At 44.1% G+C, this 72,089-nt stretch overlaps 1 protein-coding gene and 2 long non-coding RNA genes across 4 annotated transcripts; 1 reads left to right on the top strand and 2 right to left on the bottom strand.

Moving 5' to 3' along the window:
• Positions 1 to 51,213: 51,213 nt before the first annotated feature.
• Positions 51,214 to 54,238, bottom strand: LOC135973176 (uncharacterized). The gene is made up of 2 exons (XR_010589881.1): positions 53,985 to 54,238; positions 51,214 to 51,651 (listed from the first exon to the last, which is right to left on the bottom strand). It is a non-coding gene; the product is annotated as an uncharacterized LOC135973176 (long non-coding RNA).
• A 27-nt stretch (positions 54,239 to 54,265) lies between these two features.
• On the top strand, positions 54,266 to 63,746 carry BOD1 (biorientation of chromosomes in cell division 1). Of its 2 annotated transcripts, none has more exons than XM_005298064.4 (4): positions 54,266 to 54,642; positions 57,907 to 58,031; positions 60,265 to 60,459; positions 62,793 to 63,746. In XM_005298064.4, exons 1-4 carry the CDS (start codon positions 54,277 to 54,279, stop codon positions 62,842 to 62,844), a joined length of 738 nt encoding a protein of 245 aa, XP_005298121.2. In that variant the 5' UTR covers positions 54,266 to 54,276; the 3' UTR covers positions 62,845 to 63,746. The 2 variants fall into 2 exon arrangements, with proteins under 2 accessions (XP_005298121.2, XP_005298122.2); XM_005298065.4 differs by having other exon boundaries at positions 54,268 to 54,642; positions 60,265 to 60,464.
• LOC112058771 (uncharacterized) lies at positions 57,589 to 68,528 on the bottom strand. The gene is made up of 3 exons (XR_002887936.3): positions 66,918 to 68,528; positions 65,541 to 65,819; positions 57,589 to 60,050 (listed from the first exon to the last, which is right to left on the bottom strand). It is a non-coding gene; the product is annotated as an uncharacterized LOC112058771 (long non-coding RNA).
• Positions 68,529 to 72,089: the final 3,561 nt, after the last annotated feature.

Raw genomic sequence — 72,089 nt, 5'->3', positions numbered from 1 at the left:
AATGTAACAGGCACAGTAAAAAAAAATACCATAGCTAGACTGATTGATCAGAGGTACCCAACCTGTGGCCCTGGGGTCCCTTGGGACCCTTGAGGCACTAAAACGTGGCCCTCATGAGCATCTATGTTAAGAACATGTATATTTGATTACAAATTGAATATATGATCCCTGAGCCAGGCCCTGTGATTTTTAAATGGAAGTATTTGAATCAGCCCTATGACTACACGTGCTGCCTCCCCAGCTGACCTCCACAACTTCCCCTGCTGCCCCAGGAGTGCTCTGAGCAGCTGTGGTCTCTTCCCTGTTTTTGCCAGCTGGCTCTGGTCCCCAAGGAGGCATATGCCAGCCAGGATAGCCAGAGCACAGCATTCACCAGCCACACCCCTTCTCTGCCTGACTTACCCCACTACATCCCATGCTACGGGGTGCAGGGAAGGAGACATAGGAGCTGGCTATATTAACTCTACTTACCCCCAAACTGGGGGCATTGGTGGATGGTTTCTGCTCCCTTGACCATACCTGAGCAGGAGAGAGCAAAGTATTTGAAGTATTCATCATGGCCCCCTAACAATAATAATATGTTTCGCCCTCTGGCGAAAACAGTTGGATGAAAGCTATTGGATTAGATGTTACTAAAAGTAACTTACACCATTAAAACTGAAAAAAGGAAAATATGATTTACCTTTCACCACTTCTGCTGTTCACTGTCTACAATCACTCAGCTCAGCCAATGAAAGCAGACTCACTTCCCCATTTGTTTCCATCTAGCTTAGGGTTTTCAATAGCACTCATCACCATGGTATCAAAGTGCTGTTTCTAGTCAGCAGCGTTGCCAACTCCTGCAGTTTTATCAGAGATCTTGCAGCGTTTGGTGTTTTTCTTAAAGTCCCAGCTATTGGAATCAAGAAATTCCATGAGAATCACAGCTTTCATTTATACATTATACACATACGTTTCCAGCCTTTATGGCTGCAGGGACAAGCCTGAAAAGTAACCTGAGTGTGACCCAAAGGCTCGGGAATCAGACAACAAAGGTTTGCTTGGGGGGCGGGGGGGAAGCGGGAAATGTTCTGGTTTTGTTTTGGGTTGCTGGGTTTTTTGACTCACAATTTCTAAGCCAATCTCATGATTTTGCCTCATGATCAGCAAGTCAAAAACAGTTTCATTTTCTGGTTCCAACGACTGTAATGTTTGGGTCATAAACCGTGCAAGAAAATGTTTGAAATTAAAACAAGTATTTAAATGTTCAAATAAATCATGAAAACTTTTTTTTTTATGTTAAGATTTTGTAAAAAGCTTTTTTGTTTGTTTAAACAAAACGTATCTTTGTAGCCGAAACCACCTGACAATTTCTCTTCAATACTTTGTGTGCGAGGACCCTAGGTCCATGCAAAGATGGCAAATGGCAAAGCACAGCCTCAAAAGAAGGTACCCTCGCAACACCCAGTGGCGCTAGGCTGTGCCTGACAAAACAGTATGAAAGGTTTTTCCCCCCTATAATAAGGATCTCTTTCCCTGGCATTTCCCTGTACCTGACCCCCCCTTCTAAACCCCCACATCCCTTCTACTACAATGCAGTTCTCAGAAAGCTGTGCCTGCTCTTCTCAGAACAGAAACGCAATTTGCTTCTACCTGACCTGGAAGAGTATATAAAGGTGCACTGCAGGCATAGCTGATGCAGCTATAACACATGGCTTCCTCTTTCTACTTCTACCTCTCAGCATTTGCGATTTAGTCCCCTTTTATCATGGTCTTACAGTATCATGGCTTGCTATTTAGTCTTCCATAGGCTTAAAAGGGCAGCTTCTCCTTGAGCTTATCAGTCAGAATAGGGAAGCTGCTTGATGGAGTTCCAGGAGGCTGCTTTAAGATGTCTTTTATGTCTCGATTAAGTCAATATTTTTTATTTTAATTAAAGAGACAGTACACAAAGGCTCCCCTTTAAATAAGATAAGGATGGGGAAGCATGCCCCCTACACCAAGCGAGATAGGAGGATGTGCTAACCAAACAGCGCAGAATGAGAGCTGAGGGTGCCACAACATGGGACTGTTTAACAGAAGGGAAGGCAGCCGTTTTGCCAGCAGATGCCCGTGAGCAGAGAACCGTGGAGCACAAAATTAACACACTGGCTCATCAGGAAATGTTAATGTGGGCGAGATGGGAAATTGCTTCATATGGGCAAACAATCTGTGCAGAGCGGATAAGCAGTACCAAAACCTGGTACAAATCTGGGCAGGTTTATCAGAAATCCAGCCTCCTCTCTCAGCCTGCTGCACTGGGCTGGAAAATGCAGGCCCAGGGAAAGGTCTCAGACCCCAATGCCAAAGAGCAACCACCTCTGGAAAAAATTCTTCTGAATTGCAAAAAGCAGCAAGAAGTACTTTCAACCACTAGGTCAAAGGTGAGCTGCCACCTTGGCTGTCCTCTTGTTAGATCTCTTATGCTAGAAAAGGTGGGAAACCACCAATGGAATCCCAGGAAGTTGCAGTGAAAGGTGTTGGTTATTCACTACTGAGTCTCTTAGTCAATATTGAACTAATGCGCTGAATTTCTCAAGGAGCTGCTTTTCAGATAGCAAGATCTTGGCCCTTTTTGGTCATTAAAGAACTCAGTGGCACTTTTCACCGGAGCGGGATGGATTGGGTGACTGCATTCTGCCTATCAAGGACTCTCACGCTTTCTGCTCAGACTCATTTCTTCCAATTGTTCAGTCTTATTCTTTCAGTCCATTCTTCAAACTCTGTCTGACAAACTAAGTCATCTGTTTCAGTCATGTTACTATCCAGAGAACTGAGGTGCACCAACTGAGCCATGAAGGGGCCCAGGCCTGTAACAATAGGGTATTTTGCAGGTCAGGATTGAGGTGTTTAGCAGAGCTGTGTGGGAGGACCTGGCATGGAATAGCAGAAGATGCTGCAAATCAGGTATGAGGGACACTGGCAGTGCTGAGTAAGTGAAGTTTGACCAATATGTGTGCTCTAGGCCTATTTTTGGTGTGAAATCATGAAAAATCAAAATAAACATTTGCTAACAATGCTGTGAGATGCTCATTTTCATGAGTTCTAAATTCACCCCTACATGTTAGGCTTTTAAAAAATAAAAAATAAGAATTTTAATAAATCCAGGCTCATTATAACAATTTATTTCTCTCTAGAATAGTCTCCCTAAAACCTAAACGTCATCCGCTAATGAACTCATTTCCACTACAAACACTGGCCTTCCTTTTTATCTACCAGCTTCTCCAGAACTTTAGACACGTGCTTGTTCTCCCAGAGCACTTGCCCCTCCCTTCTCACTCCCCACTGCTTGGCGTGTTCTTCTGAACAGATTCCTGGGGCCTGGCTCATTGAGACACAGCCTCTGATCTAACACAGTGCTTGTGGAGAGAGCTAAGCATGGGTCATTTTCCCCTTTGCAATTACATCACTGCTTCCTCTTTGCAGAGTCATTTGGAGAACTGAACCCATTTCACAGACTTCCCCTAGTCTCCCCTGTAGACCCTGTGGGAATCACAGGGATTTTACCAGCAGGGGGGCCACAGAAGGTGAAACTGAGTTTAAACTTCAATCAGCAACAGGATTTGATTTTTTCTATTTGCTCCCCAGTTTGTTCTCCCACTGCTCCACTTTGATTCTTCTCCTCTGGTCTAGCAGCCACTTCCAGCATCTGACACTTTGACCAAAACAGCCAAGCTAATCACCTAACAAATGGTTACAGTTAAAAATGAAGACAATTAGCACCTATAGGCCTGATTTTTCAGATGTGCTGAGCACTCACAACTGTCATTTATTTCATTTGGAGTTGTCAGCACTTCGCCCTCCCCCCAGAAATCAGGCCCTATGGGTCCAGATCATTTTAGATTCTGCAGGTACTAGAACCCCCAGGGCCTCATCTTTTCTGAGCCAACGGACCTGGAATTATCTGGTGAACTATGAAATATTTACTGGGGAAAGGGAGAAGAGGTTTATTACAAGAGGGGAGTCAAATCCAGATCTAGTATAAGTGGGTGCAACTCCATTCAGATCAGCGGCACTGAATCCCCTTAACACCAGGTCTGACTTTATCCCTTCAGGTTTGTGTTCCCATTTGGAAGCAGGGCGGGTGATTGTGATCAAAGAGCTCCTGAGGGATTTCTCCAATTCAATTCCCAGGAGAGTCTGTATCTTGTGTGAAGCCACAGGAAAGGCCTTTCACAGAACTGACACTGAGATGCCCTAGCGAAATGCCAACTGTTGCTCAGTGGGAAAGGTCTGTGCTACCCACCCCACTCCACCCACCCTTATAGTTAGGAATCCGAGTTTTCATTCTTATTCACATAGCAAAAGAAAGTAGAGGTCGTGGTTGCACCTCAGTGCTATGTGCAGATCTGCCACTCCTAGTTTCCTAGTAGCCTACCTTACCTTGGAGGCACCAGAAGTATCTTTTTTCTTGTGTCAATGGACACAAGAAAAAAAAAATCAATGGAACTATACTGATTTACACCAGGTTAACATTGGGCCCAGTATAAACTGGACTCTGGCAAAAACATTACTCCAATGTAACTTGTGTCGACCACAGTTTGTAGTTGCCTCAGATTCTGCAGAACCAGGTAACTAATAAACTGTTACCTTGTTTTGAAAAGAAGCTTAAGGGGTGACTTGATTACAGTCTGTAAGTACCAATGGGGAACAAATATTTAATAGTGGACTCTTCAGTCTAGCAGAGAAAGGTATAACATGATCCACTGGCTGGAAGTTGAAGCAAGACAAATTCAGACTGGAAATAAGGGGGAAATTTTTAATGCTGAGAGTAATTAATCATTGGAGCAACTTACCATGGCTTTTGGCAGATTCTCTATCACTAACATTTTTAAAAATCGAGATGGGATGTTTTCTAAAAGATCTGCTCTAGGAAGCATTTGGGGAAAGTTCTCAGGCTTGTTTTATAAGCAGGCAGATTAGATGATCACAATGGTCCCTTCTGGCTTGGAATCTATGAAAAGGACAATGCTGAAAGAGGAGGTTGCAGGATCTAATGACTCAGGAGATCTGTCCTGGCTCTGACACTCTCACACAGGGCAAGTCACTTACCTGCTCTGTGCCTGAGTTTTCCCATTGGTAACAATGACGATGACTCCTCACCCACCCTGGTAAAGTGCTCTGAAATCCTCAGATGAAGGTGTGGTAGGACAAACTAATATTGCCACTATCAATAAATGGGTCATGTGGAGAGCTAGATCTGAATATAAAAGACTCACCATCTGGGCATTTCTTGGTAAGCATGCAAGAAAGCCACCTGGCAGTCTCCACTCATTCGGTTCTTCTCCTTTCTGCCCAGAAGATGCTTTCAGAATGCAACCCTAAATGCCCTAACTATAGAAATGCATGTAGTGTATCCCCTACAACTGGTTACAGGCCTCTCTACTTCACACAGTGCAGACTCGTTGGTTTCAAAGAACTGTAGTTTTGTAACTCAGGTGTGTTACATGTCCCCCCATGGCCATTCTACAAAGAGTAAGTTTTGGTTCTTTAACTTGAGCTGTAGCAGCTCATGCTTTTAGCTTTAGAGGCCCCATTTCAGTGCCCAGGGTGCTGGCCAGGACATTGTCTGTTAGTTTCACCTGTCTATTTGGATACCCCATGTGCTTCACTACGAAGAAATAATCAAAACCTGGCTGTGAATGAATTGGAACAAGTTTGTGGTCGTTGGGAAACTTCACATTTGTCACTATGCTTTTCAGAAGCTCACAGCCAAACTGGGGATAGAACCCAGATTCTCCTGCTCTAGAAACACAGATCCTTACCATTTGAGGAGAAGGAGAATCTCTATTTAGCATCACTGGCACAGGGTCTATGACACATGGTTGAGCAATTCTGATTATATTCAGTAGAGAGCAGTGGTTCACATACACACAACTGACACAGTTGGCTCACCCAGTGTAGACAGGCAAAGCTACTATTAACAGTGGTGCCACTTACTATTGCTTGAAACCAGGATAAGCAACACCAGTGCAAACTGTAGCTGATAGGAGTTTACCTTGTCTACATTAGGAGTTTGCACCAGTGCAGTTACACTGACGACAGAAATTGTGGCAAATCTCCCATGTAGTTAAAGCCTCAGTTCATCTTTCCTATGGCCAGCAGAAGCTGGGAGCTCTATGGGGGCAGCACAGTCATCACCTGGGAATTTGAAAGGGAAGAGGCTCACCCCATTATACTTTCAAGTGGAAGAGGACAAGGGATGGAATAATTTCCAATTTAACCCAGCCTGCGAGATAGGCTGGCAGGCTTCAGGAGGTGCCATGTGCAGCACTTCTCAGACAGGAGTTTGGACTTCATAGGGGGAGGAGGAGTGTTAAAAGGTGGAAGAAAGAAAAGGGGAACCTCAAAGGAACCACCTCAGGAAGAAAAGCAAGGTGAGCAAACACGAGTGGGCAAGTGAATTCTCAGTACTGGTTGGAGAGGGATGAGAGTGTCCAGAAAAGGCCACCTAAGCAGAAAGAGCATGCAGGCTATGAAAATAACTTCAGAAATGGCGAGATTCATGACATTCACACTGGCTGACCATAGAGGGGATGCCATTAAAAAGGAGGAAATAAGCCCAGAGGATGTGCCTGCAGACCTGCCACAGGACTGCATTCCAATGCAAGCGCATATGTCAGCCAGCACAAGGTGTGGGCTGAATGAATCCTGGGCATAATGTTCAAGTTATTAATCATAAATTAAAGCAAAGTGCAGGGGGACATGGGAAATTCTGAGCAGAAATTCATGACATTTGAGAATAAGACTGCAGTGAAATCTAAAAAGGAGTGGGAACAGAAGCAAACACAGAACTACACAATAGGGAACCTGTTAGTCCGTGGGATGTACAGAGTACAAGTTACAAGCAGAGGGGACAATATGGCTCAGGTACAAATTAAAATACACTAGCCTTGTTCTTCCCTTGGATCCATGCACAAACAAGTCTCATTGACTCCATGAAAGAAGGGATGCCTGGCTGTCTTCAGTGAAAGGTGTGTGCATGGACCAAAGGCAGACGTTGGCTTGTTGCTTCCTGAATTTTCAGGAGGATAAACTCTGAGATTATTGGTGACTTCTTTCCACCCCAAACATCTTTGATCTTGTAAGAAGTAAACAGCCAAAGCAGAGGGCAGCAGGTCTGGCAAGGGGATAGAACTGGACATTCACAGAGATGCCATAGTTGGGAGTGTTTTGGTTTGGCTTTGCCTTCATTTTTAATTAGACAAGGGGCCCAATCCTCAGTTATACCAAGGCCCCTTTTATACTTCTCTGGCAGCAGAGAGAAGCATTAAATGCAGCAGAAGCATCCCCCTGATGATTCATCTATGCAAAGGGCCTCCCTAGCCCTGAGGGAAGAGAAGTGCTGGTTTAAGAGCTCTACACCATTCCCGCTGCCAGGCCCCAGCATAGGGGCAGACAGGATGCACTGCACTAGAAGGGTTCATGGGAAACAGTGTGTAAATTGGAGTATCCCCAATGGTTCACTTACTTACCTTGGGAGCCAGGCAAGGCCCTGTCTGTATTACAATATGGTAAACAGAAAGCTGGCTTAAAGCCGTCTTTGCCCCACCGCCATACTCACTCGATCCCTCCCCAAGCAGAGGAGTGAAGTTGCTAAGAATCGGGTCCATGGTCTTTATGAAGGTCACACCCCCATTTTCCTGGGGGAATGAGGTGATTGAAAGGGAAGAGAAATGTTAAAAGGCTTATGATTAAAAGAGACTAGAAAACTGCTTGCTTAAGGTTAGTAATTGTTCTACGCTAGGAGGAAGGAATTAAATCTGAAGGGATTCTGGGGAGCACAGAATGGTCTTTGGCAGTGACTTCTGATAGTTCACTCTGGCCACTTGGAAAGACTGCCCAAGGAATAAGCATTAACTGTCATTCCTCTTGGGAAGAAAAAGGATCCAGAAAGTTAGAGACTTATATGGGTTCAGTGGCAAGGATGATTTGGGGACAATGTTACGGACAAAATTGTTAACTTGCTGACATATGGTCAGCATGGATGAGAGATCATCTGATTAGAGAGAGCTGATATTCCTTTGACTTCAGTGGGGTTGCAAAGGGTATAATATTGCCTAGGATTGTAAGGTGGCGGAAGGATTTTGAATACAGCATATGGTCTCTTCCTGGCCCTTGTAATATTCCTATACTCTGCATTCTCAAGCGACGCACCATAAATAGAGTCGTATGCAGCAGAACATAATTTTATGGTCAGATCCTGCTCTTAGAAGCTAATCAAATCAGCACAAATTTGCAAACAGTGTTCCAGCAGCTGTGACTGTAAATATCAGAGGCAGAATGCAAATAATACTGTCCATACAATGACTTGAGTAATGGGCTCCCAATGGGCGGTGCAGCCATCAGTCTGCTGCCTGGCAGCTTGGGGGGCCTCTGATTATGATGAGCCTGAAACAGCAGATGCAGTTATCACAACGACGCAGCTAACGCACATGTCCCGGACAAATAAACGTATTGAGACTTATATAGCGGAGGTAGGTGCATCCCTCCGTGCCTGTTGCCTTCCAAATACATGCACACATGGCTGTCCCACATGGCAGGATGTCTGTGCCGCTGTAGCTTTCCCAATGTAATTCCCCTAGCATTTTCCATGCACCTGCAGCAGATTTTCTTTTTGTGTTTTGATAATGAACCATCCGCATCCATGAACATAATCGGCTGAGGTGAAATTTGCAAGGAACACACACGACAGGGGCTAAATTCACTTGACTAGCTTCTGCCAGCCTGAGCCACAGTGCAGGGGCCCCAGTAGCAGAAAGGCTGACAAAGGGAGAGGTTATGGTAGTACAAGGCTTAACTACCCCTCTGCTCGGGGTCTTGCAACTGGCCACTGAGCAGCTGGTGATGGTTGGATGGGGGCATGGCCAGGGTGGAAGGGACATCCTACGAAGCCCCCAGCAGAAGCCTCAAGGGAGCAGGATGCTGAAAACAGAGCCAGCCTTTTCCCTAGGAAGACTTTCCAAGGTGCAGTGGCTCTCTTGCCTCAGGGAAATGAAATATAATATGTACCTCCCTACACGTGCCAGCATAAGTCTGGCCCAAGCCAGATATATTTGATGGAAGAAAGACCAACCAAGATTGTTTTGACAGGCCGCTATCCCACTAAAAAGGTTTCCTGTCTCCTACTAAATAAACACTGGACTGTATCGAGCATCCACCACACTTGGAGGAGGGGTTCTGTGATGACGTAATAAAGGGGAGTGGGGGTGGGGGAAGGGTGGCCAGAAAGCTGTTTCAGTGAAACACACACTGCAGGTGCATAAGTGTGTGCTCTATAGAGTCAAATATTCATCTCATTTGGAAGCTGTAGCTGGGATGACCCCTCTAATTTACTCAAAGCGAAGAACTGTCCCTACAACAGATGGAACATCCAGGTTAGTTTTCTTCATCCTTTATCCTCATTTGAGTTATGGAGTAAAACCAAACTCCAAAGCCTTGACTAGACTAGGATTTAAAGGTGTGTCATTGGCACAGGTCAGCTAAGATGTTTTAAAAGTCTAAGGTAGACAAGGCACACTGGGCACAATTTTCAAAAGCTATGTAGACACTTATGAACACTGAAAAATCAATAAAGACTTAGGCTCCCATGGGCCAGATTTTCAATAGTATTTATATGCTGAAAGATGGAAATAGGTACCTAGCAGAATTTTCAAGAGCACCTAATCTCTTTAGGATCTTCTGAAAACCTCACTAAGCACCTATCTGTATCTTTAGGTGCCTAAATACCTATGAAAATCTGATCCTTAGGGCATAGGTCACTTTTGAAAATGGGATTTAAGATCTGAAGTCACTCAGGCACTTTTGAAAATCTTACCCACTGCCTTTAATGTGTGCTGAACTGGTTGAGTTAAAGCTTGGGCGGTGCAAAGAGCATAGGCTTTACCTCAGGAGTGTAGTAAGGAGCTCAGATCATGTGTTGAAGTCTACACTAGACTTTTAGAGTATGCCTACAGTGCAGGTGGAGGTGTGATTGCAGCACGCGTAGGTCCACCCATGCTAGCTTTAATCTAGCTAGAATACATAACAGTACTGAAGATGTGGAAGCATGTGTTGGCAACCCAAGTCCATACCCAGGCTCCCCAGCAGGCTTGTAGTCTGACAGCTAACCCATGCCACCACATCTTCAGTACTATTGGTACCCGTGCAGCAATCACATCTTCACTTGCAGGATAGATATACTCTTAGAACATGCCAGTTAGCACATATTAGCTACCATGTTAACACAGCTTTTGAGACTAGTCTAGAAAAGGCCTAACAGATAAAGACACCCAAAAAATATTGGGTGTAGTTCTTGCCTTTATAAAGAGCTTTTGCAGCAGTTTCAGAACCTTCCTGGTTCACTAGGGGTTTTTTTTTTTTTTAGTTGCCCTCTTTTTGTGGGGGAAATTATTTATAATTTCTGACCTATCAAATACTCACTTTTTCCTCCTCCACCCACATCACACAGGAAATCCCAACTCGGATACATTGGCTGGTTTGCAGTGCGTTTTTAGGGCCCTGTTTATAGCCATTATTTGTGTATTTAGTTCTCTTAAGCATTTCTAGTATATGCAGCCCCATGCTTACTAGGTGACATAGTACCTAGGGTATTAAAATATTGTCATTATCCCACGTACCAATTTTTCCAGCCGTCTCCAGCATTTACAGACATATTCCCTGTCACCCATTTCTGTAATGACTCAGTGGGACACGCTGGTCTCTGGGAGAAATACTGGGGGTGTCTTGGTTTACTTCTTCATGGACCGATCACACTAATTAGCTATCTCATCAGCCCTCTCAGTAGAGAGGCTGGGGATAATGATGACACTTAGCACTTACACCTCTTTTCATTCAAGGATCCCAAAGTGCTTTGCAAAGGCAGATCAGTATTATTCCATTTTACAGATGAGGAACTTGAAACACAATGAGATCTAGTGACCTGCTCGGGTACACAATCAATGACAAACCAAGGCCTCCTGAACCCCAGCCTGGTGCCCAGTCCACTGGACCACACATACTGAACAGTGCTCTCCTTACAGGTGGACTTTTCAGTTCAGGGATGAGGATATCTTTGGGGCAGGAAGAGGGAAGCTTGCACTGTTGCTTCCCATGCTGCACCAGTTCTGTGGACATAGACTAGGACTGCAAGCTCCAGGTACCTTTTGCCAGCACTCAATTAACTTAAAACAAACCCTCAGTGGGAATTCCTCCCTCTGCTTCCAGACATGTAACATAAATATGAAGGATACCCTGAAGGAGGATGGGAAGATATCAGCTGTCCACACAGGGGGTTCCTGTTAACTCCCACACTGATACATAAGAAAAGTTGGCAAGTGTGTGATAAATGGGCACCTTGTCAGATCTCCATATAAAAGATCTGTTTGGTTTTTTTGTATTCAGTTGTATTTTAAATAGCAAGCTTCCTTCTTTCTCTGGGAAGCCTGGCAGATCTTGGTCAAATATTCTTATTAATTGGCACTACCTTGACTCTTCCCTACCCTCAGCATGAGCCAGCCTGGGACATTTTTACTAGCTGGCCATGTTGCTGATGTCAGATGTGAAAGGGAAGACTGAAGGGAAAGAGCTGGCTTGTAAGCTGCAAGATTGTCACCATTTTTCTGTGTCCCCTCCTGATATTTATGTACAAGAGAAGAGGAGGGGTTGCTGTTAAAACTGGCTGAAAGTCTGGATCAGTCATTGGCTGCAGCTGCAAAGTCTGGGTCCAGGTTTCTCCAAAGTTTGGAAACAGTTTAGTACTGGGGAGTTGGGTTCAGCTCATTATAGTCAAAGGCGGTCTAACCCCAAAATTCACATTGAGATCTTGATCCAAACTTCTGCACAGATCAGGGGGACATTTGGATCCAGAGTTTTGGTTCACAGACACCTATCATATCAATTTCTCATTGAATTACATGCCCAAGTTGGAAACTCTTACCTACTACAGCAGGGATGGATAAATATTGACAGAACCAAACTCAAACCTTGGCGCAAAACTAAACCAAACCTTTTGAGGTTTGTAAGAGTCCAGACTACTGTCTTCATTATATTTCACTGCTCTATCAGCCTCTGCCACCTGGAATTGGAAGTGCCAAATACCATAAAAGACTGTTCTGATGCTATTCCTGGCTTGACCTGAAGCAAAAGGCACAGGAAATGTTGAAAAAAGGCCTGTTCTCATGAGGCACCCAGCTCTAGTATCGCAGACCCAGGAGTTCTAGGCAGTTTGGTTGAGGGGCAGAGAAGCATCTCAGTTTGTGGCGGCTCATATGAAGCAAATTCCCAAACTCATGGCAGGGTTTGCTTATCGCTAATACATATGTAGGAATCCAATCTTGTGACCCAATGCATACACTCAATACACTCTTTTAACTCCTCCCTGCAGGCTAGACACCTCTCACAGATATAATGGGGCAGGCTGAGCAAGCCCACAGACTCTTATTAATCTTTTCCCAGCCAGCGTGGGGTCTCTATACCCCATCACATAAGGTAAAGAGGGCATAATTCCAATGGGCGCATCATTGCACCAGTACATCAGCCCTATCCCCAAAGTGAACCAGACATGCTCTTAGGGTTTAGCTAGTTAGATGCAGGAACCTCTACTTCCTTCTCTGTGCAGTCCGCTCAAGTTTCCCCCTTGCTAGCAGTTTGCCGGTTCTCCCTTCTCCTGAATCCTCAGATAGGTTTTTGGCTCTTACCCCTCACTTGGTGCACTCTACCCTAGAACACCCCCCCGCCCTCCCCAACCATACAAGCACACACTCAGCCACCTACACTCATGCACCTACAGAGATCTACCTACAGCCACTCAAACCAATATGCTTCCATATCCATGCACCCAGCCCCCCACTGATTCGCATACACAGGCATGGACAGACTCATATGTTAATGAAAGACTGCAGTACTTTGTCATAATTGCCCTGTGGCTTCAGGAACATGTGCTGTGGTGTCCTGACCTGAACCATTACTACCAAATATATTAGGGTTTCTACAACTATACATGTCTCTGCACCTACCCGCTTTCACATGCACTCCCACGCATACCCCCCTCCTCTCTCTCACACACACAAACTAAACATCCATTCTCACCTAGTCCTGCCCATTCCCAAATAACACCCTCCTCCCACAAACAGCCTAATACAAAGGATGTTTCCTTTCCTGGGACCTATCACAAGGGGAGGCAGGGGAGAAGCTTTGGGCTGGAGTTGATTTCAAATGTCAGCAATCCCATAGCTAGTCTCTTGAGCCTTCAGCCCTATTTATAGCAAAGATGGATCTGGTAGAGTTTACTGGGGCTCTTTATTATTGTTTACAGTGGCATGAAACCAAAGGAGAGTACAAATAGCACACCGCAACGCCTACCCCTGCGGGAGGTTAGGGAAGCAGCTTTGTCTCTTGGTGAAAATAAAAGAAAAAAGTCTCTCACAGGTTTTTCTTGGGTGTTGGGAGGTCAGTTCCACCTTGGCCTTAAGGTGACTTGTTTACCAATCAGGTGTCAGGGAAATGCTAATGACTGGGAGCAGCTCCTGTCAGGCTGAATAAATCCTTTGCTCCCAATTCTGAAACACAATGGCACATGAATGACTAAGCAATTCTGATAACAATTCAATAGGCAAATGTCAGCTTGCTTTGATTAAACATTACTTTTGGAGCAGTTTCAAGGCAGTTAAAGGCACATCACGTCTCTCTCTTAACGCAACCTCTCTCTCTTATTCAGGGAGCCTCTATCCAGAAGATTTAACCATTGATTTTACAACAATCAGAGCTAATTTTTCAAGGTACAGTAACTCCCCACTAACGTCCTCTCGCTTAACGTTGTTTCGATCTTACGTCCCTGCTCAATTACAGAACATGCTCCATTTAAAGTTGTGCAATGCTTTGCTATAACATCGTTTGGCTGCCTGCTTTGCCCACAGCTGGCAGCCCCCCTATCAGCTCCCCTATGCCCCCACCCACAGCGCCTCCCGCCCGCCGGCAGACCCCGCGGATCAGCGCCTTCTCCCTCCTGCCCGCGGCAATCAGCTGGCTTGCGGCCTTCAGGAGGGAGGAGCGAGGACTCGTTGTGCAGGCTCCCCTCCCTCCCCTGCCTCCCGAACGCCGCAAACCAGCTGATTGCCACAGGCAGGAGAGGGAAGGGGGAGGCTGCGCGCCGAGTCCTCGCTCCTCCCCCCACCCTCCTGCCCCCTGAACACTGCAAGCCAGCTGATTGCCATGGGCAGGAGGGAGGAGGGAGAAGCGAGGCCGCGGCGTGCATAGTAAAGACGGGGGGGGGGGGAAGAAGAAGTGGGTTAAGGGTGGAGGTTTGGGGGAAGAGGTGGCGTGGGCGGGCCGAGGGTTGAGCCCCCCGCCCCTGGTGCTTGCAGAGTAGGGGAAGCTGCCGCTGCTGCTGCTTCTCCTAGCCTACAGCACCTTCAGCCTCCTTGCCTGCCTCATTGTCTCCAGTGCCAGTGGGCTGTGCCTGTGCGGGGTAAGGCAGGGGCACCTCCCAACTATAGTACTGTACTGTACTGTATGGCAAAAAAAAAAATGTCCCTGGAACCTAACCCCCCCATTTACATTCATTTTTATGGGGAAATTGGATTCGCTTAACATCGTTTCACTTAAAGTCGCATTTTTCAGGAACATAACTACAACGTTAAGTGAGGAGTTACTGTAATTTGAACGCCTACAAGTTTTCATGAACAGAGCTGGAAAAAAAAGGCAAAAAACCTTCCTCCTTTCTAAGGCCCCAATTCCACTGTAATTTCTACCCTGGCATGTCACAGTTCTAAAACAATTCAATTTGCAGGATAAATGGGACTGAGCCATGTTATATTCATGTTTCTATATAAGTGTTTGGACTTTAGCAGGGCTGTACTCACATACTATGGTGATGAAGGAGAGATGTAAGTACTGTAAGTGCAATTTAGGGGCAGGGTTAAAACATACACCTCTACCCCGATATAACTCTGTCCTCGGGAGCCAAAAAATCTCACCGCGTTATAGGTGAAACCGCGTTATATCGAACTTGCTTTGATCCACCGCAGTGCACAGCCCCCTCCCCCCCCCGGAGCACTGCTTTACCGCATTATATCTGAATTTGTGTTATATCAGGTCTTGTTATATCGGGGTAGAGGTGTAATTCAGTCCTTTCAATAACGCAGAGCTAACCCGTATTTTAGTTATGTTAGAATCTGTGTTGTACTTGGGTTCCTTAAACTGGTAGACCGCTCTCCCCCCTTTTTTTCCAGAGAATATTTAAGTGAGCAGCTTCCCTTTATTTGTACCTCCAACACGCCCTAAAAAACAATCTGAAGGATGTTGGCTTGTACAAAGAAATACCCTCATGTGCAGACTTGTGCTTATGTCTTTGCCTTCAGTCAGTTGCAAAATAAGCGCCTCAGCACTGCATCCATAATAGGGACTGCAGTGCAGATGGAAAAAGCATAGTCACAACCCGTACTGTGTCTCCACTGATAGATGTGTATAATACAGGGGAAGGAGGGGCTCACAGAAGCATCACCCACACTTGCAAGTAGGAAAACGAAGATACTTGCACTTCTTCTCTGAGCCCTCTCTAGTTTCCGTTTACCATAAAGGGCACTTGGTAAGACAGTTAAATGCAGCTGAATCCGAAGGCAGAATGGGTGAAATGCTGGCCCCACTGAAGCCAATGGGAATTTGGTTCTGGGCTGTGTTTGGGGAATGCTACCTACCTTATGGCTCAGAAAATTCAAAGAGAAAAGGGAATAAAAATCCCTTGCCATTCTGCCTAACACATTCATAATCAGGATTGAGTCACTGGTCCTGGCAAACAACACAGCCACCATTTCCTTCCACGAGGAATTATCACTACCTTCTACCATAGGCTCAAGCAGCAGGTGATATGGCATTCTCCAAATCCACTGTCAAGACTGGCCACTTTGGATCTTCTGAGAAAGGGAGGATGGGTGCAACTATCATCCTCCACACTCAACAAGCTGGCTTACATATGTACACAGGTCACCTCTATTGGAGTATGATGAGCCGGTTCATTTGTAAGAGTTCTATCTACTGACTGAGGGCATGTCTACACTACAAAATTAAGTCAACCTACATACAGCCGCCACAGTAATTGCATTGCTTGTTTGTGTCTACACTTTGCTCCTTGTGTCGGTGGTGCGTGTCCTCACCAGGAGCACTTGTGTCGCTTGTACTATCGGTGCAGGGCACTGTGGGATAGCTTTTGAAAACCAGTAACAGTCGATGTAAGCATCACTGTGTCTACACTGACACTGCGTCAACCTAACTACATTGACACTGCACCACTGATGGAAGTGGAGTTAAGCTGCCATCGCGGGGCAGTTATGTCAGCGGGAGCAAAGTTTTAGTGTAGACACTTAGATAGTTAGGTCAACATACGCTGCCTTGCATCAACCCAACTCTGTAGCGTAGACTAGGCCTAAGACATGTGAAATCAAGCCAATTCTTTTTGGTCAATTGCCAAGGGATGCTATTCTTTGCAGGCAGAGGTCTCAGGTCTGAATCCCACTGTTTTTGCTTGGTACCATATGTATGCAAAGAATGCAGAGAGAGAGAGAGTATGTACGCGTGTGTGTAATCACAAGATGCTATTAGATCACCTCAGTAACAGTCCTGCTCGCCACTGGCCTACAATGCTGCAGTGCCCAGCAGCTCCCATTTGACAGCACAAAGCCTCCTTGGCCAAATCATCATGCCAGTCCTTGTGGCTTTGTTGTTTTTGATATTCTTTGAGAGTTTTCTGTGATGCCTGATTTGCTTTATTAGAGAAACCTGCTCAAAGGGATACGTGGGCAGGCTCAGCTTGATTTGTGAACTCCAACAGGAGGGGCAGCCAGTAAAATTAATGAGGTTTGAGGCAAGTGATTGCACATGCAGACCAGCAGACATAAAGCACTATCAGACTCTCTAATTAACCCAGGCCACGTGCACAGTTAACCATGCAACCACTGCTACTCGTACACACACAGTGTCTAAGTGGGGACAAATTTGCAAGTGCAATTTTGGCTGCATTAAGAAGGAAGTCGTCTGTTTCAGACACAAGTTTGAACGTGGGGGAAAAAATGTCTATGGTGCATTTCTGTGATGGGTGAAAAAGTTCTTCCCAGTGGTTAGTAGGAAGCAACACTATATAATGGACAATTTACGGGTCCCCCGGCCATTTGTTTAATCCCATCCTCTAGAGTGTAGGGCTTGAAAGTAAATATTTAAAAAGGGTTCTGTCCTCTCACCATTTTGAATGAAGTGCTGATTTTACATTAGCAACAGGTAGTGTGGACCAGGGGTTATATCAAAGAAACAGGAAATCTGGGTTCAGATTCCAACTCTGCTATTGACTTATTGCGTGACATCAGGCAAAACACTCAGCCTCTGATTTTCCATCCCCCACCCAATTTGAGCTCAGGTTCAAAAAAGAATATGCCGTGCTGATGAAAATACAAGTTTTTGAATATTATGGCAGAAAAAAGAAAAGAATCCAAGAAATTAGAGATGAAAAAGAACATGCCTCACAATGAGAGAGTGCATTGGAGTGCTCATTATCTGCTGTCATTAGGCAACATGTGGATGAAGGTCCAATCAGCTATGATACCAGACTATACCACCCTTGGGGCCAGGATGTGTCAGCGGTACCCTATTTGATTCCCCAGCTCAATGGGGAGGAGGGTAGAATCCTGCCTATGAGTTGCACCCCATGGGTTGGCGGAGAAGAGAGTCCTCACTCCGTTTGCCCCAGTAGTGAACCTGTGCAACACCAGGCATGATTTTGCCCATGGTTTAGAGAGTCCCAATCCCAAGGAGCATACACTCTACACTACATGGAACAGATACTGTTGTTAGCAATATAAGGGAAGTTAAAGGGACCAACAAGCTGCATTAACAGATCAAAGCAATTTGGATTTCTCTCTCATCTCTTTTGCACAAATTTTAAAAACCTGCAATGACTAAATTCTCCCATCAGTTACCTGCATGCAGCCCCAGTGTTTTCAGTGGGAGCAGATCTGGATTTTTCATTGGTTTGTGAACGGAGGGCGGAATGAGTCTGAATCTCAGGATACCCCTCCCCCTCTCCCACCGCTGATCCTATCTCCTCCATAAATACAAACACTCTGGGAGACCAGTCTCTCTGAGCAACCTTCCTGCGCCAGGGAGGCCAATGGGTTTCTGGAAAGGCTGACAACGTCTGTGTTTTGTTTTCCTGCAGCTGGAACGTCTCCAAAGACGTCTCAGGTGCTGGCGAGACCTTCCAGAACATCCATTAAGAGTTTTCTTTTCCTTCCTGCATTATTTAGCATACAGTCCGGACAATGCTGCAAGCTATTTCTCCATATCATCCTTTCCCCTTACTGCTGTTTATATTATAACCCCTTAAAAATACGTTTCTTTACCAGTGGTTGCCAGCAGGGTTTTTTGTCTGTCTGCTCCATTACACATGTACACAAACTGCTTTATTATTGTAGGGTTGCTCATGAGCGCTTGGCCACAGATATCAGTTCCTACCAGTAGGCTTGCTGCTTGGCTTCACAAACGGATTTGCTATTGAAAAGTTGTTTGTAGCAAGTGAGTGCTAGGCTGTGCGTACTGCATTGTTATTGTAGGGATGCTTCTGACTATCAGGGCTCCACATACAGTAACTCCTCACTTAACGTTGTAGTTATGTACCTGAAAAATGAAACTTTAAGCAAAACCAAATTCCCCATAAGAATTAATGTAAAGGGGGGGGGTTAGGTTCCAGGGAAATTTTTTTCACCAGACAAAAGACTATATTACATATACATACAGTATAAGTTTTAAACAAACGATTTAATACTATACACAGCAATGATGATTGCGAAGCTTGGTTGACGTGGTGAAGTCAGAGGTTGGAAGAGGGAGGGATATTTCCCAGGGAATGCCTTTCTGCTAAATGTTGAACTAGCACTGGGCTGAGCCCACAAGGGTTAACACATTGTTGTTAATGTAGCCTCACACTCTACAAGGCAGCACAAATGGAGGGAAGGGAGACAGCATGGCAGACAGAGACAGAGACACACACCCTGTGTGTGTGAGAGAGAGAGCGAGAGAGAGATGCGCATTGCCCCTTTAAGTACGCTGACCCCACTCTAACTACACTGTCTTTTTAAGTAGATCAGCAAGTTGAGACAGCAGCTGCTGCCAGCAAGCTCCCTCTGTCCTGAGCCCTGTTGTGTCCCCCTCCCCTCCGCTCTATGGAGATGGGGTAAGCAGGGGACAGGAGCAGGGGGGAGGAGGACACACTGACATTAGCCCCCTTTCTCTCTCCCCCCCCTGCACAGCAAGAGGAGGCCCCCGGGGAGCAGCACCAAGGCAGAGGGCAGGAGCAGCACATGGCAGTGGGGGGGGGGGGGGAGACGGCTAAACTGCCGGCAATTGATAGCCTTCTGGGTGGCTGCAGCACAGGGAACTTAGGGGAGCGGAGAGCTGATGGCGGGCTGCTGGTCCACCCTGGTTCCAAGCCCCCACCAGCTAGCTCCAACAGGCTGCTCTTCCTGCAAGCTGTGGACAAAGCAGACGGCTGCCAAACAATGTTATAAAGGAGCATTGCGCAACTTTAAACGAGCATGTTCTCTAATTGATCAGCAACCTAACAACGAAACAAAGTTAACCGGGATGACTTTAAGTGAGGAGTTACTGTATTGGCTTGTTGTTAAAGGGTTGCTTCTTGAAAGGCTGTGCACACTGATTTGTTACGGCAAGGTTTCGTCTGATTCCTTATGAGGACTGGGCTGCTGGAGATGATTATTCTTATTCTTATTGTAAACAGAGCATTACAGTATTTCTTCTGACAACCCGACTATTAAAAAATAGCATGATCTTAGTAAGAAGGTTTAAGAAAGAAAACCAAAATACCACAGGACAAATTTTGGGTTGGGCAAGCTTAAAAAATGTCCCTTTAAAGATAAAACAGATATCCCCCCCCCCTCCCCATACCTTCCACTGGAACTGAAAAGACTTTTTGCACCAAGAAGGCTTCCCTTAAATCACAGCATTAACTTAAAGCTTCCCAACAATCCAGCACTGAAATTAGCTTCTTGTTTCAAATCTTACTGCCCTGCTCCTGCCCTGAGAGCACCTGATTGGAATGTGATTGCACTTCCGTGCCATGCATTCAAAACCAGTGCACTTGCCTGCTTGCTTCAGCAGTTTTTGGTAAAGTTCAATGGAGTTCTCTGGCTTTGAAACATAATTGCCTGACTGCAGTAGTGACTCCAGTCTCCAAAGGCAAAAAAAAAAAAAAAAACCACGAAAGAGAGAAAGACATGGGTGTGGGGTAGACAGCTGAGATTAGCACATTTCAGACACTGGATGCAATCTTTGGAGGGAGGGGGGGAAGAGAGGGGAAAAGGCCTGTTTTTCAGCACTGCTAGTGAACTGGAAGGTTAAAACAAGAAAACAAACTAGAAAAGAAAGATCACATAAGAAAATATACACACCCAGACACAAAGGAGTCAAGAGCTGGGGGAACCAGTTAATCAGAGCCCTAATGGTTCCATAAGTTATTATGCTTGAACTTCAAAACAAGAAATATTCATTTACAGTTAGAGGTTTGCAAATTAGGGTCAAGCAGGTTCATATTTTTTAATTGCTCTCATTTCCACCTCTGTGTTGTTTCTCATTGCTTTAAATACCTTATTGCTTTCTCTGTGGGCCAAATTCATCCCTGAGATAACTTGACCAAAGTCAGTGAATTTGATCCTATAAGCCTCCTCTGTACGGAGGCCTCTTATAAACTGCAGAAAAAAATAGATTTCTGCCTGACCTGTCACATGTCTTTGTAGGCCTGACTGTCTGTGTGTTCAATCTTCCAGCCATAGTAACCCAATTTCCTGAAAATCAAACTGTATGCTACTCCCTGTTTCAGACATTACTGCTGTCAACAGCAGCTAGTGCAGATAGTAGGGAACCAGCCCTCCTAATTCCAGAGGATTAGTGTCCACAGTTTCAGACAGCAGCAGGATGTATGATGGTGGAGTGATTTAATATGCAGCTGGATTTTCACAAACTAGTTTGACTCTGCATGACTGAACAACCAGGATGAAAACTACTTGGTTCAGAAATTCAGTAAAACATCACTGGAAGTCAAAGCAGAGGCTTGTATCTATTTATTCACACAGTATATTGAAATCATTTGTAGATTTGTGAACATAGTACAAACCTGATTATTCAAACATCAGTTACCTGAAACAGCGTCGTGTCCTCTACAATCTGTCAGTGTCATTGAAAGTTCCTATGATTGTCCAAAACCTTGATCATTCAATGTGTCCTCTGGCATTTGGATCTCTGAATCTCTATTATCTATGTACAATGTGTGTGCAGCACAGCACTACTGGGAGAGACTGTTTCCCATACCCCAGGCCAGAGCCCTGGTGCTAATATAGTTAAATTGACTGGATAGTGGTATATGCTTGACCCCTTCATAACAAAGGGTGTACAAAACAGTTTGTCAGTATCCCAGAACAGAGGGAATTAAATAGGCCCAGTAAGTATCTGGCTACATGTTGCATGGCTGGGAATGTGACGTGCACATCACCTGCCATTACTGAGAGTGAATATGACAAATGGAGACTAATGGTACAATACATACATATGTGTGTGTACACTGTAAATATATATATATATATACACACACACACACACACACACACACACCTCTACCCTGATATAACACTGTCCTCAGGAGCCAAAAAATCTTACTGCGTTATAGGTGAAACCACGTTATATCAAACTTACTTTGATCCGCCGGAGTGCGCAACCCCTCCCCCCCCCGGAGTGCTGCTTTACCGCTTTATATCCAAATTCATGTTATATCGGGTTGCGTTATATCGGGGTAGAGGTGCATATATTATATATATATATGTGAGGATATACTGTCCCCTTAATGTGCACACACAACCCCCACCTTAACATCAGTGGGTTTTATGCATAGGTATCAAGAGAAGAATAAACCCCACTTAGTATAGACATACCAGATATAAATATACATATCATTTTGCTATATTGTATTGGCTTTGGCTTTTTCTCTCTACCTGGGGAAAACCAAAGTCAGGAGAGTTGAATTTTTATGGTAGATGCTCTGGTTTTTTTCTCATACTCCAAGTCCTTTCAAATAACTGCTCAGTGCCTTTGAGATTGTAATATTTCTCAGAGAGTTTGTGGGTAAGCATAATATATGAGTCATACTATGAAGGCTGATGGCAGAAGAGATTATATTTGCACAGTATATAATGCTAATATATGTCCATGTCTGTGTAGTACTATTTTACATTTGTATAGCACCTTTCATCCTGAAAAACCCCAGAGCCATTCAAACACCTCGGAAATGCAGCCATTTCTAGGTGGAGAACACAGAAATGTGCCCAACACTGAAGGCAGTAGCTGAAATTTTGGCCAAGGACACCAGTGAACAAATTCTACGCTTCCAAAAAAGTGTCAGAGAACATGATTTTTAAGAGCTCATTCACAAGACACACACACCCCTGCCTAAAAAGATAAAGAGTTGCATGACCTTATCTGGATTTTGGCCTTGCAGTCTTGGTGGTGAAATCGTGTTACTGAAGCCATCACTCCAGACCTATCAGGAACAAATTAAATGGGCATTGCAGAGAGGATCTAAGAAGAACTGAGGAAAAGGAATTCTTTACCCCAGCCTAGTATCTTGGTGTGGAGTGATACATAGCCTCTCCACTCCCTCTTCTTCAATCCCTGTGTGCACCCATTACTTGGGTGATTTAGATCTGCAGATCTATGTAGTGGTAAATCTATTAATCATCTACCCCTAACATGCTACCAAACACTTCCATATAGAGTCCTAGTCTGTTCTTCACCCCATGCCCCCAACTGCACGCACACCTACACGATGTTCAGCGGGACCAGTTCAGTTCTGCTGCATTTATGGCCTGCAATGCCTGCAGAGGCATTTGTCCTCCGAGTTGTTGATTGTCAGGAGACTTAGCCCTGCATCATGTCATGTTCAGAAGGAGATCATCGCAAGGCATAAAGACTAGTACTCTGGGAGCAAGGGATTGGGTGTATTACATGAAAGCTTAAATTCTGCAGTAACTGAAGGGCTGGTATAGCCAGTACCACCCACAAGCAATTCAATCTCAGCCCTGGCCCAGAGAGAGCCAGATGGCATCTAGCACAGCTTTTGAAAACTGTCTCAGCAGGTTATGAACTGGATTTCAGCTAGCTACCAAGTCTGATATGACTGGGAGGTTTCCTCAATCCAAGCCAACCAGAGTGATTGTTTGATGCAGAGCCCAGTGCACCACACCAGGAATCCAGAGGCGGGCTTGCCAGACCATTTTGCAAACTGGTTAGGGGGTTTGCTGTCTGTTCCATTAGCTCTTAATGAAACAGAAGAGCTATCCATTGACATCCCATTTTAGAGGGCAATGAGATAAACTCCATTAAAATGGCATCTAGGTTGCCAGGGGACAAGTTAGAAAGACATTACGTAGCCTGGCAGTAAAGGAAACAGAGTCCCTAAAAATAAATCACACTAAAGCATATGCAGTCACTGCTAGGACACCTGAAGTTTGCACATATGGTCGCTCCACTGGGAAAGGCCTTTCTGCTGCAGGCGTGCAAATCAAAGAGCTTGCATCTCATTACCAAGGCTGGGGAGGCATCAGTCAGGGCTGGAATGAAATGGCTAAGATTCCCACGACACTGTAATGGGGTGACAGTTTGGCAGCTTCAGCAGCTATGCAAGTCTGATTGACCTGTATCTTTCACAGATGTGGCAGTGCTAACGGCGTGGGTGTTTACTTTCCAGGATGAGGGTATCTTGGCCTGTGGCATGGAGCCAAAGGTCCCAGGATCAACTCTCCAGATTGTAGAGGGTTTCTTTGGAATTCTTCCTGATACAACCACAATACTTTTTGGTTCCAGCAATGGCAATCTGGGGAGCAGGTGAGGAGGGTTCCGGAAGGAGGCACTTTCTCCAGATCATGCAACAAGGCCTAATTGTTACACAGTCCACATGACCTACATTATAGCCCCTCAGAGATTTTTTTGTTCCCAGATGGTTGCTGTTGACCCTATCCTTTAGAAGCAATAAAAGAGGGTGTCTGGTTTGTATGATACTAGCCTAATGTTTCTTCCTCTCTCCTCCCTCACCACCATTCATCCCAAGGGGCCCCACTTCAGGTTCAGTAATATATGAACACGTGCAAAATCCCATCCTTCTTGAGGAAACCTGGCAGTAGAATATGCCTGATCTGCTCAAGAGAATCTCGCCTCAATATTTAAATACAGTAGTGTGAGGTCAACAATGTTTCCTTAGTGTGGGCCAGATCCTGTCTCATTCATGCCAATGTAAATCTGGAATAACTTCACTGAAATCAATGGAGTTGCTATACTATCTACCTACTTACCAATCTACACGGTGCCCATCACCTTGAAATTATAATAGTTCCCAAGTATTTAAAAATAACGATGCTCTTGATTTACAGCAATAAACTACAACTGAGATTGAACCTGGCCCAATGTTTTTAGTTTATTCCATAGGAAATGAAAGGAGATTGGCACATCTATGGCTTTTAGGAGACACACATGCTCTGAGCCTTCCTAATAGGGATTGTGGGAAGTTTTGAAGGGATGCTAGTCAAAATGTAATGAAATGAATGCTTCTCAGGACCAGGTGGGAATCTCCCTCACATCCACTGAGGTGAAGACTAATGCAAAGAATTCAGTGAGTTTCTCCGCAACGGCCTTAGCTTCCTTAAGTGGTCCTATAGCATCTTGATTGCCCAGTGGCCCCAGGGACTGTTTGGTAGGCTTCCTGCATCTGATGTACTTTAAAAAAATTGCTGTCGATTTTTGTCTTTTGTGCCACACAAAAACACAAAACAGAGAAATTGTGGATTTATAACTCACTTGGCTGGATAGATACTCCCTTTCAGATATATACCCTTAGCTTCTGATTGAACTCTTGGGGGATCTCTTTATCATTCTCTCTTCCCTCACCCTCTCTGTTATGCTGTGTACAGTTTTGTTTTCAAGTCCCTCTCCTTCAATGCCTTCCACATACTGTCCCTACTCCAAAGTCCCTCCCCTAGCCCACTTCACCTCTGGATTTCAGTCAGCATTGCTAGCTCTAATACTAAACATATAACAATTATTCTATTACCATTATTACAATATATTTGGCTAGCTCCAGATCAATGCAATGGAAAAACAACCCCAGTCCCCCACTGCATTGGGAGAACACTGGACTATTGCAGACTTTCGTCCCCCTCGTCTCTTCCTAATGTATAGTACTTCAGATCCAGCTGACCATGAGCCAAAAGACTTCTTCCTGTAAGTGTTCTCTATGCTAATAGTATGTCTGGAACCCCCCACTGTGGCATTGCTAACCATCCTCTTGCCTAACTTAAAACACAGCAGTGTCCCACTATATCTGCTTACTGTCCATTTTGCTCCCACCTTTGATAAAACTGACTCTATTCTGCTCATACCTTAGTCTCAAGCTTGCTTTCAGACCTAGTTTCCAGCTCAGTCTATGATGGCAAGACATAGACAAAACCAAAAGACAGGCAAGACTAGAAATCCACACTTTCAGAAGACCTTGCTCGAGTGAGTATTTGTTTAGTGCTGAATTCGATGGACTCTACAAGGAGCAATATGACTATGACAGAAAGTAGCATGTGTTCATCCAAAGAGGAAGATGTTAGGGGAAAAAAATCCTTAATAGGAGTCCTGCTATTAACCAGCTATTATAGAAAATTTCACAAGTATACTTTAAAATGAGGACTGGGTTCCCCAGCTCTACAATACAACATAATGCAGCCTTCTGGCCCATCCCACAAAGTGCTCAGCACCCTCAACTCCCACAGACTTTAATGGGAGTCAAAACCACACTGTGCCTGGCAGGCCTGGACCCTTCATTTCTAGAGCATCTTTCAAACACGTGGTGTCCTGAGAGCTTTACAGGTCAAGCCCGTAAAAGGTGTCGAAATGAGAGAAAACAGTGATGCAAAGTCAGGATACGGAATAAATGAAAGCTTCCAACTCTAGGGCTAATAAAGGAGAGAGAGAAATTAAGAGGCAGAGGCAAGGGAGAAAGGAGATGCTTTAAAATGAGATTTCAAAAGACCCGGAGAGTTGATGAGGCGGAGAGATACAGGGATGGAATGTTTTGTAGAATGGATTAAGCTAGAGGAGCATAAAACATTAGAAGCAAAGACTGAGGGCAGAGGGAGGGCACTCAAGGACACTGCAGCAGAACTTTCAGGCAATATCAGCCTGCATTGAACTTTCTGTTCCTGGCAGCCTTTTTTTCGACTCTATTCTGGGGGTTGCCACTTCTTTGGAGCTCGCCTGCTGGGACAAGGTCACAAGTGGCAACTCTGCAATGCCTGTGTGGCAGTGTGATGTGACGCAGCTTCCTTAAATGGCACTGATGCAGTTGGACACAATATTGTTTGGCGGATACTGGGACCCGTCACATCCCACAAGCTGTGCTACCAAGTGGCAACTCTGATTGTGTGAAATTCAGCAGCTTCCCGTTACAAGGGATCAGGCCAACAGTTCAGTTGGTTCTAATCCAGGCATTGTTCAGTGATCTGCCCCACTCTCAAAACTCCCCTGAACTGGGCTTTAAGTCTAGGGTGCGAACAAACCTCAAATCAAATCTCAGTCAACACTGACAATTGTTGCACGGTTTGACCTAGACCCATACAACGATTATGGGTTCACTGGAAAGGCTAAAGAATATTATGGAACTTTTCCACAATACAGTGTGTCTCATCAGGATAAGCAGTTCCTCTGAAGCAATCTGTTGTGGTCTGAGGGCTGGAGAAAAGGAAGGTAGCTTGCTGTACTGGTTTCTGGCAGTAACCTTGCTACATGATATCTAGGCCAGACTACACACAGACTCCAGGATACAAAAAGCACCAGGTGGGTTTATACCAAAGATGTCGTCATGTCTGAGGGATGGGATAGAGAGAGCTGTTTCCTCCAACAAGAACAGCCAAAAATACAATGGGACAGATTCCGCCCTCCCCTCCTTCCACTCTGGTCCACCAAAAGAGCTGGAAAGTCAACCTATCCAGCTACCCCGGAGATTCCCCTACACAGACATCATTCACAGGTGCCAAAGACCTGGCTTCGCATACGTCACAGCCAGGTAGGGGTGTGACCAGAGAAAAGAGGGCATGGCCGACGCACTAGCGCACCCTGAAAAAAGAAGAACAGGAGGACTTGTGGCACCTTAGAGACTAACAAATTTATTAGAGCATAAGCTTTCTGAAACCTTTCATTATGCAAGGTAGCGCACCCTGGTTATTCCCAAGTGCTCGAAAGGCTGTAGTGTAAATTAGACCTTGGTTAACTAGGTGTAAATTAAATTGGCCTTTGGATTGTTCTCACTTAGGCTGGGGACAAGAGCTGCCATAGGAACAGCCATACTGGGTCCGATCAATGGTCTATTTAGCCCAGTGTCCTGTCTTCTGACATTTGCCGTTGGTTCCCAACATTGTGTTGGCTTTTTTGACTGCTGCTGAGCAAATGTTTGCAGAGAATTATCCACAGTGACTTGGACATTTCTTTCTGGAGTGGTAACACTTAATTTAGACCCCATCGTTTTGTATGTATAGTTGGGATTATATTTTCCAATGTGCATTACTTTGCATGTAGCAATGCTGAATTTCATCTGCCATTTTGTTGCCCAGTCACCCAGTTTTTGAGATCCCTCTGTAACTCTTCACAGTCAGCTTTGGACTTAACTATCTTGAGTAATTCGATATCATCTGCAAACTTTGCCACCTCACTGTTTACCTCTTTTTCCAGATCATTTATGAATATGTTGAACAGCACTGGTCCCATGAGGGACCCCACTAATTACCCCTCTCCACTGTGAAAACTGACCATTTCTTCCGACCCTTTGTTTCCTATCATTTTACCAGTTACTGATCCATGAGAGGACCTTCCTGCTCATCCCATGACTGACTACTTTGCTTAGAAGCCTTTGGTGAGGGATCTTCTCAAAGGCTTTCTGAACGTCCAGGTATACTATATCCACTGGATCACCATTGTCCATGTTTGTTGACCCCCTCAATACCTAATAGATTGGTAAAGCATGATTTCCCTTTACAAAAACCATGTTGACTCTTCCCCAATAATATCATGTTCATCTGTGTGTCTGATAATTCTGTACTTTACGACAGTTTCAACCAATTTGCCTGGTACTTAAGTTAGGCACACTGGCCTGTAATTGCCAGGATCGCCTCTGGAGCCTTTTTTAAAAATCAGCGCTACATTAGCTATCCACCAGTCATCTGGTACAGAAGCTGATTTAAGCAGCAGTTACATACCACAGTTAGTAGTTCTGCAATTTCATATCTGAGTTCCTTCAGAACTCTTGGGTGAATGCCATCTGATCCTGGTGACTTATTACTGTTTAGTTTATCAATTTGTTCCAAAACCTCATTCGTGGACACCTCAGTCTGGGACAGTTCCTCAGCTCTGCCATCTGAAAAGAATGGCTCCATGTGCGAATCTCCCTCACATCCACTGAGGTGAAGACTAATGCAAAGAATTCAGTGAGCTTCTCCGCAACGGCCTTAGCTTCCTTAAGTGGTCCTATAGCATCTTGATTGCCCAGTGGCCCCAGGGACTGTTTGGTAGGCTTCCTGCTTCTGATATGCTTTAAAAAAATTGCTGTCGGTTTTTGTCTTTTGCTAGTTGCTCTTCAAATTCTTTTTTGGCCTACCTAATGACACTTTTATTCATGACTCGCCAGAGTTTATGTTCCTTTCTATTTTCCTCAGTAGGATTTAACGTCCAATTTTTTAAAAATGCTTTTTTGCCTCTGACTGCCTCTTTTACTCTGTTGTTTAGCCAGGGTGGCATTTTTTTGGTCCTTTTATTGTTTTATTTTTTATTTGGGGTATACGTATAGTTTGAGCTTCTAGTACAGTGTTTTTTAAAAAGTTTCCACGTAGCTTGCAGTGATTTCACTCTTGTCACTGTTCCTTTTAATTTCTGTTTAACTAGCCTCCTTGTTTTTGTGAAATTCCCCTTTTTGAAGTTAAATGCTACTGTGGTGGGTTTCTTTGATATTTTCCCCCCTACAAGGATGTTAAATTTAATTACTTTATGGTTGCTATTATTGACTGGTTCACCTTTTGGACCAGATTCTGTGCTCCACTTAGGACTAAACTAAGAATTGCCACTCCCCTTGGGAGTTCCAGGACTAGCTGCTCCAAGAAGCAGGCATTAAGGGTCTAGAAATTTTATCTCTGCATCCCATCTGAGGTGACATGTTCCCAATCAATATAGGGATAGTTGAAATCCCCCATTATTATTGAGTTTTCTGTTTTTGTAGACTCTCTAATTTCCATGGGCACTTCACAGTCACCATCACAATCCTGGTCACTAGTATATTCCTACTGATATACTCTTATTATTCAAGCATGGAATTTCTATCCATAGAGATTCTACAGTACTGTTTGATTCATTTAAGATTTTTACTATATGACTCTATGCTTTCTTTCACATATAGTGCCTCTCCCCCACCAGCACGACGTACTCTGCCACTCTTTTTCATTTGACTGTGTCTCTTCAGTTCCTATCTGTACTTTATGAACTTCTATCCTCTCCTCTTTACTAGGATATAGAGCAGGGATCGGCAACCTTTGGCACGCAGCTCTTCAGGGTAAGCACCCTGGCAGGCCGGGCCGGTTTGTTTACCTGCCACGTCCGCAGGTTCGGCCAATCGCAGCTCCCACTGGCCACGGTTCACCGCTCCCAGCCAATGGGGGCGTCGAGAAGCGGCGGCCAGTACATCCCTCCAGCCAGTGGGAACCAGTGAACCGTGGCCAGTGGGAGCCGCGATTGGCCGAATCTGCGGACGCGGCAGGTAAACAAACTGGCCTGGGCCGCCAGGGTGCTTACCCTGGCGAGCTGCATGCCAAAGGTTGCCGATCCCTGATATAGAGTATCTCCTTTAATAAATCCTCCCCTAAGGGATGTGTCTATCCGAACCATGTGCTCTGCTGCATCTGTTGGCCTTTCCCCAGCCCTTAGTTTAAAAACTCCTCTACAACCTTTTTAATTGTAAATGCCTGCAATCTGGTTCCATTTTGGTTCTAGTCTGCAGCCAGCCCGAGAATCCAAGATCTGTTAGGGTGGTGTTCAAATGCCTTTGTTCTCCCTTGCAATCCACGTCTCACTGAACACAATTCAGATTCAGCTCAGAATCTGGGCAAGAACACATATAGCATGCAGTTCTCCATCAAACATCACCCTCTTGCATGGCTGAATCTATTTTGCTGAAATGATAAATCCATCTTTGGGAAAAGACCAAGCAAAAACATTTCAGACTAAAAAGAGGATTTTGAGAAAGACGTGATCAGGTAAAAGCAGAGGTAATAATGGAAACCTTTACTGAACCCTAATTATAGCATCTGTTAGCCATGAACATGGCAATTATTACACAGCAAATATTTACTTTACTGTAATAGCATATCTAATGTCCGTGGTTTCTGCATCACACAGACAAATACAGAATAAAGAAACATTTTCACCATGCAAGGAAGTAAAAAAATGTTGAGTCTTCAGCTATATCATGTCCACGCATTTGATTCCCTGTTTCTAGGTGTTAGTCAGCTCTCCAACTTACCACATGCCCAGTCCTGCATTCCCTGTGCACCTAATTCTTCTATTAACTTCAGTGCACAAAGAATGTATTATTGGGCCTCAGAACTCACAAAGCTCAAGCCAGCTTCCTTGAGCAATAGCTCATTAGTAACTCCTTGGAAGCCTGAAACTGAAATCTGCTTCCTTACTGAAACAGATAGGCTTTCTCATGAGCACTAAGCTCGACACACCGTTTTATGATTGTGGGACTGCTCGTGAACATTAAGATGTGCGCACTGGTTCGTTTTGTAGGGTTGTTTGAATACTGGGTGACTGACACTGATTTTTTGTTAAAGACCATTGAAGCATTTATTAAAAATACACACATATAAAGAAATACCTGGACTTTGCAAATAGATAAAGGGACAAACAATCAAATTAAATCCCAGACTATCTTGGTACAGTCTCTTTAATTCATCCTGAGCCTTGTGACATAGACTATTTAATTAAAAAACATCTAGCTGGTGGTCAGAAACCTGATGAGATGAATATTCACATCAGGGTGTTGTTTTTTACATGACACAGCTCCCATTATAGTGCCAGGTTCCAAAGTGCAAAGGCAAACAGAAAACCTTTGAGAAACCCAAATTCCTAAGCAGGCCACTTGTTAATGGCCGCCTTACAGATCTCCAAAACGTGCCAAGAGCTAGTATCCAGCTGCCTTCTCTATTCTCAAGCTTTTTCTACAGTAGGGAATTTGGGGGAAATTTTCCCATGGTTACTAACAGGCTTGCAGCTGAACCAGTGTCAGCAACCTTGGGAAGATGTGGATAAGAACGTGCCTGTATGTGAATGTGGATTCACTTTGAATGTATGTTAGTGAGCATTTGTATGGAGTAGCATTGTGCCAGCATACAAGAGCATATGTGTGCAAGTGAATATTTCTGTATGAGGCAAGTGCATGTGGATGCATATACATTTGTGCAAGAGCACTTGCATTGGAATGTGCCAGAGGATGTGAGTATGAGTGACCTGTGTGACTGCATGCATGTGAGGACAAGTGTTTGGATGCACAAGAAATTATGTGGGAATGATGGTGCCTATGGGAGGGTCGCAGTTCAGACCACAGACCCGTCACTGGGCTGGGGCAAGCAAGGAAAAGGTAGCCGCTACCGAAGTAATACTGTGAAGGCTTCCTTCAAACAAAATTTATCTTCCAGGGCTACTGGAGTTTAGTCTGGTGTGAACAACTCACTCCTCTGAGTCCCATCACAGCCAGTACAGCTGATATTTATATTGAAAAGATCCTTTTATTGACTCTGTCCTCTCAAATAATTGATAAGCTCTTGCTGCCTTCTGACCTTGACATTCCTTATCCCAGCTGTGCCTAGTGTTTGATCCCTCCCCAGCCCATCTGACAACTCAATGCACTAAAACAAGTGGTGTTTGTGGGGGAAACAGGGGCAGGGGCTTGATTTCTGCAGCAAGAACACAGATCTGCTGGCAACTATGGGAAAGGAAACACTGCTGAACAAATATCACCCATGCACGTTATTATTTACCTCCGTGTGTGTCTCACTGTCTTCCCTTGCTATTTCTTCTCCTCCCCTTTCCCTCTCTCCTTCATCACTGCCTTCTCTTTTCTTAAGGCCTAATCCAGCACCCCCTGAAGTTAATAGGGATCTTCCATCGATTTCCATAGACTTGGGATCCTTTCTTCTTCACCTTACTCCCTCTCCCTCCCCCCAAACCATAAGGATATAAAATACAAATGGTCTCCATTCAGCTAGAGTGTGTGAGTGAGGAGTCATTAAAGCAAGGAGCTGAATGAAGGGTATATGCCACCCCCTGGGAAGGTCCTGAAGCAGCTGTTAACTCTGTCCTCCTCCTCCAAGTTCATCTGTCAAGTCAGAGGGGTAAATGTGATTTATTTTAAGAATTAAGTGTTGTATTATAGTCTTTGTAAAGCACCCAGAGCTTGGCAGACATGTTCTATACCGGCAATACATACATCAGTATATGTTTCATTCCTGAGGCTTGACGGTTTACTCCACACCCCTTTAGTTTCTTTTGGGATTTTCTAGAACCCAAATGCCTCCTACTCAGGGATGAATAGGTGCTGGTGGAGAGTTATGCACTCGATGTCTAAGATACAGTGGACCTGATTTACACTGCTTCTAAGTGAGATCAGAATCAGATCCAATATCTCACTGGAGGTTTGGTTGTTTTGGGAAATTCAGTCCCTGCATGTCCAAACAAACGAAGCATGGTTTAGCAGCACCTGGATACCTCAGTGATGGATGCATAACAAATACAGACAGTTCCATTAATAACACCGGGCTCCATCACACCACCCTGCAGCAGAGTAAATTCTTCCCACAGAGGCGGGGTTCTCCTCCAGCCCACACAAAAGAACAAAGGGTTTATCCCCCAAACTATGCAAATCTCCCCAGATCTGTGCAGATTTAGGTGGTGTTGCTGGAGGCCCTTTGACGTTCACAGAGATCCTGTACCTCCGCACTGGCTCCTCACCTGCAGCAGCTCTGCCCTGGCTTCCTGGACTCATCAGCCAACAGTTGCCCCACTCCAACCCCCTTTTAAAGGAAGGTCCCAATGCAGAGGGTGTTCCAAAAGACAGCATGCACTTTCTTTAGCATTTTCCATGTGGCTGGTGGGGACCACACTCTTAATCCCCTATGTGCCCCCAACCTGTCCCTACCACCCCAGATCTGAGTGCTCATCTTAAGCCTCTCAGTTACTGCTGGCATTTGCTCACATGTTTCTATTTGGGGGGAAGCTGCATGCACAGCTCAAAGCAGGCCCTGTGCTAACTATTGCAGGAAGCTGCAGAAGAAACAGAGAACGTGGATTGCAAAATTTGGGGGATTATATTTTTCCTCTTACATTAACTAATTAACTTTCTTCCTCATTAACATCTCTTCAAGTGTATCAGCTTCCCAGCTCCGATGGCAGAGTCTGTACAATAGCCCGGCACTACAATCAAATGAGTTCGAATTCAACCTGGCAGACCAACAGGGTGGAAGATTGGATTACCCGTGTGTCAGCAAGAGGGCATCGCTCTCCTGACCTCTCTTGAGCAACTAAACTGAATTGGAGTTGGGAGGGGCAGGAGAAGAATAAGGAAATTAGCATAATAAGCATCTTCCTAGGAGCAACAAGGGAAATCCACAATGTTACAGCAAAAGGCACTAGAGCAATCTTTATGTAGTTGTTTCAAGTTAGGAGAGCCCCAAACTTGACCTACCCTCTGTTTCTTGTTTTAGTTAAAAACAAAAACAAAAAAGGGCGGAGGTAGGGAAAGAAAAGAAATTAGTTCTTGCAGTTTGTCCAGCATTCAGGAGCAACCCTGGAATAACAAACCAGTGCATGCCTTCCAGCACTCATAAGAACCAGTACATGTAGTCCACAATAACAAACTTCCAATGGTGAACTTTGGGGCAGTCCTGATTTTATTCAAACTAATTTGCCTATCATCTGTTCTATCAGCTTCTTATTTGTGAATGACTACTATTGCCTCTATTTATTTGTGGTTTTATACATGTCCACTACATGTCCCATTCACCAAACACTTGATACTGTATCTGTTAATCTTAACCCACTACATTCTGGAGGGATAGCTCAGTGGTTTGAGCACTGGCCTCCTTAAACCCAGGGTTGTGAGTTCAATCCTTGAGATGACCATTTAGGGATGGGGCAAAAATCTGTCAGAGATGGTACTTGGTCCTGCTGTGAAGACAGGGGACTAGACTCAATGACCTTTCAAGGTCCTTGCCAGCTCTATGAGATATCTCTCCATATAATAATATGGAGGAAAATGCACTGCTCAGCAAAGATGAATACTTAAAAGCTTTGAGAAAATAAAAATGCATTAAAGTTTTATCTCCGGTGCTATAGCTACAATAAGCAATCAAAGAAACTGACACTCTCCCAGGGCTCTGGACTGCCTGAAGGAATTTCTTTTTACGGGGACTGGCTAAACGGATCTCAAACACCAGCTGCACTGTTTTGGGTTACTTTGCGTTGGTTAAATGATGAGCTGTGAGCATTGCATAAAGCTCAGAAGAAGGCAGTTTTTCAGTCATATCGGGGTAGGGGGAGGAAATATTTTTCACTCCAAGGATTTTATGATCAAACCCAATTTTTTTAGATTGCAAATATAAAATCAATAGGAGCCATGTACAAATCTGACACTCCTTTTAGAATCCTGCTGAGAAAAGTCTAATCCCATCTCTTTATATAAGAGTGTCTCTCTCTCCCTTAACTTCTGGGGCCTGTCTCTCTCTACATGATAGGAGTAACTCTGGTTGCAGTGAATAGCAGTTAGCTGCATCTAGTGGCAGGATGATCGATCCACTGTATAGTTTCTGAAGCTACACCAAAGGAATTAAAATTCTGTCTCACAAATTCTAAGTGATCTTTTTCATTTACTTTTCTGGCCATTCAATAACACAAATTTCATTTTTCATGCTATATCCCTAAAATGGCTATTTTTCTCATCAAAATATGTGAAATGGGAAATTCCCCATGGTCCTGAGGAAACACATCTTAATCATCATCCATAAGGAATTTTCAGTTTCATAATCTCAAATTTCAAAACAAATTTACTTCTTTTGCTCAAAACCAGGATGATTTCCAAGCAAAAGACATTTTCACTCAAAATGAGCCTATTTTTCAATAAAAATAAATGGAAAATATAGCTGTATTTTTTAAAAAAATTGGACCATTTTGGAACATTCCAAATCAAACCTTTGGTTTTCAAACTTTTCAAATTTCAGATGGAATTTTTCACATATCTCCAAGTTGAAATTCGGAGACAAGGAACCTCCTGCTTCAAAGCCTCCCTTGTCCCCCTTTGGGGAGTATTTGCAGGTGTGTGTTTTCTTTCTAGGCCCTGCGTACTGTTGAAACTGGGATTCTAGCGCCTTTGCCCCCATCAGTCTGGAAAAGGATTTTGTTTTCTGAGACCTGTGTTGTTATAACTGTGTTACAAAAAGAATGAGGGGGGCTGAACATCCTCTGATTTTGGGTGCCTAGATTTCTGAGAGCCCAACTTGAGACACCTTGGGCCCAATCTTCAGAAGTACTGCGCACCAATAGCTTCCATTGACTTGCTGTGGGGGCTCAACAACTCAGAAATTAGACCCAAAGCATCTGAAGTTGAGCAAGCAATAACGAGGCACCCAAAAGTCAGAGGCCACTCTGGAAAGTCTGGCTTTTGTCACTTGCCCAAGGGTTCATAGCGAGACAGTAGCAGAGGCAGAAATAGCTCCTAGGACTCCTTACTCACAGTTCAATGCTCTATCTACTGTATCATACCATGCACAGGGCCCCATTCTCCAAACCCAGTATCCAGAGTCTGACGAAACTGAAAGAAGTTGACAAATCTCCATGTCAGGCAATGTTTTCATGCAGCAGGGTCAATCTTTGACCAAACAGCAGCCCCCAGACCAGCTAGAATTTTAGGCTCTTCTAATTCTAATGGTGTCCCCTAGCTTGATTCCTTGAACAGCAGCTCTACCACACACCTCCTCTTCTCCCATTTCTCCCACTACCCAGGTTTTTGCATTTGCTCAAAGTTCCAAAGGCTGCAGAGCCAGGAGAACCATGGCTTTTAAGCAGTGGTCACATACTAAATTAGTACTGCTGCTGCTGTTGCAGTACGGAGCATTGCTTCATCTGTGTGGTTGCAACACCACTGAAATTTGACCCAGCTGCCCCTCTGTGCAGTGAGTGTTGCAACCCGGCACATGGGGAGTCTGTTCCTATATGGTGGAGCACAGGGGAATCTGCCAAGAACTCAACTCCTGGCAGCATCTATTCGTATACCGTGTGGGTAAAAGAGAGGGGAGACTCCTCAGCTGAGGGAGATCTGGGGTCCGGGTGGGGGATGAGAGGGGACCAAAATGGAATCTCTGCTGCGGGGTGGGGCAGGGACCAGAATTTGCCCTACCCCCAAGAGATCTTCCCCATTTCAATCCCTCTCCACAATCAAGAAGGAAACCAAACTAAACCAACCCCTCCACATCACACATTGATCAAGCTTCAAAAAATTCAAAGCAAGAATAACTTTCCATTTATAAATGAAACTGCCATGTCTAAAAGGAAGCTCTGCCACAGAATAGGAGAGGGTAGGGAGGGTAGCACACAGGCTTTAAACAAAGGACATAAGAAAGCCTGATTCATGAACAAATGTGAGCTTCTTTCCTTGAGAACACGCAGCATCTTCTCAAAACTGATCTTTCTGATTCAGTGTTTCACATGTAAATAATTTACCATGCTAAAATGTCAAGAACAGCAGGTCTGCAGGGAAGGGAGGACAGCCAGGGTCTGTAGATAAGGGACAATTGAGAATTCTATGGGGCAATGTAAATCCATGTTATTAGCTTCCACACACATACACGCACATTTATATATCAATATTTGTGAAAAGGAGATTAAAGTCCTGCTCCAAAACCAGCATATGAAGGAAGAGAGACAGCTCCACTCCATGCTGTCTGCAGCATGTCTTCTAGAGTTCAAGGAGGTGCTGCACAGAATGCCCCTTTTGGACAGGAATTAAGCTTTTCCAATTAGATGTATGGTGCCTAGATGTTGTGGAGATGGGTGCATGAGGGAGAGAGAGGGGCAGTGGAAATTATTTTCAAATATTGCTTTTCATTCTCCCACCCTCTGCTCCCCCACTCCTGTCTGTGGCAGAGAAAGCCCAGCCTTTTCCCACTCATTGGCGGGTAGGTGAACAGCTGTTTTTTCTCTCTGACATTAGTGTATCTCCCCTCATCAGTTGTAAAGGAGCACTAAGTCCCTAAGTGCTGAGCACGTGACATTTTCTTGCACTTCAGCAACTAAAACTATGGGGTCTGCTTCCCCATCTAGTGTGTGTGGAGGGGGAAGAAGGAGCAGAGGAGAATCAAAGGTCTTTCCATCCCAATTCCATTTAGTTGCAGGACAAGACGTTCTGAGAAGGACATGGAGTTCTTGAGAAAGGGGTGGACTCGTTGGAGTGGGGGGAAGGGGTGTCTCCCAGTAACAGTGATATTGTATGTTCCTGACACTGATGTTGAAATCAAAGGATCAGAAATAAGCAGCCGCCTACTTGAGACAAACATGCCCTTTCCAATATATACTTCTCTATAGACAGGTGGTGATATTTAAAATTACACAGTCGTTAAATTTACTGCATGGTTTTTGAGGCATTTCCCATTATATGTATAGGAGGGCTTCAAATTCTGTGGTATTATATCAGAGCATGATAAAATTTTAATGCTGCCCGCTCTATCAGACATGTAAGTGTTGTCCGGCAGTTTGAAGAGGACTCAGATATCCTGGCTGTTATTCCTGACTCTACCAAATTCACTGAGGGCTAATCTACACTAGAAGTGCTACATCGGTGCAGCTGCGCCACTGTAGTGTATCTGGTGAAGACGCTGTATGCCGACAGGAGAGAGCTCTCTCATTGGCATAATAAAACCACCTCCATGAGCAGCGGTAGCGATGTCGGCGGGAGAAGCTCTCCCGCCGACATAGCCCTGTCCACACCCGTGTTTAGGTCGGTGTAACTTACGTCGCTCAGGGAGTGGCTTATTCACACCCCTGAGTGACACAACTTATACTAATGTAAGTGGTAGTGTGTACAAGCCCTGAGTGACCTTGGGCAACTAATTTCACCTCTCAGGGCCTCAGCTTACCTGAATATTGAGAGAAGATAGTGATACTTATTGAACTCACAGGCTTCATTAGTGAACATTGTAAATGTTTATAAAGCACTTTGCGATCCTTAAATGAAAGGCAATGGATTACAGAGATACATTATAGCGTGTCAAGTAACTATTACAGAAAAAGACACAATAATACCAGGATACAAAATATATTGGAAGGACAGAACAGGTCGTGCTGGTGGGGGAGCGGCACTATATGTGAAAGAAAGCGTAGAATCAAATGAAGTAAAAATCTTAAATGAACCAAACTGTACCATAGAATCTCTACGGATAGTAATTTCATGCTCTGATAATAAGAATCTAGCAATAGGGATATATTACTGACCTGACCAGGATGGTGATAGTGACTGTGAAATGCTCAGGGAGATTAGAGAGGCTAAAAAAATAAAAAACTCAATAATGGGGATTTCAACTATCCCCATATTGACTGGGTATATGTTACCTCAGGACGGGATGCAGAGATAAAGTTTCTTGACACCTTAAATGACTGCTTCTTGGAGCAGCTAGTCCTGGAACCCACAAGAGGAGAGGCAGTTCTTGATTTAGTCCTAAGTGGAGCACAGGATCTGGTCCAAGAGGTGAATATAGCTTGACCGCTTGCTAAGAGTCACCATAATATAATTAAATGTAACTCCCTGTGGCGGAGAAAACACCACAGAAGCCCAACACAGTAGCATTTCATTTCAGAAAGGGGACTAAAAATGAAGAAGTTAGTTAAACAGAAATTAAGACACCATAATAGAAGCTCAACTTAAATGTATATCCCAAATTAAAAAAAAAAAATTGTAAGAGAACCAAAAAAGTGCCACCGTGGCTAAAACAACAAAATAGAAGCAGTCAGAGGCAAAAAGGCATCCTTTAAAAAGTGGAAGTTAAATCCTAGTGAGGAAAATAGAAAAGAGCATAAACTCTGGCAAATGAAGTGTAAAAATAGAATTAGGAATGCCAAAAAAGAATATGAAGAATAGCTAGCCAAAGACTCAAAAAATAACAGCAAAAATTTTTTAAGTACATCAGAAGCAGGAAGTGTGCTAAACAATCAGTGGGGCCAAAGGAGCACTCAAGGACGATAAGGCCATTGCAGAGAACCTAAATGAATTATTTGCATCGGCCTTCATGTCTGAGAATGTGAAGGAGATTCCCAAAGCTGAGCTATTCTTTTTAGGTGACAAATCTGAGGAGCTGTCCCAGATTGCGGTGTCATTAGAGGAGGTTTTGGAACAAATTTATAAACTAAACAGTAATAAGTCACCAGCACCAGATGGTATTCACCCAAGAGTTCTGAAGGAACTCAAAAGTGAAATTGCAGAACTACTAACTATAGTTTGTAGCCGATCATTTAAATCAGCTTCTGTACTAAATGACTGGATAGCTAATGTGACGCCTATTTTTAAAAAGGGCTCCAAAGGTGATCCCGGCTGGTAAGCCTGACTTCAGTACTGGGCAAACAGGTTGAAACTATAGTAAAGAACAAAATTGTCAGACACATAGATGGACATAATTTGTTGGGGAAGAGTCAATGTGGTTTTTGTAAAGCGAAATCATGCCTCACCAATCTACTAAAATTCTTTGAGGGGGTCAACAAGCAGATGAACAAGGGGGATACAGTGGATATAGTGTACTTAGATTTTCAGAATGCCTTTGACAAGGTCTGTCACCAAAGGCTCTTAAGCCAAGTAAGCGGTCATGGGATAAGAGGGAAGGTCCTCTCACGGATTGGTAACTGGTTAAAAGATAGGGGAAAAAGGGTAGGAATCAGTTTTCAGAATGGAGAGAGGTAAATAATGGTGTCCCCCAGGGGCCTGTACTAGGACCAGTCCTATTCAACATATTCGTAAATTATCTGGAAAAAGGGGTAAACAGTGAGGTGGCAAAATTTGCAGATGATTCAAAACTACTCAAGATAGTTAAGTCCCAAGCAAACTGCAAAGAGCTACAAAAGGATCTTACAAAACTGGGTGACGGCAACAAAATGGCAGATGAAATTCAGTGTTGATAAATGCAAAGTAATGCACATTGAAAAACAATCCCAAACATACATATAAAATGATGGGGTCTAAATTAGCTGTTACCACTCAAGAAAGAGATCTTGGAGTCATTGTGGATAGTTCTCTGAAAACATCCACTCAATGTGCAGGAGCAGTCAAAAAGCTAACAGAATGTTGGGAATCATTAATAAAGGGATAGACAATAAGACAGAAAATATCACATTGCCTCTATATAAATCCATGGTATGCCCACATCTTGAATACTGCATGCAGGTGTGGTTGCCACATCTCAAAAAAGATATATTGGAATTGGAAAAGGTTCAGACAAGGGCCACAAAAATGATTAGGGGTATGGAATGGCTTCCACATGAGCAGAGTTTAATAAGACTGGGACTTTTCAGCTTGGAAAAGAGACAACTAAGGGGGAATATGATAGAGGTCTATAAAATCATGACTGGTGTGGAGAAAGTTATAAGGAAGTGTTATTTACTCCTTCTCATAACACGAGAAGTAGGGGGTCACCAAATGAAATTAACAGGCAGCAGATTTAAAATAAACAAAAGGAAGCATTTTTTTCCACACAATGCACAGTCAACCTGTGGAACTCCTTGCCAGAGGATGTTGTGAAGGCCAAGACTATAACAGGGTTCAAAAAAGAACTAGATATGTTCATGGAGGATAGGTCCATCAATCGCTATTAGCCAGGATGGGCAGGGATGGTGTCCCTAGTCTCTGTTTGCTAGAAGCTGAGAATAGGCAACAGGGGATGGATCACTTGATGATTACCTGTTCTGTTCATTCCCTCTGGGGCACATGGCATTGGCCACTGCTGGAAGACAGGATACTGGGCTAGATGGACCTTTGGTCTGACCCAGTATGGCTGTTCTTATGTTTCCCACTTTCATATACGTAATAATCTATCTAATATAGAAGATGTTATATTTTTCTGAATGCTTTCAGTGTGATTGACTTTTATGAAAAGGGAAACAACAAAACAAGAAAAAACAAAAGTGAAATTTCCATTTGAGAGCACAGCAATTCTCCTTTGTAACATTCCACATCAGTGCTGCCTCACAAATATGTCTCCATAGACACTTAAAGATGCAGTCCATAGAACCAAACTTGCCAGCAACACACACCACAGAACAGTTATAGAATACAACACAATTAGAAAAAGGTGTATATTATTCAAATATCTACCTAAGGTATACGTAAAGTGTTTATTATGGCAACACCCAGGCATTTGTATGCATTAGTATCAACAATAATATTTAAAATGATAGAGGGGGCCAGTCTTGCAAACACTGAAACATAAGTGTACATTTACTCACATGAGCAGGTCCCCTGAAGCCTATGGGATAATTCACATAAGTAAAGTTACACGCATGCGTAAGTGTCTGTATTATGAATTGAGGCCAATTCGGAAGGTGTCACGTACACATAGCATATGCTGCCTGGATAATATGTTGCACAACATAAATGATGAACAGGGAATATACATTTTCTCCCTGGCCTTAGGATCTTTTTGAAAGGCTGGCAGGCTTAGTACACACTGTACATTCTTCAGAAGAGAATTATGGGCTGGGCAAACATTCCTTGTACTTCTCAACTGTTGCGATAATTTGCCACCTGTGCAGCCAAGCTGTTCATTCTGGAAATCTACAGGAAGTAAGAACTCCAGCACTTCCCCTGGCTGCCAAAGAAAGCTGACTACAGCACTGAACACCTCCCCCACCCTCACCCCCCATCCATCCAAACACACAATGGATGCTGCGTTGACCAGTTAGATATATGAGTTTGGATGCATAGGATTAAACAGCGATCACACATTGGGAACTCTATCTGATAGGCAAAACCAACACACACACAAATTTGCTCAACTCCGCAGGTTTCTGCTCTACACTGCAATTGCTACCAAGCTGAAGGAGGACAGGGTTACAAAATAGCTGTCCCCCAGCACCGTTAAAAACAGCTCTGTCTTGCTGTATTAAAAGGACAGAATAATGTTTTAACTGAGCTCCTGAATCATGCTAAAACCCTGAAAAGTGGGGCCCAATTCTAGTCTGAATAAACTAGGTTGCAGTTACAAAAAATCATGTTCAGAAATGGGAATACAGACCTATCCGAGTGTGTTTCACAAAACCAATGTGGAGGCAAACCTGACCTGATAGTGTCTCTTTAAATAAAATATCTTCTGTTGTGTTACCCTAATTCCGCAATAATCTCTCCACCAAACCCCTCCCCGAGGCACAGCTTTGATGAAGCGGAGATCGGAGACTTCCTGAAGCACCCAGAGCTCAAGTCTGAATTCATTTTCTTTAAATTTCGATGGATGCAGGAGCATCTGTGCATGTGTGCTGGGAATGTCTGCAATTCCAGAACTGTCCCAGGTAATCTCTACTCCTCACCATTACCCCACAAATTACTGACACAGTTTGTGATTTACTGTTACAGTGTTGTCATCTGATTTTTCCAAATACATCCATGTCCAACTCCCCCTTCCAAACCAGAGTGCACAGGGAATGGGAAATAACCTGTGTAATGCTTTGCAGAGAAATCAGCATTGCTGCTACAAGGCTGGAATGCTTCAGTTGAAATTGCCAGAGTTCAATCATTTAGTTCATGCAGATTGTGTGAGCGTGTGCACGCGCATGCACGCACACCCCTCCTTCCTCTGCAATGGCTCCCTATTGTAATTCAGCCTGCATTTCAGCACATACCATGCCTGGCTAAAGCCACCTATTCCAGATTTCTCTGTCTAATCATTGGCAAGGACAAAGCTATTAGAAACTAAACTCAATAACTGGCTTTTTAATTTCATGGCCAAAGGTTGCCAGGACAGTGAAGAGAAATCTGCCAACTATTTCCCTTCCATGCAAATTTAGGCTCTTTTATCATTGACATGGGGAGCTATGGGGCAACCCAGAAGGGTTCATTTTCCTCTCTGTCGTTCCCCCCCACCCCCACCCCCTTAGTGAGAAAGTTTCCCTCAGAGAATTCTGATGATCAGGGCCTTTCATTTGAAATCATTCTTTATTAAAATAAACACACCGTCCCCTGAAGAAATATCATAGCCGAGCATGCAGAGACTGCTCCTGCCTCTGGGATCTGATTAGAGGAGGTAACCCAGGAAAGAGCAAAAGTGATGGAAAAGGAAATCCAACCCATCCCTGCATACAGAGGGAGGTGACTCTCTCTTCCTCCTCTCATTGTCATGGGGGTCTTTGCTAAAGGAAAGCTGCAGTGATGACTTTTATTACCATAGAGAGCTCAAATTTGCTGAGTAAATGGATATAAGCATTGAAGCAGTATTAACTCGGGCTCTGTGCCTGCAAGCGTCTCACTGGGAGGGTGTTTAAGGCAGAAGGGGGGTGTTGCTTGGCCATTGATAGCTTGGCTCTTAGTGACAGGGAAAGAAAAGGACAATAATTCACTTCCCTAGAGCCCCCGGGAGGATGGGTGACAGGACCTCTTACCCCCACCCTCAGGCCCCAAACCCTTCTATTCAGAGGAGACGTCTTTAAAAAAAAAAAAAATGAACAGCAATGCACTCTTCTTTGCATGTAGATGTAGTGGAGAGTAGCCTTTTCCTATTACATTAGAATTTTCTTTGAAAGAAATGCTAGTTAATAGCTGTTGTGTCTGACTAAGCTCCTCGATGGGGAGAAAGGTTGAAAGGCAGGACACCTGAAAGAAGGGGGTGATGCTGTAAATCAGGGATTGGCAACCTTTGGCACACGGCCCGCCCGGGTAAGCACCCTGGCAGGCCGGGCCGGTTTGTTTACCGCGGCGAACCGCGGCCAGTGGGAGCCGCGATTGGCCGAACCTGCAGACGCAGCAGGTAAACAAACCACCCCAGCCCGCCAGGGTGCTTACCCTGGCGGGCCGCGGGCCAAAGGTTGCCAATCCCTGCTGTAAATTAACAGGTTAATAAAAAAGTCAGGAAGTACGAAACTTGAATGGGCGGTGCTTAATACCCCCAAGGGTGGGCAGGAGTGATGACTGAATACCACAGTGCCTTCCACTGGATGATGCGAAACACAGATTTCATGGTGACTATCACAGGGGCTGATACAGGGAACTGGAGTGAGTGGGTTTCTGCTTACAAATATTAGACTAAAAGCAGTGACTTCTTAGTTACTTTACTCTATATTTTCATGTGATTTTCTAAGCATGCCTTTTTGCTCATTTGCTTGCCCTGAAATAACCTTTTTTTCCTGACTGACAATCCCATCCCCAGGCTGATTATCATAGGACTTAAGTCTGAACAGCAGCAATATATAAGATTATATATATGTATATATAAAATGCTCTCTTTTTCAACTTTCCTGACTGAGATGAACTGGACAAAATATGAATATGGTTCCTTCTGGGGCATGAATGCATGAGGGGCAGAGTTCACGATGCTGGTGCCTTCCGCAGCTTGAGCCTGATAGAAGAGGTGAGGAATTTTCCCAACGGGGCCTACATTGTTTTATGTAAACCTATTCCAGGGGTTGTTTACCACAGCTTAATGTGTCTGCCTATATACTATGGCAATGGATAATGTGTCCAGCTAGATTTGATAAAACTCTTTATGGCTGAAAGCCCTTTTTACAGTGCTTTTCAGCTACAGATCTGCTAATTAATTAAGCCCCAGAAGACCTCAGTGAAGCAGGTATTATTATTGTACCCATTTTACAGATGAAGTTTTTGAGGTACAGAGAGAGTGGATGGCTTGACTAGGATCACACAGCAAGTCAATCACAGACTCAGGAAGAGAACCCAGGACTCCAATCTGCTGAACTAACAACTAGAATGCACACCTTCCTCACAGCTCATTGCTGTTCTGCAACACTAAACATCACTTTATTGTCCCATATTTAGACATAAGCCACAGCGTCTAGCACCACAAGTCTACAAATAACAAACCTGTTTGCATAGTCCAGTGATGATGTTGGCAACCTGTAACAGTTCTTGGGGTACCCAGGACCATGAGTCACCTCATTACCAGCCTGTCAGCCACTCAAGCACTCTCCTCCAGGCTACGCCAGCCCTCTCTTTATCTGGCAGGTTAACAAGAGGTGTACCTCAGTCCCCTTGAAGCGTTTCCCTGTGATATCTAGGCCCTTACACTGGCTACTCACAGAAACCCCAGATCCTCTGTTCCCAATGGAAAAGGGGACCCCAGTTTTACCTTAAATCGCCATTCCAGCTCTTTTGATCACTTACAATGAAACACAGTATGGTTTATTTAAGGGGGGGGGGAAGAGATTCCACTAGAAACAAGAGAGTGATGAAAACAAACAGCTGCAATATAAAACAAAGTCATAAAATACAAACTCAGGTCTACACTTATTAATAGTTATCTTTCCTATCTAACAAGTAGTTTTTTTCTCCCCCCAAAGTTCAGTCCATTGGAAAGCTGGCTGGTTCCCCAGAAACCAGCCAGGATCCAATCTTTCATGAAACACCCATACTCAATGTATCAGCTGGAAGCAAAAGAGAAGGAGAAATATCTTAATGTATTGGTTGATCACAGGATGACTATAAGCTGCCAAGTGATGCGGCCATGAAAAGGCTAGTGTAGTCCTAGGATGCATCAGGCAAGGTAATTCCAACAGAAATAGGGAAGTGTTATTGCCATTACACAAGGCACTGGTGAGACCTCATCTGGAATACTGTGTGCAATTCTGGTCTCCCATGTTTAAGAAAGATGAATTCAAACTGGAACAGGTGCAGAAGAGGGCTACTAGGATGATCAGAGGAATGGAAAACCTACCTTATGAGAGGAGACTCAAAGAGCTTGGCTTGTTTAGCCTAATCAAACAAAGGCTGAGGGGAGATATGATTGCTGTCTATAAATAGTTCAGAGGAATAAATACCAGGGAGGGAGAGGAGTTATTTAGTTAGGTGCCAATGCTTACACAAGAACAAATGGTTATTAACTGGCCATCAACAAGTTTAGGCTTGAAATTAGAGGAAGGTTTCTAACCATCAGAGGAGTGAAGTTCTGGAACAGCCTTCCAAGGAGAGTTGTGGGGTTAAAACACCTAACTGACTTTAAGACTGAACTTGGTAAGTTTATGGAAGGGATAGTATAATGAAACGGTCTACAATTGCATGTAGCCGATTTGTGACTGCTAGTAGCAAATATTCCCAATGACCAGTGATGGGATACAAGATGGGAAGGTCTTCGAGTTACAACAGAGAATTCTTTCCCAGAATCTGGCTGTTATGTCTTGCCGAAATGCTCAGGGTCCAACAGACTGTCATATTTGGAGTCATGAAGGAATTTCCCCCCAGGTCAGATTGGCAGAGACCTTGGGGGTTTTTCGCCTTCCTCTGCAACATGGCATGGCTCACTTGAAGCTTTAAACTAGTGTACATGGTGGAGTCTCTGTAACTTGAAGTCTTTAAATCATGATTTGAGGACTTCAGTACTCAGCCAGAGGTTAGGGGTCTATTACAGGAGTGGGTGAGCAAGGTTCTATAGCCTGCAATGTGCAGGAGGACAGACTAGATGTTCATGATGGTACCTTCTGCTCAAACTCTATGAATCCACGTCTCCTCAGTGAATTGATGCAGAGTGTCTTTCTCCACCCTGTGATATACTGCATCAATTGTTTGTCCTTATTCACAGACAGAGTGATTGATCTCCCATCTGTTATAATGTTCCATTTTTACCTCCAACTTGTTTTGATTGTTTACATTTGTCTTTGACAGTTTTCCATTGACTGTTTAGAGCTGCAGCAAAAGTAGACAATTGAGCCTTGCATCACCAGCTAACCAAGAAGGGGTGACAACTCCCTCTTGCTTGAATGGGCCATCACCAAGACACATAATTCCCTGGTGACTAACTTTTCCTCCAAGTCCATAAGGCATAATTTTCAGTATAGTTACATTATTCCTTAAATATTACCCAAACACACATCTCACAATGATTAATAAGTTACAAGCTTTCAGTAGAGGCCACATATGCTACCCTTTATGGATCAATACCATGAAAGTGGTGTATTAGCCGTAGTGAGTTTGTCAGGTCCGAGACAGGAGTTGCTTGTAAAGAACAGCGAACCCTTTGCCAGTTGGCACCAATGGACCTGTGTCATATAACCCTTCACTAACAAGCTAGCATTTGCACTGCTTGCCCATACCATTGCCATTAGCAGGTCGGCTCTACACATGGTATCCTGATGAGGGAAGAGAGAGGACTTTTAGCACGGGCAAAAAACTGCAGTGGGAGATGTCCCAGGGGCCTACTCTCTGGTCGGATGGACACAATGGCCTCCCACAGCCTTTTGAGTCTGGAAGAATTTTCACTTGTGACAATCCCAAGTAAATCCCAGACTGGACTCTCCTGCCCTGCTCAATGGACCCTTGTTGATGCTCTACCCTCACCTTCAGGGGTTGGCCTCGGGTGCTGACTCACAGCACCCCAGCCAGGAGCACAGATCAGGCCCTCCCCAGAGCAGAAAGGAGCCGTGGGCTCCTACAAAAGATTGCCTTTCACTGAGTTCCCTGCCTGATGCTGCCTAAATGGCCACGTTTTATGCAGGCTCAGAGATGTCCCTCTGGCTTCCTTTGCTTGTTCACTACTGACGTTAATCGATTAATAACATCGCTGCCTCACAGTGTGACGGGTGATGACAGGATGTACTGCTCCCACTGGCAACTTGTCGCAAGCAAAATCAGGAAGCTTTGGTTTGCTTAGTGGAAACTCCATCCCCAAATAACGGAGCACATCACTGTGGTGCCCTCTAGTGAGACAATCATCATTGTCTTACATTTATTCTAAGCAACGCCATCCACCTCAAGGGACATAACGTACCAAGGACAAGACAAGCCCTAGGAGCCGGGGAAAGGAACTCTGCACCAGCCTGACTAATCCTGGGGATAGTCAGGCTGGTCCAGCTGGATCCCAGGAAAGCCATTTACATTGCTCCTCAGCCCTGACTAGGCCCCCTTGGATCCATCACTCTCTTTCACTCACACAAGGACCGTAGGTGTTCCTGCTGCCTGGGGCCAGCAGTACCCTCAGAAAGGCCTGTGCTCAGGAAACACCTGGGTTGGGCAGGAGCTCTTAAGAACCCCCATCCCCAAAACTTAGTTGGGTGGGGCAAAATTTGAGGAAGTCAAAGGGCTCCTCCTCCCTTTCAATCACCCCCCCATTATCTAGTTCAGCCACATCCTTTCTTGGCTGACATCTCAGGGAGACCCCTGTCCAGGAACGCTGGGGAGATTCTGCCCTCTGCCCTCACAGTCATTCCTCCATCCTCCAACCTATATGTGGCAGCTTGGGGGTGAGGGGGCGAGCTGGGTGGCTGCAGGGAAATGCAGCAGTCCCTAAGAACAAGGCCTCCCACCTCAGGATGTCACGAGTGTTCTGTTGGAGCAGAGCCCAGCCAGGCCACAGAGCTGTACCTGGAGTCTACTCCCACTGCACAAGGGACTCAGAATTTGTCCCATACACAGAGATCACTTCAACAACCACAACAATTAGTCAATTCTTGGGAAGAATATTGTTTCACAACACTCAGTAACACTACTCAGCAGTGTGGGACAGGAAGTGAAAAAGAACATTTTACCCAAATGAAAATATAGGGAGAATTTAGGAAGGCAGAATGTAAGTTCCCCAAACTGAAATTTGTCCAGGAGTTGGACCCCAAGATTCACATCTGATTCCCTACCCTCCTTGCAAAGAACATCATGGTTTCCTTAAATGATCATTAGTGGCCGTAACCTGGGTTTTTCCTGACCTGAGAGATGATGCCTCTAACAGCACAGAGCCTTTTAGAGGCAGGAGGAGTTAACTTCTACATGCGCCAGCCTGGCTGGATATCGTACAACACTGAGATCCAGTGGTCTGAAATCAACTCCAGCAGTGAAGTGAAAAAATTATTGGAGGAAACAAGCCAAAGAAAAACCACACACATCCCAGAACACAGAACTAAAGTCACATACCCATATATGCATGTGTCCAAACAAACATAGTGCAGGTACGGTGATATTCATTGGCAGAAATAGGCAGTCTTTTGATACTGAACAACAAAGTATGCTTTATTACTGCCATATGTGGTGAAGATGGTGCTGTATATAGTGCATTGCCTTAAGCTTGGTATAACCTTAACCTATGCCTGTGGAACTCACTGCGGCAGGATATTATGGCAAACAGCTTAATAACTTTTAAAAAGGAGGCTGATATGTTTATATGAATAAGGATAGTGCCTGCAGATGTAGGAGCTGGAACAAAATTACAAGGGATCTCAAACCTCCTGCTTCAAAGCACAAGCTGATCACTAGTGGCAGTGGGAAGCGGATTGCTAGGTGTGGTCAGGAAGAAATGTCACCCTATGGGATAATTTTGCATGATTAAATGCCTTGTGGGGAATTTTACACCTCAGTTTGAAACACCCAGCCTTGACCAATGTCAGAGACAAGATACCAGATTAGATGGATCACTTTTCTGCTCAAGTAGGACAGTTCTCATGTGTCACAGATTCCCTGCTTGTAATACAGAACATTGTATACTATGCAATACGCTGTAATGCACACATTTTCCAATGTACATCTCAGTGCCTATAAACACTGGCTTTTTTTCCCTCCTCATAGCTGCCAGATGGTGTGGGACAGCTTATGCTGCTTCTCAGAGCTGCTGAATTTTAATCGGGTGAAAAGGACAATGCATTGCATGCAGAATTTTGCCCCCCCTCCCCTTTCAACACCTGCTGCAACACAGAGAAAGACATGGATGCGGAGCTACTCCCCTACAGTGTACTTGGGGTGAGATCATCATTGTAAGAATCATACTCATCTAGCCATCCCATTTTTGAGATGGGAATATGCCACTATGTCAAATACATCCCTAATGTAACTATACAAGTCAAAGGAGCTAAGACAGAGATGAATTTGTCTCCCCTGAATTTGCTCCCTTGTTTTGCTGTAGCTTTAGGAAAGTACTTATATGAAAGAGACACCCTGAACAGATATGTTCTCTTTTGGGGTGTATGTGTGCAGGGGGATTGATTCACAGCCACCTTCCTTTAAGTCTTTTTGGTAGCAGAAGTCCTGACCAGGTTCAGGAGAGACAATGGTTCAACAGTCATGTCAACTGAGATATGCTAGTCACCAAGTCTGGGGCGCTGGCAGTAAAGCAGAATTTAGATTGGTCAGACAATCAAGTAGTCAGATTCACTGTGCATGTGTATGTCCTGTATGTTAATGCAGGGCTGACTTGGAACCAGACCCTTCGTGATCCAGAGGTAACAGGCTGTAGGTAACTCTTTACAATCTTGCATACAACATGGCCAAGCAGTAGGATGAACAGAAAGACAGCACAACATAGAAGTGGATAACTCAGAAAACTATTGGTAGACAGATAGGTCTGATAAATGCTGGTGGTGGTTTCGGTCCAGTTCCCAGCAGACAAGTGTCCACATCAGCCCTTATTTACACTGTAAGCAGAGAAGCCATGGGAATGAATGGCCCACTGAACTTCCTCTTGCCACTAGAGGCAAGTGAACCAAATTCTGTGGTTATTTACACTAATGTAAATTAGAGCTGTCGATTAATTGCAGTTAACTCACGCGATTAACTATAAAATATTAACTGCGATTAAAAAAATTAATCGTGATTAATTGCACTGTTAAACAATAAAAAGAACAGGAGTACTTGTGGCACCTTAGAGACTAACAAATTTATTAGAGCATAAGCTTTCGTGGGCTGTAGCCCACGAATTTGTTAGTCTCTAAGGTGCCACAAGTACTCCTGTTCTTTTTGCGGATACAGACTAACACGGCTGCTACTCTGAAACCTGTTAAACAATAGAATACCAATTGAAATGTATTAAATATTTTTGGATGTTTTTCTACATTTTCAAATATATTGATTTCTATTACAACATAGAATACAAAGTGTACAGTGCTCACTTATTTTTTATTACAAATATTTGCACTAAAAATGATAAAAGAAATAGTATTTTTCCATTCACCTCATACAAGTACTGTAGTGCAATCTCTTTACCGTGAAAGTGTAACTTACAAATGTAGATTTTTTTTTGTTACATAACTACACTCAAAAACAAAGCAATGTAAAACTTTAGAGCCTACAAGTCCACTCAGTCCTACTTCTTGTTCAGCCAATCGCTAAGACAAACAAGTTTGTTTACATTTACGGGAGATACTGCTGACTGCTTCTTATTTACAATGTCACCTGAAAGTGAGAACAGGCGTTCGCATGGCACTTTTGTAGCCGATGTTGCAAGGTATTTATGTGTCAGGTATGCTAAACGTTCATATGCCCCTTCATGCTTCGGCCACCATTCCAGAGGACATGCTTCCATGCTGATAACGCTCCTTAAAAAAAAAAAAAGTGTTAATTAAATTTGTGACTGAACTCCTTGGGGGAAACCTGTATGTACCCTGAAGGTACTAATGTGAGATTTCTAAGTATAGATATAGCACTCAACCCAAGGTTTAAGAATCTGAAGTGCCTTCCAAAATCTGAGAGGGATGAGGTGTGGAGCACGCTTGCAGATGTCTTAAAAGAGCAACACTCAGATGCTGAAACTACAGAACCCGAACCAACAAAAAAAGAAAATCAACCTTCTGCTGGTGGCTCAGATGACGAAAATGAACATGCATTGGTCCGCTCTGCTTTGGATTGTTATCGAGCAGAACCCGCCGTCAGCATGGACGCATGTGCTCTGGAATGGTGGTTTAAGCATGAAGGGACACATGAATCTTTAGCGCAGGGGTCATCAACCTTTCAGAAGTGGTGTGCTGAGTCTTCATTTATTCACTCTAATTTAAGGTTTTGCATGCCAGTAATACATTTTAATGTTTTTAGAAGGTGTCTTTCTATAAGTCTATAATATGTAACTAAACTATTGTTGTATGTAAAGTAAATAAGGTTTTTAAAACGTTTAAGAAGCTTAATTTAAAACTAAATTAAAATGCAGAGCCCCCCGGACTGGTGGCCAGGACCCGGGCAGTGTGAGTGCAACTGAAAATCAGCTCGCGCACCGAAGGTTGCCTACCCGTGCTTTAGCACATCTGGCATATAAATATCTTGTGACACTGACTACAACAGTGTCATGTGAATGTCGTTCTCACTTTCAGGTGACATTGTAACCAAGAAGCAGGCAGCATTATCTCCTGCAAATTGTAACCAAATTTGTTTGTCTGAGCGACTGGCTGAAGTAGGACCGAGTAGACTTGTAGGCTCTAACGTTTTACATTGGTTTATTTTTGAATGCAGTTATTTTTTGTACCTAATTATACATTTGTAAGTTCAACTTACAGTACTTATATTAGGTGAATTGAAATATACTATTTCTTTTGCTTTTTACAGTGCAAATATTTGTAATAAAAAAATATAAAGTGAGGACCATACACTTTGTATTCTGTGTTCTAATTTAAATCAATATATTTGAAAATGTAGAAAACATCAAAAAATATTTAAATAAATTATATTCTATTATTGTTTAACAGTGCGATTAATCGCACTATTCATTTTTTTAATCGCACAATTCTTTTCTTTTTTTATTGCTTGACAGCTGTAATGTAAATCCAGAGTAACTCCATTAAAGTTAATAAATTTACTCCGGATTTACATTAGTGTTCCTCAGAACAGAATTTGCCCCTAAAACTAAACCTACAAAAATAGTTTTGATTATTAGGGTTGCACCTTAAATGCAGGAACTATAAGATCTTGATGTAGATGGTATCAATGACTACAGCACTTAGTGATGGGGTAGTCTTCCACTATTAGATAGACATATAGGAGGAAAGTAGATTGTTATTGCTGTTAGGAGGCAGGGGATTACCTCTTTGAGTCACTGAGAAGTGTACTAAAATAAATTACAAATCAGCATGTTTCTTCAGAGAATTCTGGGACATTGTCAGGAAACAGAACAGGAGTACTTGTGGCACCTTAGAGACTAACAAATTTATTTGAGCATAAGCTTTTGTGGGTTACAGCCCACTTCTTCGGATGCATAGGAAACAGGGAAACTAGATGGACATCCAGTGATCAAAGGGTCCGCATGTTTAATTTAAGGCCAGTAAAACAATAACAGATACTTAAAGAAAATTATTCTTTATCCCAAATATTTTAATGCATGATCAAAAATAATCTCAACACTGCAATCCTGCTGCCCTCTTGTCAACTTTGAGGCAGTTCAACAGAGGGTGATTGCCAAGGACACAGCCTCCCCTGGTGGCCAAACACGTGTATTACATACACTACATCCTAGTTTACTTGGGCGACTGTACTGGGCGGTGACCTGTAAAGTTTCTGGTATCGCTAGCAATCAGCCTGATTCACCACAACTCTCAGAACGTGTCGGGCACATTACACGGGGGTAATCGGGGCGTACGGTCCGGCAGTTCAGTAACATCTGCAAGGGCAGCGTGCACGTGGGACTGCAGCCGCAGGAGTTTTCCCGAAGCCCGCAGAGGTGGGACTGACCCGCCCAAAGCCGTGCGAGGCCCGGCGGCACAGTGGAAGGAAGTGATTGCGGCACCGGGTTCGCTGCCCTGCTCCATCACAGGCTTCCTGCCTGAGCCGGGGGAGTCCCCCCGCCTCATCTCCCTGGAGCAACCCGGGGCTCGCCCCCCGGGGCTCCGAGGGAGCTACACGAGCGGGCGGCGCTCGGGCGCTGCCGTGACAGGGGCCGTATAAATACCTGAGCCGGGTCTCCAGGAGCAGAACTCAGGCAGCTCCTCGGAGCTGAGCCCGGCCCGCGCACGCGGCCCTTCCCTTCCCCCTGCGGGCGCAGGCGGGAACCGGGAGCTGACGAACTCTCCGCGCACATGGAGTCACAAAAACGACAATTCCCAGAATGCATTGCCCAGCCTGCCGTGCCCCACGGCCTTCCGGGCTAGCGCCGCGGTGCACGCTGGGAGTAGTAGTTTCTTTACGCAGCTCAATGGCTCAAGTCCTATAAGAGGCGCGTTAGTAGAAGGACTTCCTTTCCCATGATGCAGTGGAACGGATCTACGCAGAATGTGGCGCGCCGTCGGCGACGGCAGCGGTGCCGGTGGCACCGGGTGAGCTGGGAACGGCGGCTGCGGGGTCCCGGCTGCGCCGGGTACCAGGCGTGGGGCATGTCGGAGAGCGGCGGCGCCGGCGGAGCTGCCTCAGGCGGGGGAGGCGGCGTCACTGGAGCTGGGGGAGCGGCGGGGTCTGGGGGCGCGGCTGCTGGGGCGGGGCCTGGCGCCACCGACCCGGCCTCGCTGCCCCCCGGGGACGCGCAGCTCATCGCGCTCATCGTGGAGCAACTCAAGAGCCGCGGCCTCTTCGACGGCTTCCGCCGGGACTGCCTGGCCGACGTGGACACCAAGGTACCGCTGCAGGGGCCCGGCCCCACCAGCGCATCCCCCGGCTGCTTACCCGGGGAGGGGTCTTCCGACGGGGACACCTGAGCACTGGGCCTGGTTCCCCCCTACTCCGGGACCGCCTGGCCGACGGGAGCACCCGGGCGAAGCTTCTCAGCCGGGTACCCTCCTGCTTCTCGGAACCTAGTCGCCTGGGTGCTCTGACCCTGCTAAGCCTCTATCGCACTGGGAACTAGGTCTGGCCCTTGCTAAGGCTCCAGCGGCTCTGCTGGGACTGCCTTGCTAACATGGGCAACAGGATGGTAGGGACTTCTCCCCACCCAAGACCCCTGGTCTCACTACTTGATTGCCCCGGTTTTGGCCTGGGCTGCTCGGCTGACATGGGTACCAGGGGCTGTGTATCTCCTCCCCTTCCTCTCTCAAACAGCAACCCCCAAGTTCTGGTCTCTTGTCTGAAACCATCCCCTAGTTTCCAGATGCCATCCTGAAAGGGGTTCTGCTTCAGCCACCCACTTCATTGTAGGCCCTAACTTTATTTTGGGAAGCCTGGATCTGTCTGTAATGTGGTTCCATTTGTGGGGAGGAGGGAGTATGCACAGCACTAGCCCAGGGCACTGCCCACAAAATCCTGAGGCAAGGCAGGCCTTTCTCATGTCTTGGTGCTGCAGACATGGTCCTCTGGGCCCCAGCTGCTGCAGCCAAGAAGAGTGACCTAAACTATAAATATGAGTGGTTCATGGAGTACAGAGGAGAATATGGAGCTTTTCAGTTTTCCATTATTGTACCATTGTCTGTCCTGTAAGGGCACAAGGTTTCCCCCCCCTCTTGTGTTCTTTTTCTGACCCTGCATATGCCCTTCCAATTTCTGTGGCCAGGGTCTTCCTGAGAGACCATGGAAAGCAATATTGGTAATTCAATAAAAGTCACTATTCCCTAAGTCATTTCTGACTGTGGTGCAGGAGTAGGGGACACCAAAGCTGCAGGGCTGGCCTTCACTTGGAAGTCCTGACCAGTGGCAGTTTTGTGTTTCATCCATCAGTTGAAGTCCTCTTGCAGGAATTGGGTCAATCCCCACTGTCTTGTCACCCTCACAGGGTGATTGATAACTTTCTGCCTTCCTAAGCTTTGCCTGAGGCTTCTACAGAATGTGGCTTCCCTTTCTGTCCTAAACCATTGCAGCATTTCTAAACAACTGTCTTGTTCCACCCTATAGGCACCTGCACTTTGCCAGTGGGGAAGTGACTCCTGTCTGTGCATAGTTTGTAAAGCATTTCAGGATTTTTTTAACATAAAGTGCTACTTAAAATGAACAAATATCTTTAAACCTTTGTAACCAACTACACCTCTACCCGGATATAACGCGGTCCTCGGTAGCCAAAAATCCCTACCGCGTTATAGGTGAAACCTCGTTATATCTGGGTAGCAGCGGCAGGGCTCCAGTGGTGATTTAAAGGGCCCGGGGTTCCCTGCAGCAGCCGGAGCCCCGGGCCCTTTAAATCGCCAGCCGAGCCCTGCTGCCGCAGTCCCGGGGAAGCAGCAACAGGGCTCTAGCGGTGATTTAAAGAGCCCTGGGCTCCGGCCGCTACGGGGAGCCTGGGCCCTTTAAATTGCTGGCCGAGCCACGCTGCTACAGCTCCGGGGTAGTGGCGGCAAGGCTCTATCGGTGATTTATAGGGCCCGGGGCTCCCCGCAGCAGCTAGAGCCCCGGGCCCTTTAAATCGCTGCCGGAGCCCCAAGGTTACCACGCTTTATGCATTCCCGTGTTATATCAGGGTAGAGGTGTATCTACTTTAGCAGTGATGTCACTTGTTTATTTGGCAATTGCTACTATTCTTCTTGCTGAAATGTTAAGTTGTAGCCGTCCTGACAAATGTACTACATACGGTATCCTATTTAAGAACACAGATTCCTTTTCTGCTTATTAAAAAATGTGTACTAGAATTAATGCTCTTAAAGGGGGATAGAATTTAAAGCTGACAGAACAAGTACAGCAACAGTGCAAGCTTTCTTGATCCAGAGGGACCAACATTGGAGTGGGAAAGTCTTGAATAGAGGTTTTGATTTCCCATCTAATTCCACCGAGAGCATCAATATTGATAACCTATCCGCTCCTGGTCTGAAACCACCACAACATTCTGCATTAGACCGTGGAACAACCACCTATCTGATCAGAACAGCTTTCAGTCACAACAGGTGTAAATGGAATTCGAACTGGCCACCTACATGGGGTAGGCTCCGTAGCATATTGTCAAGGGTATCACTGTAATTTTTGATGCGGTCTCTTGTTTTGGTTCTTGTCTTGCTATAAGACATTTGCCACCTTTTTGCCCTCTCCTTGCACCACACTAGTAACTGGCGTTTCCCCTCCACAGTAACATGACCATCTTCTAACATCTGAGGAACAGGAAAAGGTAGAATTACAGAGCATTTAACAAAACCACACCCTCACCCCCCCACTTTCCCAGCTCTCATGTTCCAGGGTTAAAGTGTTACAGCAAGCACATCTTTCTTTGTACTAGTGTTCATTTTATTTGGTTAAAATGTCTTGTAGGAGTTTTATGTTGGTTGGAAATTGTACAAGAAACCTGCTTAAATATAACTCTTGCATGCACAGGCAATTTGCATTCCATTCAGTGACTCGGAAGCAGATAGTTGCAAAACAAGTGTCCAGCTATTGCAATTATAATAAATTGATAGTACCATCTAGAAACTGCTCTTTGCAATCACCATTTTGTACTCTTGAGTAAAATAAACTTACTTTTGTTCAGAAAAAATACAATAAAGGCGACCTGTCCGACACCTTCAAAAGACAAGCCTGTGAGCTTAAATTCATAACTTTGCTAGACACTAAAAAAAATCCTCTTCTTAATGAAGACACAGGATTTATGGCTTATTACAACAATCTAATCTATTAATTCTTTTTTTTTTTTTTTTTTGTCATTTGACTGCTGAGGTTAACAGGCCACTTCACCTTGAATGGTCCCGTACAATGTGTGTTTACTTATGCTAAACAATCTGTGCTACATTGTATTTAGCTGTGACACTGCGTGCTTTTCCCAGACCTGAAGAAGAGCTCTGTGTAGCTTGAAAACTTGTCTGTCTCCAACAGAAGTTGGTCCAATAAAAGATATTACCTCACCAACCTTGTCTCTCTATAAAGGAGAAAAGACAGTTAAACAAAACAGTAATAGACCACAAAAGATGTATTATGAAGGATTCTTGCAGGGAATTGTTTCAAGATCTTTTAGTTAAACTGGATTTTTTTTTAAGCCAGCATACCAAAATCTGAGGCAGAAAGTGGACAACTTTGTATCTACCCATCTGGACAAACAGGAGTGGAACCCAACAATGAACAAAAACCAGTTACGAAATGGTCTGAGACAGAGTGTGATTCAGTAAGTAAGCAGCATTCTGTAAATTGATAGGAATGTTTTTTGATAGATGAAAACTGTAATAGTCACATATCATTGCCCTAACTGGCTGAGTGCATTTGGACAATTTTAAGGGTTGAATTCAACCTGCTTTGTCATTTGTGCCCTCCTAGATTTCACTGTAGCAGGTCAATGCAGTTTGAGTTAACTCACATCACAGCAATGTTCCTTGAGGACGAATAGGCAGTTTCCCGGAGTAGGGTAATACAGTCAACATCCGTTGAAGTATTGAATATGTTGTTGAAGTGTAGCATTCTCTACCAAAGCATTGCATCATACAGTTAACACCATGGTTGCTAACTAAGCTGCATATGAGGTTTGGAACTGAACTTGTGGTCTTCTGCTTCAGAAACAGGCATTTACCATTTAAGCAAAAGAAGGATCTCTTATTAGGTCTCTTCTGTTTTTTGCAAACCTCCAGCCACTAGTGGGCAGTAATCAAATTCAGGCTAGTCTGATTCCATCCAGCAGATGGCACTGTTGGCACAAGTAGACAGGACATTAAATCCATAGGGTTTTTTGGTTGTGAGGTTTTTTCGTTTTGTTTTTTGTGTGTTAAATGCAAACAAAACAAACATGTCCATGGAGTACTAGGCTTACTAACTCCTACTGCTACTCCAGTTTACTCTGTAACTTGTGCCCCTGGCAAACTTGTTGAATAAACCTTCAGTGTTTTCAGGGAGGCCATGTTCAGTTTTATGGAAACATGCACACATAGTCTGGAAAAAAGCTTTAACTTGTGGATTTCTCCTGAGACTGGTGCCTAGGTAGCACCTCAGTAAAGGTGGGGGTGGAAATAAGTGGAAGGACAAGGGCATGAGTAGGGAAGAATCAGGGAAATGGAGACTGGCGTTTAATTTCAAAAGGAAAATAACTAAACATACAGCAGTAAGTGTCTTGTAGGAAGCAAAATTAGAATTTCAGAGCAAGTAGCAGAAACTACAGATGTCTACTTCACATACAAACTGCTTGGCCTAGTCAATGAAGATTGGCCTAATTACCCTGAGATCAGGGTAGAAGTTAACTAGATGTACTGATTTTTGCATTTTACAGTATTGCTTGAAAGGGCTCGCGTGCAAAATACAGCAACAACATAAAGAGAAGTGTGGCCAACAATCGGAAACTGGCAGTAATGGATTAATAGTACTAGAGTAAGCCTTAATATTCCTTTCACTAGAGTAAAATGGCATTTGTACTGTGTTACACACCAGGGAGCTTTGCTCCCTTTTAAACACAGTTAGGTGAACTACTGGTATAGGCAATGACTACACAAGGATTAAGGGTTTAGAGTACTCACTTAAGTTACTATGAAGGCTGCAAGAATAAGATAGTTAAAATGTGCCAAGATGTGTACGTGTGTATCCATCCATCATCGGATAAAAGTACACACATTCATCTAACTATATTAGACTTTATTTGATGTCCACATGACCTTGAAAAGCAGTGGATGTGGTCATGAACATTCTCTCATGAACATTCACTGCCATGTTAGTCTGGTGGCTGATTTTCCAAATGCTAGGCAATGTCTGTTTCCCTTCCCCTGGTCTCTTGCAGACATGACTTAAACCCGCCAGACTGCTTGTGTCCAACAGTCCAAGATTCTGACGCAGCCGCTAAAACAATAAGTCACTTTAGTTACCAGCCCTCAGTTCCAAAAAACTCTCTATATTTTGTGCTGTGTGCATTTGTATGTTTTTTTTCCTTACAAAAATACCTGCGTAGGTACTGCCTACTGGCTGTTGCAAGGAGCAGGTGATGGTAACGATATCGGGGTGAAGGCCTCTTCTCAATTTGGAGTGTTAGCCCAAGGAAAAAAAAAATCAACCTCTCACCTGCTGTCCTCGTACGTTTTGTTTGCCTTGTTTGTGCCAAAACATGTTTTGTTTGTTCCTTCTGACCTCATTTCAGAATGAGAACTCCTGAAGTGGCTTCCATCCAGTATTTCATTTCAGTACCTGGGAGACCAGATGTCAGTTGTGAACACTGCAGGGGGGAATAGAAAAGTTGATAGGTGGAAATGTCCTGGTTTCTGTGTGGTGACTGGAATGCCTCCCTCCTGAAGGAGCTACTAAGTGGGTTGCAGCTTTCACCATATTAAAACTAATTGCAGCTGACATGAGGGCTCTGGAGAGTTCCCAGTGGGGGGAGAGGGGAAATTGCTTAGAGTAGCTGAATGACTCCTTTGTCTTTGCCCAAGGTCAGGGATGCTGGAAGCTGGAGTGGACAGAATTATTTCTCAGGTGGTGGATCCAAAACTAAACCACATCTTCAGGCCGCAGATAGAGAAAGCGATTCATGAGTTCCTGGCTGCACAAAAGAAAGAGGAAACTGTGCCAGCTCTTCCACCAGAGCCTGAGAATCAGGATCCTCCTGCTCCATCCCAAGATGCCTCGTAAGGTCTTGTATCATTGCACCTTCCCACTCGCTCCTAGTTAGCAAACCCTCTCACTTAATTCACTTGCATAGCATTAAATAGGGAACATAAACTACACTGGCCAGCGGGCCAAGACCCTGATATTCTGTCCTGGTTTGGTACCAAAAACACTACAAGAGGAAAGAACCAGAGACAGTTCAGTAGTAGTCCTACCGTTTACAAACCTTCAGAGTCAGAAATGCAGACCTTGTACCACTGGAAAACTGGGGCTAGGTCTACACTACCCGCCTGAATCGGCGGGTAGAAATCGACCTCTCGGGGATCGATTTATCGCGTCCCGTTGGGACGCAACAATCGATCCCCGAATCGACGCTCTTACTCCACCAGCAGAGGTGGGAGTAAGCGCCGTCGACAGGAAGCTGCAGAGGTCGATTTTGCCGCCGTCCCTACAGCGGGGTAAGTCGGCTGCGATACGTCGAATTCAGCTATGCTATTCACGTAGCTGAATTTGCGTATCTTAAATCGACCTCTTTTCTCCCCCCCCCCGCCCCCCCCCTGTAGTGTAGATGTAGCCTGGCTGTGGTATTCTACCTGGCTTTACAGGGAGTAAAGGTTTTCTTTCTGATCATCAGCTTTTTACTATAACATCTAGCAGTTATACTAAGTGACTGCTAAAAGCATATCCGAATCGGAGGTAAGGATGATGCAAAATGATTATCTAGGACTAGGGAGGAACACTCTGGCCAGCAACTATGCTTTCAGGGCTGGTTTTGGAACAGTGATCGAAAGGGACTTTGGTCCTTTAAAAGCAGGTTGTGAGACAACTGCAAAAATTGAATTGAGTGAATAAATTTCAAGTGGATTAAAAATTAAGAAGTGCTGAAATACAACCAAAAATTGAGCTAAGGACAAAGTATGCAGATTTGGCATTAAAGTTGTAGATGATTGGTTTCTTCAGTGGAACTTAAGTTTGAGTTTGTTTCTCTAACACAGGGGTCAGCAGCCTTTCAGAAGTGGTGTGCCGAGTCTTCATTTATTCACTCTGATTTAAGGTTTCGCGTGCCAGTAATACATTTTAACATTTTTAGAAGGTCTCTTTCTAGAAGTCTATAATATAGAACTAAACTATTGTATGTAAAGTAAATAAGGTTTTTAAAATGTTTAAGAAGCTTCATTTAAAATTAAATTAAAATGCAAAGCCTCCTGGACCGGTGGCCAGGACCCGGGCAATTTGACTGCCACTGAAAATGAGCTCGCGTGCCGCCTGTGGCACGCGTGCCATAGGCTGCCTACCCCTGCTCTAACAGTTTGCTAGTACTAGAAAAAGATTAATGCAGAGGTTAGTGTTCTGTGAAGTGAATAATGGCTTTTTCAAAACTTGACAGCATGGACTGATTTAAGCTGAACAACTTACAGATGCTCCCCGACTTACGCAAGTGTTCCGTTCTGGAACGCCTTGTGTAACTCTAATTTTGCGTAAGTTGGTAACATATATCCGACCATTACGCCAAAAAAAAACCCCTCCTATTTCTAGCTTACGGAACTTTTTCTGTAAATGCGGATTTGCGTAAGCCAGGTTTGCGTAAAAAGGATGGTGTGTGTATATTTTTCCAGCTAGAAACTGAGGAAGTTCTGTGTTGGATATGAGTTTGCTCTGGCTTTAGGGATTAAAATAAAACTTTCAAGTGATGCTCTTCATAGGGCTATTTAAAAAAACAAAACCAAAAAACTTCTGCATCTTAACACACACAACTGTTCACCCCATCTCTATCAAAGGACCTGCCTTTTAACGTGTCTGACTTGACTGTTCAGGTCCTCTGAAAGCTCCCATTATAGGTCTCTGAGGTACTTTTTTGGAGCAAAACATTTCATTCTGAGACTTGGAGTGTAGGCAAATTCATAATGGCATTATGCAGAAGGAAATTAAAATGTATTTTAATTGCTCTCAACTAATGCTTTTCAAAAGCAAAATTATCTTGGTCCTACAGTAAATGTTATATTCATAAGGGCCAACAAATAACGTGATCTACTGTATTAATCATTAATCCATTCTTTTGTTGAATGATGATGGCAGTAGCTTCCTGGATAGCAGCAGTATTTAGAGAAATCGCCAATCTGAATTAAACTTGTGACACACAAGCTTAACTTCCACTGTCCAGCTTGGGTTAGCTCAGTTGTATGTAGTATGCTGCCTCACCAATGTCCTACTGCAACCTATCATGTTTCTGGCTTAACTGTGAATTTATTAATCTTGAACTATCCAAGTGCTGCTGTTTAACTTGATATGACTTTTTGTATTCAACTGCATTTACTCTGAAAGATAGAATCCTGTAAACTTTTTTCTTTTACAGTGTGTTCCTGGTACTAAAAACAGCTGCAGTTGCAAAATACAAGTTTGGTTAGATTGGCAATGGACTATTTATTCCGTTTGACACGAGACTACAGTCTGCTAATGAAGATTGATCATGATTCCAGAACTGAGGAAAGCATTAGTAGAATTCACATGCACCCAGAGTGCCTAATGTGGATAGGCTCAACATGAAGCTTGTTTTGCTATTGATAGAAATCCAGAAAGAAGCATATGTCCTTGCTGATCATGCATTGGGGTGGAGGGTATCAAATATCTCTCTTGCATGGAGGAGCTAAGAAAAGGGTTTGGATGTGATACTAGTATGACTTATTAAAGTAGGAGAAAGAAGAAGAAAAGTATGTAAGAGGTATATGGGCCTCTGAACTTAATTTTTGTATAGTTCCTGGAAGGCAGTTATCATGAGATTTACTTTAAAAAGTTTGATTTGAATCAGAGGAGAGACGGTCAGTAATTTTTTTTTTTTTTTTTTTTTAATAACTTCATGCTTGTTTACTGCATAAAGAATTATTGAGCATTGGATGCCAAATCGAATTTGTGACTATATCAGTGCCTGTCTTGAAAAGAGGATGTTCCTGATTTAAAACAACTGGAAAGAACTCTTCCGTGTCAGTTATCCAGGAGTACTTAGAGACCAACTTCTAGTAGATTTCTGGAAACTAGTGTTTAAATTTAGCTATGTGAATAATATCCGACTTAGTCATAGCTCTTATTTCCCAGGGAGACTTTGGAAGCAGGGGCTATGAGTGGGTGAAGAATCTGTGTTTTAACTTGAAAGAGTTCTCACCCACAATATTGTTCAGGTGACTGTTAGTAGCTGCCCAGTTTTCATGCTTAAAGGGCAGAAGGTCTCAGGGAAGGCCATCAAGTAGGGAATGTGATTAAGTATTCTGCTAACACATGTCTTAATCTTTTATAATAAAAAGTTGAAAGCCTATTTTGGTGACTTCATATTTTTTTTAGGAATCTGCTCAGAGAAGATTAAAGTTGTATCAGAAATCCGAGTCATTACCCCTCGTACCATGCTCTAACTATTAGACTACACTTCTAACCTAATCATTTCTCCCATTTACAACATAACATTCCAGAATCTACCATGAAATGGGATACACTGAAGGAGATCTTGATTTGTTATTCCTTTCCTTACTGTAAACCACCACTTACAAATTGCTGGGAGAAACCTGAGGTTTCTTTAATAACTTTTTCTGTGCTTCATTGTGTTGCACACCAGCTGGGGGCTTCTGAAGATAAAATTCACCAGAAGAATCAAACTAGTGCTGTTGGCAACCTCTAAAAATGCATCTTGATAAGTGTGAAATGGGGCTTTTCATTTTCTGAACATGGTCATGTTTGAGAGGGGAAAAAAATGCCTGTGAATGTAACTGTAGAAGACTTCAGGTGGCCAAATTCTTCATAGTGGATGGGCTTCGTATATCGCATGTAATTGTAATACAATGGCCTATAGAGCCTCTTACAGAGAATAGGACTCCTCACAACCAGTTCAGTGTCCTATCCAAAATGGAAACTTAAACTCAGTTGGGGTAAAAAAGGAAATTGGTGCTAGAGCCTAAACTTTGCAAATACTTCTCTTCTGTAGTTATTGCAGGAGGCATTGTCCTTCATTTGTATTAGTATTTGATACATTGTGCTCTCCCCGAACTTAAGGCAAAACATCTGAATTATGTTCTAGGCCCAGGCCTCTACAAGCCCTTACTAGAGTGGGAAAACTTGTGTGGGCCCTCTGTTGTAAAACTATACCCCCAGTCAGGAGCTATACACCCTTCCTTATTACCAAACAACCCTTCTACTCCCATTCTTGTTCCAAAGGGGGCCCTTCTACAGGCACACTCTGGCAGGACAGATGCTTGTATAAGTAACAAATGTAGACTGACCTCAGATTCCCTGATCTAGTTTTGAATGTGGTCAAAGCCAGGTTTTCAACACAGAGTTGAAGAGGCATTTGGGTGCTATGGAAAGAATATGAATGGTGGTGGCAAAGATCGACTTAGCTTGTTGTCTTAGTGTGGAAAAAAAATACAGGCGAAGCTTGATTTTTTTTGCACACGCATGCACACACACACACCTTAGCAGCTGAAGTGTTACCTGAAACCAGTAGGAAGTAAGTGCTCAGCACTCATACAAATGACAGCCTGAGTGGAGCTGGTTCGTTTCTGTAACTTTTGAAGTAGGAACACTCTTGCTCACCTCTTCCTGCCACTGTAAACTTTCACTTCTCTCTGTGTTAGGAGCTGTCAGCATGTGACAAGAATGCCCTGTTATTGTTGAGGGATGGGGGGGAAGGGAAAAACCTTTTTCCTATGTGTTGGCTTAGTAATCATTTAATATTGATGAACACTAAAGCTTAAAGGGCTTTACTTTCCAGAGGGGGTCACTGACTTCTTTATGGGGAAATTGAGGATTTAGGCCTACTGTGAACAACAGAGCTGCCATTTTAGTCATAGTACAACAGCTGGGAATAAAAACTACAGACCATACTGAGGTTGCATAGAGTACAAAGCATGAAGCACTTTCACCAAGAAAACCCTAAAGCATGTTGAAACTATCTTTAACCCTGTGTGTTCCACAAACATCTCTTTCTGTTCCATAGTATTATGCAGTGCTAAGACATTCACTGAATTACCACTAAAGGAAAGCAGGCCTAATAGTTCTAGTTTATAAATTTGGTTAGATTTTAATTAAAATATTTCACCTTTTAGAGACTACAACTTACCAATGAGAGCATGAGGAAGGCTTCATTGTCATCTTATGAAAAGCTGTTTCTATATTTAGTTTGGTGCAGAGTTGTTCATCAGCTCTGGTGCATTTTTAGGCTCTTCAGTGTTTGAGCATCTGAAGTCTTACAATTGTTGCATCATTAGCATCCCCACTGCCATAAAAGTTGAAGTAGTCTGTTTTCCACAATCGAGAAGAAGGGGCATTACACTCCATTCAACCAGTGTTTTCAGGTACCTCTCAGAGGTACTGAACAGGGCCCCCTCACAGACAGTGACTGCAAAGAGAAAGAGGCAAAGTGATTTGCCCAAGGTCACACAACAGCTCATTAGCCAAACTAGGACTCACACCCAGGTCTTCTGAGCCCCAGTCCAGTGACCTAGCTCTTTGACCAGATTGCCTCTCAAACTTAGTCACTCCGCTTATTAAGAATGGTTAAAACTGCTGGACTCTAACTGAACTTATTTTTCAGGAAAAAAACAATTCAGAATATTTTAAATAGGTCTAGTGTAAAAAGCTTTTCTATGGGCACCAAATGCAAGTGTGAAATCCTGCTGTTATACAACTGGAAGAAATTTAATACTTGGAGTTGAAGTTTGTCTGGCACAGGGCATAGACTAGGATACGATTTGGAGCAGGAGTTAAGTTCTGTGTGATGGAGAAAGCAGCATGTACTGTCAGTCATTTTAATACTCATGTTAAAAAGTCTGGTTAGTTTCCTGGTTTTGATGGGGAAAATTAGCTCATCTAAGTCTTCTGACATCAGCTACCTCCTTCCCTAAGCAACAGCCCCTAGAACTTTTTTCCGCACCTCCATTAAATAAGCTACTTGAAGGGAGAAGGTGTTTTGAGTCAGTCACTGGGAATACATCAGGTATATAAAACAAACTAGAGTTCTGCTGTTCTCTGTGTGCTTCCTGTTTATGATGAGCTGGGGAAAGGTGCTGAATTATTCAAAGCAAAATCTATCCATGTCAGGTGCATGACAGCTGGACAAGCTTCCCCATGACTGTTCCTCAGTCCTGATCTAGAGGGATCCAGCAGGAGGGGAGGGGAGGATTGTTAATTCCCCAAACCAATACAATCTTTTGTCTATTTCCTGTTATGCAAACAAGGGGCTGTATATTTGAAAGAGCATCCCAGCAGAGCTTGTTTATTAATCTTTTCAGAAAGGGGATGTGAAACCGGTTTGACAGAGTTGCTGGAAACAGGACGGGGAGAGGAAGGGACTCTGTTTTTGTTTATAGAGGTTTGTGTCCACTGCAAGCCTTCCACGCTTCAGGGATATTCTTGCCACCCAAGCACAATAGCTTAGGCTCTTTCCAAAAGGCTTCTGATTGTTGTGAACATAGCACTAGGACATGCAAGAATGTACCTGCTTTCACTTGTTGCATATGCTGCACTTCTACAGGCTTTTGCAAAACTGGACTCTTCCTCTCCCATCACATGGCTTGTCACCAGGCAGCCTTTCAGATGCAGAAGAGGTCACGTATATGTGCAGCCGCCTTTGTAGAAATGCATGGGGTTCTTATCAATACCCCTGTAAATAAGAGCCAAAGCTTAAATACCTGCTGGCTGAGGGCTTACAGAACTAGCGGCTTGGTGGAGCCTGTAGCAGGATAAACTGAGTTTTTTGAACACATTTAGGAGGTCCCATAAAGTGCATGATGACTTGACTTTAGTTTTGTGGGTACTCCTAAGGGCAGAATACCACCTCATTCTTTAGGTATATATTTGGCAGGAACTTGGGGCCAGCTGCGCGCCACAGGGAAATGCTTAATGAGCTAAGCATGAGGTAGATGGGGCCACATCCTGGGTTAAGCCAAAAATACACACTACCCTGAGTTCCGTGCTGTGCAAAGTTGGGCATAAGACTCCCACTTGCACAACACTCATGTGCATGACTTTTGCCACCACTCTACAGTACACTGGCCTGAGGGCTGCATTAACTTAAGGTAATAAACCACTGGAACAATTTACCTCTAAATAATAGTAGATGCACCAGCATCCAGGGCCGCCCAGCGGATTCAAGGGGCCTGGGGCAAAGCAATTTCAGGGGCCCTTCCATAAAAAAAAGTTGCAATACTATAGAATACTATATTCTTGGGGGGCCCCTGCGGAGCCTGGGGCAAATTGCCCCACTTGCCCCTCCTCCCCCCGCCCCGGGCTGCCCTGCCAGCACCTGAAGTCTTTAAGTCTTGAGTAGATATCTTTCTAAAAGATTAAGTCTATAGCTCAAACAGAAGTTACAGGCTTGGGTCCAGATCCTCAAAAGGTATTTAGGTCCTAAGTCCCATTGAAATCAGTGGGAATTTGGCACCTAAATATCTTTGAGGATCTGGGCCTTGCTGCAAAAATTACTGAAGTTTAAGAGCTTATGTTCTGCAGGTGGTCAGACTAGGTGATCATAATGGTCTTAAAATCATATGACTTAAGTTCAGTCAGCCTCTAATAGCCACCAGTCTTTGGACTGACCACACTCACCCCTGTGCTGACAGCAGGAAGTGGGTAGGCTAATGTACCCCTACACTGAATCCCCTGGCTCAGGTGTTGCCATCCCAAAGTAAGGTCACAGTGCAGCAAAACATGATCCTTGTCTGTTGCATTCTAGAACCACAAGTTCAAATCCCTAGCAGCATTCAGGGAGGCTTGCAGGCACCTTGCTGAGGAATATACCCTGCTCATCTTTCAGAAGTCACTCCTTCCATGAAGTGAACAGTCATTCACACAAGCTTATTAAAAAACTGAAAAGATCACCACTCAAAACCATAAATTGAATGATGAAATAAGTGAATAGGTGCTAGGTACAGAAGCAAAGGAGACCTGGAGGAATACAAGAAATTGGCCAGTAATATAGATGCAAAAATGAAAGCCAAAGGTCTTCAAGGAACTTTACTTAAGACTTTGAACAAAAGGAATGGGGAAAAAGAAGTGTACAGAGTGGTGAAACCGTGGGACAGAAGTACCAAAGATATGAAGGAAGTGAGGTTAATCAAAGATGAAACTGCTATGGTGTTGACTGATGACAGTCTTGTAGAGGATTGATGGAAAAGGTATTCTGAATGACCGTAAATGAAGAAAACTCAAGAAGGAATGCGACATCGAAATGATGTAGTGGAGCATACTGTGCCAGATGAAGTGGCAAATGCTGTAAAAGAAATGAAAAATAATAAGGCCCTTGGCCCAGATGAAATCCCTAGTAAGGCATGGAAAAAGCTTAGATTAGAAGGCATTCATGGTCTAGTATCCCTGTTCAGTTCAATCCCAAACCCGTGGAGGAAAAGCATCTCAGGGCCAATACACAAGGGAAAAGGTGACACTGACAACACCACAAATTATAGAGGTATAAAGCTGATGAATCATACAAGGAAAGCATGGGAGAGAGTCATCGATAGACTAGAAAGTGATGTAGATACTAGTGAAAATTATCATGGCTTCATGCCAGGAAGGTCAATAATAGATGCTGTTTTTGCAGTGAGGCAGCTAGTGAAAATTTTAGAGAGAAAAGGAAAAATAATCACCAGGTGCTCATTAATCTGAAAAAGGCCTTTGACTTAGTTCCTAGAAAAGGCATCTGGTGGTGCATGAGGGAGAAAATGGTACCAGAACTTTGTATGTGGCTTGTTCAATGACAAGTCAGAACTTCTGGTAGTAAAACAGATGAACTACTGGTAAAGTTGGAAGTGAAGCAGGGATCAGCACTAAGTCCAGTGTTGTTTATCTTCCTTCTGGATACCCTCACAAGGAAAATACAGAAGGAGGCCCCTTGGTGCATGCTTTTAGCAGATGTTATTCTATGCAGTGAGGAGAAAGACAGTCTAGAAGAGGATCATGATTAAGGCTAAAAGAACAGGAGTACTTGTGGCACCTTAGAGACTAAAATTTATTTGAGCATAAGCTTTCGTGGGCTACAGCCCACTTCTTCGGATGCATAGAATGGAACATATATTGAGGAGATATATATACACATACAGAGAGCATGAAAAGGTGGGAGTTATCTTACCATCTGAAACCTGATTAAGGCTAAGTTTTTGTCCTGGGTATTTTTAGTAAAGTCAGGGACAGGTCACTGGCAATAAACAAAAATTCACAGCAACCCATGACCTGTCCCTGACTTTCACTAAAAATATCCCTGACAAAAGGGGTAGGTGGGTTCAGCACCCACTGCTGCTGGGGCTCTTGGGTCCCCCACTGATGTGCATGGGAACTCTGGGGTCCCCCTGCCCGGGGCTGGGCTGCTGCAGGGTCCCCTCACCCCAAGCAGCTGGTAGCTGCAGGGTCCCGCAGCCATTGGCCATGGCTGGGCAGGGTCCCCCCACCTGCCGTGGCTGGGCAGCTGGGTGAGGTCCCCCTGCCAGGTTGGGGGCTGTGAGCTTCAAGGGTGGGACTTGCAGCAAGCTACAGTCCCAGGTCAGAAAATGTCACGGAGGTCAATGGAAGTCACGAATTCTGTGACATAATCGTAGCCTTAAGCATGACCAATTGAGAGGTGTTGGAGAGACATGGGCTCAAAATTATCAGAGGAAAAATGGAGTATATGGTATGTAATTTCAATAATGTAAACACTCAAGAATTACCTGTGAAACTAGATGGGTGGACAATAGAGAAAATACAAGGTGTCTTGTATTTGGGTTCCAGAATCCAGGGAAATGGGGAAAGTGAAATTAGAGCTAGGATAATAAATGCCTGGCTGAAATGAGAGAGATGAGTGGTGTAGTATGTGATAGGAAGACACCAGTAAGTTTAAAAGGGAAAGTCTATAAAATGGTGCTTCTGAGCCCACGTGAGGAAGATGTATGTTAGAGACGTGCTCAAAGTAACACCCATAAACAAAAAGATGAGGAAGTGCAGGTTTGGTCATGTAAGGCACAGTGCAGAACAATGTGGATAAGAGTGTCCAACAGATCAAGACTGAAGGAAAAAGACAGGCCAACCCAAGAAGTGGTATGATGTCACAAAGGAAGACATGTTGGCATGTGGTGTGATAGAAGATATGGCATTGAATAGAGCACTTTAGAGGAAGAGGGTTTGTAGAATGGACCCCAGTTGATGGGATTAAAACAAGGAAGAAGAAGAAATGAGTATGTGCTAGCTTCTCCCAGTAGGTTTGAGTCTGATTGGTGGCATCTTTTGCTTTAGACTGCAAACTCCTTGAATTAGGGATTGTGTCTCATGGAAAGCCAAGCACACTGTCAGTGTTTAAATAAATAATAAACTGAACCATGCACCATAAGGCTCTGGTGGGAGGGAGGGGCTTTCAGCAGAGACCTTTCCAGTCATCCTCATGTAAACTGCCCCAGCTACAGGCCCTGTGCCAGGCCATGATAACTCAGCCTTAGTGAGTTAAGGGTGGGTTTGGAGTGGGTAGAGTTCCCTTCCTAAGGCTATGAAAATCTTAGCGTCTGTCTCCTTGAACATGCTCAGAAGTGATTTTTTTCAGGCCTTCTCTGTATGAGCAAAGTTGCACTAGTTTAACCAAATCAATTTTAAATTGACCTAGTAAGCTAGTGCAACACCCCTATGTAGAGAAGTAATCATGCAATTTAGAGATCCAAATGAAACTCATTCAAGCAAAGGTTTGCATCAATTTAACTAGATTTATTTTAAAACTGATTTACTTAAATTGGTACATCCTTGCTTGTCTATACCAGGCCTCGTTCACTTATAAAACTTTTAAAATGTAGTTCAGCTTCTTACTGTAGCAGGAAAAACAAAATAATAGAAACAACTGTTCTACAACACCTAGAAGAGCATAAAGGGTTCAGCAGGACATTGGAAGTGGTAAATGAAGCCTCTGATACAACCCTTAGAAAAGTTAATAAGGAATCCCCACCATGATACAGTGCATTACAGGGGATTAATGCCCTTTGGTTTAAGCATTTGTCCTTGGCAAGTGTTGGAGACAGGATTACAGCCTGGATGGACCAGTGGCATGGTAAGTCCTATATTCTTAACTGGACCCTAAGTTCCCTGTCAAAGAGATAGTACTGACATTAAAAAGGGAGCACCTTCCATCTGAAACGGAGACTAGTTAGTGCATCCCAATAAAATGACTTATAATTCAGTTTACATTGCCGTTAACCAATGCAAGCCAGACAAAACCTAGGATCAGTGCTACACTGCCAGTAAATACAGTTAACATTAAGGAAATCTTCCCCCATTTATTTCAGAGGTGATGAGTTCTGGGCTATTCCCCTCTCTGTGTTTCACAATCAGAAGTGGAGCTAGCTGTGCCATAATTTTCTGGTCTGCTGATCCAGGGTCAGCCATTGTGTTGTCTGGCTCTTACCAAAGACCTGACATGCTGCTGAATTTGCTCAGAGAGCAAGTAACGTCAGCAGTGAACTGTCTGGCAAGGCTGACGAATCTAAGATGCTGATGTAATTCAAGAAGCAATTAGATGCTTTCCTGGGGCTGGACTGTGTATTAAGAGGATGAGCCTCAGCGGATCAAATGGTCCTTTTCCTTCCCACAGTAACTTCTCAGGTTCTGATTGATAATGTTCCTGTTTCTTGGGCAGTCATTTGATACCTTGAATTTGCTTTCT

Source organism: Chrysemys picta, chromosome 8 (assembly GCF_011386835.1).
Source record: "Chrysemys picta bellii isolate R12L10 chromosome 8, ASM1138683v2, whole genome shotgun sequence".
Taxonomy (NCBI): Eukaryota; Metazoa; Chordata; order Testudines; family Emydidae; genus Chrysemys; species Chrysemys picta.
Note: the sequence above shows the minus strand (reverse complement) of the source record. Positions and strands in the feature narration are given on the sequence as shown.

What these genes read in the sequence shown, in the direction of transcription:
- BOD1 (XM_005298064.4), top strand. Translation starts at nt 54,277, where the DNA reads ATGATGCAGTGGAACGGATCTACGCAGAATGTGGCGCGCCGTCGGCGA. An exon ending in CTGAGACAGAGTGTGATTCA is followed by an intron (nt 58,032 to 60,264) that starts GTAAGTAAGCAG and finishes TCTTTGCCCAAG; the next exon opens with GTCAGGGATGCTGGAAGCTG. An exon ending in GCTCCATCCCAAGATGCCTC is followed by an intron (nt 60,460 to 62,792) that starts GTAAGGTCTTGT and finishes TTTCTTTTACAG; the next exon opens with TGTGTTCCTGGTACTAAAAA.